The sequence below is a fragment of the Aplidium turbinatum genome, chromosome 8, assembly GCF_918807975.1.
Source record: "Aplidium turbinatum chromosome 8, kaAplTurb1.1, whole genome shotgun sequence".
Taxonomy (NCBI): Eukaryota; Metazoa; Chordata; class Ascidiacea; order Aplousobranchia; family Polyclinidae; genus Aplidium; species Aplidium turbinatum.
In genome coordinates, this window is record NC_137479.1 from 26,782,598 (window position 1) to 26,843,487 (window position 60,890).

The 60,890-nt window shown below is 36.6% G+C and overlaps 5 protein-coding genes across 5 annotated transcripts in view; 2 read left to right on the forward strand and 3 right to left on the reverse strand.

Moving 5' to 3' along the window:
• LOC145775689 (uncharacterized) overlaps positions 1 to 2,311 on the forward strand; it is a 10,325-nt gene extending 8,014 nt beyond the window's left edge. The window contains exons 4-5 of the mRNA XM_082587030.1: positions 567 to 629; positions 1,155 to 2,311. Coding sequence (XP_082443156.1) covers positions 567 to 629; positions 1,155 to 1,340 — 249 coding nt within the window. The 3' untranslated portion in view covers positions 1,341 to 2,311. The remainder of the gene's footprint in view (positions 1 to 566; positions 630 to 1,154) is intronic.
• A 1,485-nt stretch (positions 2,312 to 3,796) lies between these two features.
• LOC145776210 (sodium-coupled monocarboxylate transporter 1-like) lies at positions 3,797 to 18,845 on the reverse strand. Its single transcript, XM_082587612.1, has 10 exons — positions 18,703 to 18,845; positions 17,321 to 17,431; positions 11,583 to 11,673; positions 10,822 to 11,007; positions 10,078 to 10,232; positions 9,171 to 9,640; positions 8,355 to 8,515; positions 6,750 to 7,092; positions 5,531 to 5,677; positions 3,797 to 4,537 (listed from the first exon to the last, which is right to left on the reverse strand). Exons 1-10 carry the CDS (start codon positions 18,843 to 18,845, stop codon positions 4,500 to 4,502), a joined length of 1,845 nt encoding a protein of 614 aa, XP_082443738.1. The 3' UTR covers positions 3,797 to 4,499.
• A 5,340-nt stretch (positions 18,846 to 24,185) lies between these two features.
• Positions 24,186 to 33,098, reverse strand: LOC145775307 (kynureninase-like). Its single transcript, XM_082586574.1, has 9 exons — positions 32,826 to 33,098; positions 31,900 to 31,994; positions 31,515 to 31,637; positions 29,773 to 29,964; positions 27,691 to 27,846; positions 26,899 to 27,070; positions 26,560 to 26,746; positions 26,028 to 26,160; positions 24,186 to 25,562 (listed from the first exon to the last, which is right to left on the reverse strand). The coding sequence occupies exons 1-9, from the start codon at positions 33,016 to 33,018 to the stop codon at positions 25,413 to 25,415; spliced, it is 1,401 nt and encodes a 466-aa protein (XP_082442700.1). The 5' UTR covers positions 33,019 to 33,098; the 3' UTR covers positions 24,186 to 25,412.
• Positions 33,099 to 37,935: 4,837 nt separating this feature from the next.
• LOC145776211 (sodium-coupled monocarboxylate transporter 2-like) lies at positions 37,936 to 40,486 on the forward strand. Its single transcript, XM_082587613.1, has 4 exons — positions 37,936 to 38,087; positions 39,196 to 39,306; positions 40,131 to 40,221; positions 40,331 to 40,486. The coding sequence occupies exons 1-4, from the start codon at positions 37,936 to 37,938 to the stop codon at positions 40,484 to 40,486; spliced, it is 510 nt and encodes a 169-aa protein (XP_082443739.1).
• Positions 40,487 to 42,912: 2,426 nt separating this feature from the next.
• On the reverse strand, positions 42,913 to 56,451 carry LOC145775133 (kynureninase-like). Its single transcript, XM_082586347.1, has 9 exons — positions 56,212 to 56,451; positions 53,750 to 53,844; positions 51,051 to 51,173; positions 49,754 to 49,945; positions 47,095 to 47,250; positions 46,698 to 46,869; positions 45,883 to 46,069; positions 45,293 to 45,425; positions 42,913 to 44,986 (listed from the first exon to the last, which is right to left on the reverse strand). Exons 1-9 carry the CDS (start codon positions 56,402 to 56,404, stop codon positions 44,837 to 44,839), a joined length of 1,401 nt encoding a protein of 466 aa, XP_082442473.1. The 5' UTR covers positions 56,405 to 56,451; the 3' UTR covers positions 42,913 to 44,836.
• Between the last annotated feature and the right edge of the window lie 4,439 nt (positions 56,452 to 60,890).

Consider the following 60,890-nt stretch of genomic DNA (forward strand, 5'->3'; position numbering starts at 1 on the left):
TAAATAGTAAACACCAAAAAAATTTCGCACCAACAAAAGAAAATGTGAAGAAGCTTGCTGTACTAGTGAGTGCTCAGCCTTGTGCTGACAGCCAGGAAGAATTCTCCCTTCTTCACAATGTCCTCCCGTAGCGCTTGCTGGTTTTGTTGGGTCTTTTTCCATATAACTAAGAGTTGAACTTGAACTGACTGGTAAAAGCGGTAGTCGAATACCTTTGTGGCATGAATCAGTGGTGCGATACGGATGGATGGTCATTTTATTTACTGACGAGCCTCATGGGCGAAACACGGTGTCAAGCGCTGTCAATTCTTGCTACAATCGGCTGTCGAGAAACACAACAAATTTAGAATGTGCATCGTTTAAACACGCAGGAATCAGTATATATCCTTAATTTGCACAGCCATCAATCCTCGTTGTTAACAGTTCAAATGAAGTGGACACGATCAGCTACTCAAAACATCCTAAAGGTGAACCCAATTTAAAGCTGAATATTTGGTAATGTTTTATGCAGTAGGTTGTAGTCACTTGTTGACCTTCAATTGTAACCATATTGCTTATACTCACAGGTTACATCGTTCTCTACCGGGTTACTTCCTGCCTGGCTTCCGCTGGGATTTCTCTGTGATATGGTAAGTTTACCCAAAAAAGCTTTACAACGGAAGTTACGGTTTCCCCTCTGCACTAGGCTGTGTCTAAGGCTAGAAGTAGCCCACAATTTTTTACTCTTTTTTTACGCTACAGTTTTTATGTTGTACTGGATTTTTCAGCTTTAAAAGACACATTTTGATGCTGCAGCTCAGGCTTTAAAGGCTGAGCAATAGCATTTTCTATCCTGAGGTCTGTTGTTTTACTTGACACAATGGAAAGTGAACATAATGGAACTGGTGCTGTCACAACTTCCAAGAGACTGCGACTCGCTCAACACTTCACATTTCGTTTAAATAACGTAGCCACACGAGAGTATTGCGTGTTGTCTTTGTTTTCATGTAAATTCACTTCACATTGTGGTTTGCAGTAACCTCAACGGAACAATATTTTGTCTTTGTGATACCATCAGACAAAGTAGACATTCGTTGGCGACTAACCCTCGAAACACGGTGAACAAGAGACGTTGAAATGTATAGATAGAGATTTTGATTCTATGTATATTGAAGGCATTGTGCTGGCTTCCATTCGGTGATCGGGGATCAAATGCAATGAGATGTCAGTCTCTTCGAGAAGCACTTCCTTTCAACATTGATGTGCTGGAAGGCGTGGAAGGAGGGAGGTTGATACCAAAATCGTATTCGGAGAGCCGCTCAGCGACCAAGTATAAAACGGAAACAAACAAAGAGAAATAGAAGCGCATTTCACATTAATGAAGATTTTGTTTTGACCATGTCAAGTTGCATCGTTCTTGAATTACTGAATTTCGCCCTGTGCTACTAGAGATTGTTGTCATTTTTATCTGTCTGTTATTCTCCGGCTAACATCGCATAGAATCACATGAGGAAAGAACGTGCCCAGGCAGCAAATCAGTCGTTTTTACATTGATTCAACGTCTGCAAACTTTTTTTTTTGACGTTATTCAATGTAAAACCACTGATTTGCTGTATGGCGGGTGTTTGATCGGCAAAAACAATGTGTGGCACAACACTTGATGTGTGATTTAATTAAATACTTGTATTACTGCCTTGTTTTTAATGGAAACTGTTAAATTGCTGATTAATGTAAGCAACACAGCTTCTGACCGATGATACGCGCACTTTTGATATAAAACGGTTTATTATTTTTGAAAAGTGTTTGTTTGTTTATGTGCATTACACATTTCGCCTTTGCTTTTACCAGAAGGCAATAGGAATAACTGTGGAATGCTTTCATTGAGCCTTAAATGGTATTTTTGTAAATGTGGCAACACTGCAGTATTTCCGTTGGACCGACTGTGGGTTACTGTTTTGTTTTTCAAATCTGTTGCAAAGCAATCAAATGCAAATTTAATGACGTCTTTATTTGTTACAAGCTGCTGCTAGACAACTCAGTAAGGTCAGTCTATCTGTGGGCTATCTTTCTGCCTAATTTTCTTTTGTTCCTGCATTTTTCAAGTGTTGCACAAATTGTTCGAATGCTTCTCGCATTTTGCGTGCTAAAACCGCCGATGGAGATGACGCATTGTCTATGCGACGTATTACCAGACACACATTGTTATTCAACATTTAAAAATCGTATTTCGTTGAAGCCGCTTACGTTTAGGCGCAGGAGTGTCCTATGTTCGTATGTATGTGAAATAATGAGTTACCTCTTGTCACAAAATTAAACTGCACGCCGAATACAAGTTGTGTCGTTTGCGTGATTTGCATTTTCGTACGAAAAAAGTAGTGTTTTATGTTATTCTGAAAATGAACTTCTAACTCAATCAGCCAAATTATAGTTGATTACATTAAATTGGTGTTCAGGAAGTGATAAAGGATTAACGACAGTGAACAAGTTTGAAGGTTTGTCCCAGTTTTAACCTCTTACGTCAATTTAAATTGGAAAGAACACTAGTTACAAAATACTTTTTTTACATGGCTGATGTTAAAAAATTGTTTGTGGGGATCACATAGTTACGTTAATCTCTCGTTCAATCTTTCCTTGCGACACTTTATTAGCGGGATAATGATAGCACTGACACAGTGTTTGCAAGGACCTGTGTTTGGCACTTGTCGAGAATAAGTCTTTTCTTACTTCATAAGAACACGTAGCTGTGTGCTTACCAAGACGGTTTATGGCATTCTTGAAGATAAACACCAAAGTTGGATTTTATGTCTTCTCGTGTATTAAATCTTCACCCATCAGTAAATAGCCTCATTATGTAGGCTACAAAAATCTGGCAGCAAAAAGTGTTATCCACTTTGCTAGGTCCTGGTGTGACTGAAGCTCAATTTTTTCACATCGGTTGAAACTGCGATTATAGAAGACCTGAGCTACTCGTAAGTTTAAGCGACCGAGAAAATGAAACTGGCCACTTTAATCCCGTTAGTGCAGAAGGCTTAGGACGAGAAGCTCATCTTTCCATTCCTCAATGTTTGGATTCAGATACGAGACTCGCCTTTACGCGTAAGTTTTCAAGAATGGTTTACAAACTACAGTAGAACTCGGTTAATCCGGATCCTCGCCTAATACGGATAAAACTGGAAGTACAAATGAACAAGTCTTGATAGAACCGTCATCGGTTAATCCGGATGGAATCGCCAGTCAAATCGAATCCCGATTAACCGAGTTCTACTGTATATTAAAAAAACAAATTCGTAGCATGAAAGAGTAGGCTAATGTTACTATTGGAATTGTTTTTTAATAAATGAAATGTAAAACCACGCTCTCTCTCTGTAGGTATCATGGCTGATACAGCCCTCGATGTACAATGATGTTCCAGTTTGATCGATCTCGTGCGTCTTGCCAAATTTTAGTAGGGTTTTTGATTTGTGGTTGAAAATTGTGCAAAAATGTGAATCTGAGGTCCTCTTGACCGTTTTCCTATTATTTTTCCACTTAAAGATAAATCTTCAAGTTCGCCTTTCCTTATGCTGTGACCCAAGAACTTCAGTTGTCGCATTTCTATAGATCTCATTATCTGCTGCTCCTGGCCCATCTGTTGGAGAACTGCTCTGTTGGTTTGAAAAGCTGTCCATGGAATTTTAAGAATTCTTCGGTAAAACCACATTTCTGCAGCTTCAAGCTTTTTCGGGTTTTTGTCGTTAGCGTCCAGGTTTCACATCCGTACATCAAAATTGACCAAACAAAGCATTTTAACAAACGAATTTTTAATTGCCACGTGAAAACCACGCAGTGCAGCCTAAATCGCAACACCCAGTTAAACACACTCTCTGGAATTGCTGTGCAGTGTACACTGTACAAGTGTAGCCTACACCCACACTAACTTACAGTATTACTTCAGAAATATCACATGCTGTTGTGAAGGGTCTAAAATGAAGCCCCGTAGACTAAATATAACGTAGAGTTCAAGTAAAAATAAGAGTTTTCCAGATACCACCGCAATGACTTGAAATTGAGACAATGATTTAGCTACAGTAGAAGCATAATCGTGACACGACCTTTGCACTAGTAAAAACCCCTGGTAAAAGCTTATTGAAACCATCTTGGTTTATGTTCGACAACACTGACGTCATACTTTTGGTTGCTTCCAAAATAGCACAGAACTATGTTTTTATAGCCACGGTAGTGGGAATGGGAACAATAAAACCTGATGCATGGCCTACTACAGATAGCAGGCGGCCGCTAGAGGCGGCCATGCCTGATGTTCTAAAAATTGCAATGCAGAACGTCGCTTACAGCGTAAGCAAATAGTCTTATGCCGATTACCCGATTCACATTAACTTTAGGCCTAAATGTGGATAACAAGGCATGCCTAACGACGGATAGTCAGCCATGGGTCAACACATATTAGTCGAGTTATTTTTTTGCAACGAAAGCGTTGGTGTTAGCTATTGATTTTCGGGACTTTGCTTTCCTGTTCGAGCTCTTCACACTTCCGAAGAAACAGTGCTGGTATTTTTATTATCTGCAACAACAAAAAATAATTCACTTAAGTTTTAGTATTGTAGCCTATTGTATGCGCTTTTGCCAAAGTTTTTTGGCGAAATAGTTTTGGTATTGTCGATACAGTCTGGGACAGTAAGTCAACCGCTTTTTGCATTGATTTAACGTCTTCAGACGTTCAATGACGTTTGTACAGCTAGTAAAATCCACAATTTTCACATTGGTTACTTTGGTAGACATTGATTAGACATTGAATCAATGTGCAAAAAGGTAGGTTTTCTATCTGGGTGACTTTAGGCTACCTCACGCATGGCATCACAAGAAAAGCTCATGAAAGATTTCAAAGCAGACTGAGACCTAAAGTAGAACGCAAGCCAGAGCACACCTTTAATAATTTCAAAAAAAGTGTGTGATGGCTGGGATCAGCCCAAACACGAAGTTAACAAGAAAGTTTGATATATATCAAAGCTGGAAAATTGCTACGCAATCGATATGTTGGATATACGTCTCAATACTTTGATCTTGTTGCAAAATTCACGTTCCCTGGTTCACAAACAGCAGATTTAAATCTTTGACGTTCGGTTGGCCATCATCTCAGGACTAGGCCTATGCGTTCAACGTTTAGTAAAAAAGTCATTCTGGATTACGTACCTACAATACAAGATTTCAAAGTCGTGATTACATAGGCCCTATCTAATTTTTGCATTTTTTACATCCAAAACCCAGAAGTTTTACTCTTGTGTAGCGACAAAAACACTACGTGGGCGCAATTTCAGAACTATCATAGGCCTACTGAATTGGAAATGACCTTCAAATTGCCAGATTTGAGCCTTTATAAACCAAATTTATATGTCACTTAACTGCTAGAATCTCACGATTCAATGAGAAGGTTGGACAAGACAATAAATGATGTTGTCATTTTTTACGTTACTTTGATATCACCCGATAATGGTACAACTTTGCTACTTTGACATGTAAAGTAAACTAGCCCATATATTTCAAATGGTCTATTTGCCATATGATGTAGTCTCTTTCTTTTCGTCATGCAAAACTCCACACCACATAGCTCGTTTGAACTTTTCAGGAAGGCATTTAAAAATGCTATGGCTAAAAAAGGGATGAATTAGTTTCGGATCGACATCTTTTTGAGTGCGAAGACCTCCTGTAATATACATAGAGAATTGTTTTATTAGAGAAATATTTAGAAGAATCTAAATGAGCAGTTCACGTTTTTATAACTTTTTAAGAGGCGGCAATGTAGGCCTACTGCAAACTATTGTGTTGAAAGTGATAGCTATGGAAATGTTGGCCCAACTCACTTCTTAAGCTTCCTAAAATGGTAAGTTTGCAGAATTTAAACGGGTAGTCCGAAGTTTGATCAGATAGATCAGACAAGCAATAGGCCTACATAGTTAGTTCATTTTCTACTACATTTTGTCTGCAACGTCTTTCAATTCACTTTAAAAATAACGAAGCAGCTCGACATTGAGCTATTATCCCATCCCCCCTCCCCGATAGCTCAGTTGGTTAGGGCGTGACTTCGTTAACTAAAAAGCTTCAAGATTAAGTAGTATATAACTTTGTGAAATTTTATTTTGTATGTTATTCGCTCTGACGATGCGCATTGCCATGGCGCGCGAAACGTCAGTGAAGTAATAAACCATCCTGTTTGTTGTTTATTTACTTTCAATTTCATCAGATGAACGTTGCAACTAGTGCTAGAAACAATCTATTTTTATTAGGCTATGTAGAAAGGAGTCAGCACAAAGCTAAGTAGCCTATAGTCTATCCACTATAGCCTACAGTAGAACAGCGAGCACTGAGTTTTGCTAAACACAACGGTGTGTGGCATTCACACTAGCAATTTTTTCCGTTCAACAAATATTTCTCGGCAGCCAAGGGCAGCACGAATTGACTCCATGTGTTGTTCGTGAAGCTGGGATCTCCAGTATATAACATCACTAATAATTTATGCCTAAGACTCTTTGCTGCTGCTATTTAGAGCAGATTGAAATCTTAGAGTCGTGGAAGGAAAAATACAAACAAATTGCAGCAGCAGCTGTCGCCAAGTGTGTAGCTTACACCATGTAGAAGGAACGATTTGCATGGGATTCAGTTAAAAATTGTCTATTGTACACTGTACAGTATCTTTAAAAAATAAAATTTTTGTTGAAAACATTACAACACCAAATATTTACTGGCTTACAAAAGTAAAAGTACTTTTCGTAACCTACCTGTAGCCAAGCTTACTAGTATTCCAACAACCATACCAATACAAAATCCAAATGCAGTGAGATACATATAAGACATGGCATAGAGATCAGCAATTGGTGGGCGCTCTGTGACAACTGGGAGTTGCGAAATTGTTGTTATGTTTTCCAATGGCGTTATCGTCGTTAAAAACCTTTGAGGGATAAAAGTGGTGTTTCCTGTTATATTGTTGATACTAGGATCTACGCAGCCTTCTGTTGATTGCGATAGCACCTTTTTGAATTCATTTGGAACCGGATATTGAATTTTTCCGCAGAAAATCCATACAGTTGCCGCAGCCGCTGATATCATCCCAGAAAGTGCGCCCTTGTAAAAAAACAAAACAATTAAACTTACATTTCTTACAAGCAATAGCAATAAATTTCAAAAGGGAACAAGTAGCCGCAGTAGGCTAGGGGAAGGTTTGGTTAGTTGAGCCGGGTAACGGTTGATCCATCCGGTTTTATCGCAACGGCGTGCATGATTAGTCAACCGTTTTATAACAAAAATATGGAAAAACTTAAAGTCCATCAGCACATGTAGTTTTAGGGATTTTCTACAAGCAGAAAAATTGTGAAGCAGTTAAATGTAAAATGGTATAGTAAAAGTAGTTTTGAGAGAAATAAGAAATGTGTTATTTTTTCCTACGATGTTTCATGGTTGTCTTAATCGAAGTTCTGGGATAGGTAAGGGTAACTTACTCTTTGTTTTAGTAGTTCTCGTTGCTTGATTAGCCAGTTGGTTCTTGGAAAATTTTCATGAATTTTGCAAATGGCGGCGGTGTTAACAGTTGAGCCACTTGCAATGTTCACGGTTGAGCCATGTGTTTATCATAAGGACTTTAGTTTATGAGCCGAAAGTCCTTACGTACAGCCCTAATTTTGTTGTACCGTACTGTAATTGATGCGTAGAACTGGTGGCGTAGCCGGGGGGCGGTCCACTGCCCCCCCTTAAACTTCCATAAAAGTAATTCTTTCTGTAATGCGCCAGTTTGAGGGTAATTTTTTTAGCACTCCCCCTTTATAATTTTCTCGATAGCAACGCCACTGGTTAATATTATTGGTTTATTTGCAAGATGTTCAAGAGAAGAGTTTATTGTGTTTGCTGCAGATTGAGCTTTCTTTTGGGATATCTTTTGGAAGTGAAATAATAGTGGATCAACCGTGAACAATGGGTGGCTCAACCGTGAAACTTAGGGTATCATTTGAGCCGGCTGAATGTCAATTTCAAAATGCCGATAAATGATATGAATAAGGGTCAATCGCAAACACAAACATGCTCACAAGAACGGCATAAGATTGAAATTTATCATGATGGATTCGGATTTTTGGTAAAGTTTGTCGTTAAATTTTTATTGCAGAAACATCGATTTCTGGCTCAACTAACTAGACCTTCCCCTAATGGTTTGGTTTAAACACATTGTTTGTTAGATGAACACAACAATTTATAGGCTAATGAACAATTTTAGAAACACAAATTTCACAATTACAACATGCATGTTGCATATTAACCTGTTTATGACAGTTTATTTCTATTGGCACGCAAAGGCTATTGATGCGATTATAAAAGATATTGGATAGCCCACTTACCCATGTGTTAGCAAAAGGAAACAACACTCCGAGAGTGAACACAACCACAAGAGGAGCTCCAGCCAGACTGAGAACGCTTATGGCTGCTTCCAATATTCCTCCAAGTTCCGATGTGAGCCAAGCGAACAAAATGCACAGAAGACCATAGAAAATAACTAAACCTATATGCATATACTTTGATGTAGTTATCTTAATCACCACCATTACTTGAAAATATTTTTAACAAATGCCTTTTAGTAGAAGAAAACATATTTTCTATTTAATTGCATGTATATATGCACTACAATTGCATGCATACATAAAATCTCATTGAAAATGTTTACTGAAAGAATAAAAGGGTCATGTAAACTATGGAAAATGGGGACATGTGGCTCGCTGGCCACCCATTGCTCACCCCTGGTCTAGTCCGTCTCTAATAACAAATCATTAGTTTGTTAAAAATGTTGATATAACTTTTACAAATGTTAAACTAGTGCAAAAAAACACTGATGTTCTGACTAGGACCTGATGACAAGCAGCACAAGCTACGTTGCTTCAACAAATAATTCTGTATAATGTAGCATTGAAATTTATGTTCTTCATGATACGTAATGACATAATGTTGCTTTGTGGACAACCATACGTGATAGGCTAATTTTGCTGATACTGTAGGTTACAATTATTTGTTTTCGAGATCCCGTCAATGAAATGGAATGCTCTATCGAGCATTTTTACAATACAACAAAGGTAACTTTTTAGTGAAACGTATTTGTCTATACAACGGATTTTTTAGTAATAAAAGCAAAGTGAAAAGAAAACATTAAAAATACTACTGACCTCTTGATATCCACGTGTATCTTGACTCTGTCCAGTTAAAATATGGTTTAAGAAAATCCTGTACCGTAACACTTGCCAGGGCTGTGATAGCTGTAGATACTGTGCTCAAACTGCCAGAATACACTGCAGCAATAAAAACGCCTGGCATCCCTGGGTAGTCTCTGAATAATTCGAGCACCATATAAGGCATTAATTGGTCAGGTCCAGATAATCCCGAGGACTCCACACTTAGCGGATCACAACTGTGGTAATATCCGTACATCACTACGCCACAAAGAACTGCCAAAGCGTTAAGAACAAATATTCCAACGTAATTAACCATAACTGCAGTTTTTGCAGCCTTTGCTGATCGACAGGAAAGATATCTTTGCACTTGAGCTTGATTTACGGCGTACAAGGCTAGAGTAAGAAAAGATGAACCCACCGCAACCGTCCAAACAGTGTGTCTAATCCGAGGATCGGTGTCGAAACTAAAGAAAAAAATATCCTTTATTTCTATAATTATGATGTTAGGAAACTATTTTTATGAGCAGAAATTACATGACAAAATAATTCGATAAAATCCCTTAGTATCCTAAGAGACAAGATCTTAAAAATGAAATTGGCTGCTGATCTAAAAACAAAATCAAAGGCAGTTTTTGCACCTTGGCCAAAGCCCAATTTTGTTGCAAAGTAAGTTTGTTTTTGAAACAAAAAGAACTTGTATAAAACTTCATATAGCCTGCCTTTGAACTGAGAAACGTTTCAAATCACAGTACAAGCAATTTTTTTCGCAACATTTCCAATAGACCTCCTTCTATGAGCCAAATTGGTTGAATAAAGTGCAGTTTTGTTATTGCTATCATAACAGCTTTAAAAATGTTTAAGTCGGTTGAATGTATAGTCTATACATGTGATTTTTTTTTACTTCCAAAATTCTATTCGACTTCCTTGTTCAGCATAACTCCATAAGCGTTGGATTCCTCCCTTGGCCAGGTTTGCTTGGATAAGGACGGATATAAAACCAATTAACATAATAAGCAGTTGCAATGCATCTGTCCAGATGACAGCCTTCAAACCTCCCTGTATTGCAAGAAAGTATAAGTTGATGAAAATTTTATTTTATACAGGACCATGCCTAGCGATAGAGTGGAAGGCTTGAATGAAATGTAAGCCCATCCTTTTCCATTTTTAAACATATAAACATATATCATTGTCAAGACACAACCTTACAGCACACCATCTAACCAATGTAGCGGAGGTAAATTCCTCCCATTGCAACCACGCGTACGACTACGGTAAGCTAAAGACTTAAGTTTTTGGAAATCTAAGGTCAATTTTTTTGCAAAACTGTCGCAAAACAGCAACATTGTAAGCTTGTAGGCCTACAAGTTAGTGTGATAAGAACAATAGGCCTACATTGAAGAGAGATCTGTTTCTGCTAAAGAAAATTATGTGACTATTAAATTATAGCAGTTCTTAAGAATATAAAGTTATAAAATTGTAACTTAAATAGTTATTAAAACGCCCGTTTCCAAGACAGGAAACACAAAGTAAAAACGAATTTGTATATCTATTTTATTGATTTTGTTGAAAACGACTTCAGTCAAGGCACAATACTAAAATTCTGTTCAAAATGAATTTCAAATTTATTTCAATCAAAAAGACGCACAAGGGAGCTGTAGATAATGCAAATTATTCCTGTGGACACAGCAGCTCCCCACAAGTTGAATCCAGTCACTACATGAAGAGCTAAAGCAGGAGCAAAAATAACGATCCCAACATAAAGAACAGTCTGAACCAAATAAATGAACGTGGCCACAATTCGAATTCCTCTGTGAAAACGTAACTCCAAATACTGTAACGACAAAACATAATATTTTTTTTAGTAGCTTTTGCCTAACAATAACAAATAGTAGCTTATACACTGCAGCTTAAAAGTCGATAAACTCACACTCGAATAAAAATGTCAATAATTTTTTGTTATACTTTATACTGTAACATTCCTGCAGTAGTAACTTGCTACGCATACTGCAATGGGTTAATGAATACGCACAAACTATTTTTTATCTTGGCTGTTTGGTCTTTTGACATGTCAATCATGCAAGATCGACACTTCATGTTTTCCTGACCACCAGCTGAAATAGCACCCAAACTCAAATTCATAAAAATTTGAAAGCAGAAAACGCAAACCTGATCTACGGGATTTGCAAACTTATCTTTCGGACGGAAACATGATTTGACGTAACAGCAACTGAATAGTCTGTGTGGATTTTAAATATCTCATTTAATTTTTGTGCAAAATTGTCTGCATCATTTCTCCACAGATATTCATTTTATTTTTGTATCCAGGCGTAACCTATGCCTGCTTAGGCAATTAGGCGCACCCCTCATAATTCTAAATTGGTTTAGAACTTTAGTAAGCTGACAAACCTGATATACGCTTGTTATCCCGGAGTTGAAATAAACAGGAATGAAAATTTCAGTAGTAATCACCGCAGACACGAAGTATCCCACCACGCTCCTGGATTATAATAAACATCATTCAACCGCAATTGAGATTTGCTGGAAGTTATGTTTAAAATTACAGCAGTAGGCTAATCAGCGGCAAACTGACAAAAGATAATCGGCCATATTAGAATGTATGGGAGCTCATGATGCAACAAGAACTGTGAAATTGAAATGCGTAGCCTGTTGAATTTGGGTGTGTTCTTCAAAAATTGACTAATTTTAGTGCTTTAAACTGTTCAACAAGAAATAGTTCAAAAAACAAAACTTTGATTCTTATGGAAGCAATTTTTTTTTACTTCGGTTTCGAGTCGTAGGCTATCAGTTAAAATAAAGTTTCATTTGGTCTACAGAAGGCTAGTAGTATTTGTTTCAAAAATTCCACGTTGCAAACAATCGTCTATACTCTATACGATAGTGTAGTTCTGTTGTGCCCCACTTTGTTAGGGCTACCATACGTCCTCTTTTAAGAGGATTTGTCCTTTTTTTTTAAGAAAAATGAACTGTCCTCCGAGGATACTAAAAAATGCTCAAATTTCCTCTTTTTTGAGAGTTTGGGTTTTCATGATTATATTTTCAACGGCTTAGAGGCTATATTGTTTTCTAAACATTTTGTATAGGCTACTAATGTAACATGCCGATTTATAAATTCTATAAAAATTGGCGTATTTTATGAAACTGTTATTAAACGTTCATTGCCTGGTTCACTGTAAGATATTAAACGACATTTAAAGGCCATGCTCACACTTTCACAAACAAATTCTTCTTTTACCTAGGCTACATACGTTTTATATTATAACAACGCTTGTAGACATTGTTGATTACCAACTCAGTTTGGTTCGTTTGTTACTTGAAACAAATCGAAACAGTGTCTATAAGTGCAATGTGTAAGTTATAACACCTAACCTACAGCAAAAGAAATCGTCGCATGGATAGGGTACAGCTTTGCAAGGAAAGGGACAGATTTTTAGTTCACGCCGTTTTTAGCATCTTAACGATTATTTGCAGCCTACTGTTTTAATCATATTTCTTGCAAGTAGGCTAATTTAACAATTTCATTAAGGCTGTCCATTCCTTGTTGAAAAAAGTTAAGGCTTGGCTACCTGGAGATCGTGCCTGATTTGTCACACTTTGCAGATTTTTGCGTTCATGTCTGTCTGACTGAAACTGTCTAAAAATTAGGTATTTTTTTCACTTTTTGCTGACTCACCCTTTCAGTGCGTGTACCCGGTGTTACCGGGTATAGCAACATGTCGGTGAAATGCGTGTACCCGGTAATACCGGGTAGTCAGTTAAAACCTTGTTAAAGCTAGTTATTGACTTGCACGCGCCAGCTTGGCTTGTTTTTATGCACTAGAAGTTATTTGTAGCTGTTTCAAAACGTCAAACTTTAAAATGTCGGGGAGCAATGAGCGAGGTAGTCGATTCAATGCGGAGGAAGCGGTAGGTCAAATTTTTGATGACACAGACAGCGAGGACAATTTTGATATTGCTGATAGAGAAGTTTCGTTTCCGCGTGTTGACTATGACAGGCCGGGGAGTGATTGGGAATGTGATTTGAATGATTTTGATGATTTACATCTTGACGATAGATCCATGGATGTGTCTCCCGATTAAGAGGGTGGTCGTCGTCGTCGTGTGAGCCTCTGGGGCCGAGGGTGTATCCTTTTACTACCCTAGATTCACGATGTTTCCGGACTACACTGGAAGGTTACTAGAGAGCAGCCAGTCTTTGGTTTCATCATCCATGACACGCAGACCTTCCACTCCATTAGATGGCTTGAAGATGGAACAGTCATTGATGATGTGGTCTGCAGTCTGTTCCTCGGCATCACAGTCACAGGAACAGGCCATTCCCCGTTGGTGCATGGTTGAGCGGAAAAGCCCGACGCTCGTACGAAGACGATTGAGGCGCACCCATGCCTGTTTTGGTAGCGTTAGGCCGATGGGGCGTGTGTCGGCGTCGGGGCTGAACGAATAGAGTCTGGTGGCGCTTGACTTCCATTTAGGCGCTTTTTGACTTCCTTTCCATTCGTGGCGCTTGACTTCCATTTATGGTCCGCCCAAGTAGCCGCATTTATGGTCCGCCCAAGTTTGCCCTGACTGTCCAAGCTAGCCAGGCCTGCATGCAGATAAAGATTTCTTTAGGGTTTTCCACAAAAATTGGATTATTCTGTAGCTGCACCCAGGGCCGGATTTAGCTGATGGGGGGTCGGGGGCACTTTTAGATCGGAGGGCCCCCGGACAAAATTTGTTTTTAGCTCCGTCGGCGCGAAAAACCACCTCTACGTGTACAGTAGCAGTAATCCAGAACTGCACAGCATTTTGCAGAAATTTCAAAAACACAAAATCACATTTTTTCTACGTCGGGGGGCCCTTCAAAAGGGGGGCCCGGGACACCTGCCCCTTCCCTAAATCCGGGCCTGGCTGCACCTGATGAAGAAAACAGAGATTCATTAGACGTATAGCTTACGAGTAAATGTCCAAATTATGTTCTCACCAAACTCAACAGCCTCAAGTTTGTACTGTGAAAGAAAGCAAAAACATTTATTGAAAAGCATTATGTGATAGAAGACTACAATCACTATGTACAAACTATAACTATTTTTCAATGTATCTTTCATTTTTTACATGGTATTACATGGTTCTTTTTGTCCGTTTTGTGTATTTTTATCCATTTTCAGTGAACAACAAGACATTCCAACAACATTTTACCAGAAAAAAACTTTGTTTACATATTTTCGAAAAATTGAAGCATCTAAAATGGCTGCCACGAAGTCACGTGACAATCTATCTGTGCAAAATTTTTAAATTTTCCTTTTTTATTAGTCCAACCTTTTTTTAAATCTAAAATACAAAAGAAATTTTCAAAAAGCTCTTATAGGAGCTTATTTTTTTCACATTTATTACAAAATGCATATTTTTTTCAAATTTTTTTTTTTTTTAATTTATTACTTTTTTTTACCAGTTTCATTTTTTAAATGTTATTCAGTAATTGATTTTGTTTGTTTTGTGTATCTTTATCCATATTTAGTAAGCAAAAAGACTTTCTAACTACATTTCATTACAAAAAAAACGTTTTCTTCACAAGTTTCACAAAAATTAAAAAATCCAAAATGGCTGCCATGACGTCACGTGACAATCTACCTGCGCAAAAGTCTAAAATTTTGCCTGTTTTTATTAGTCCAACCTTTTTCAAAATCTAATACACAAAAGAAATTTTCAAAAAAGCTCTTGTAGCACTTTTTGCACATTCATTTGAAAATGCATATTTTTTCCTAAAAAAAGGCTTAGCACAGGGACTAGACATACCTATAGCAGCGAAAGGGTTTAGCTTGGTATGAAATCTTTTGTTGTCTAGGAAGCACTAAAAATGAGAAAAAATAAGTTAAACGTTCAGTCAGTCTGTTTTCTTGTTTTTTGTGTTTTTTTTGGTAACTTTTACTGCGTAGGTCTATAGTACTATAATGATCTAAATTCTAAAATGATGTAAACGATTCTTCAAGCGTAAAATTCTACTCGCTGGCGAAACGTGTCCTCTCTTTAGGTGATGAAAATATGGTAGGCCTACACTTTGTGAACAATGAAACAACGACAAATCTAGAAACAATTGTTCTATTCGCGGTGTGAGCGCTTGAACTGTGTTCTTTGAGGAACGCTCGTATTCCTTTAGTGCAGGGGTGGACAACCTTTTTAACAGTAGGGCCAGTTAGGAAAATGTAATGCTTACAGGAGGGCCGCACATCAAATAAACACTAATTCATATTTTCAGCGATGGAGTTTTTCTAATTGGAATTTTGTACAAGAATGTCATCCTCCTGCAGTGAATTGAATTCAAGCTCAATTCATTTCTACAGGCGCAAAATTTATTTCACAGGTACAGGGGAGTGAAAAGACGGTCATATCACTTTTTAAGTTTCGAAATTGTGTAAATCGAGATGAAAATAATAAAACAAAAATAGCCTTAATTTAAATAGCCTTATTTGGGGAAAAATAGCTGGAAGAAGATGAAGGGCTGCACAAAAAATGGAAAGGGGCCGCATGCGGCCCGCGAGCCGCACGTTTTACACCCCTGATTTAGTGGATGAAATTAATCTACAGATTACAACACTTCAACAAAGGGAAACCTCACTATCTCTCGGTTTTCAGGCCTGCGTCAACGGCTTAAAGCCTCTTGAAGCAGCCTTTTCGAAAATGGCGACATTAAGTTTCTGAAGAGACTTTTTCAGTTCGAGGATAAAAATTTCCACAATCAATCAGTTACCACATTTCCAGTAAAAAAAAAACAACCAGCGCATCGGTTGCAACTATGCGTGCTTTTTTGCCAACAATGACGCAGTCAACATATCAAACTGGCTCAGAAAAGGGGTTTGGTTTTATAAAATAACTTTCTGGTCTAATGGGCAAAACCAGAAAGTTAGCCAGAAACAACCGAATACTTCAAGGTAAGAGTTAAAGGCTTCATTACGAAAGAGAATGTTCTTGTGCAAAGTTTACGTTGTCCTTGAGTGATCACATACAGTACAATGTCATGCTTTAGCAAAACCTTCAAGCTAAATTATCAACTTTAAAATAAATCAAACCCTAATTCTTAAAACGTTATTTGAATTGGAGTTCACAAACTCGGCAACTACAAAAAAAAAAATCGTTTTGAATGTGGTCCACAAAAACCAAATGGTAAACAACTCGAAACGGCAAAAACTTTAAAATTGATTCCCGGAACACCGATCCACAATTTACCGACGTTTGTCAGTCCGAGGATAAAGATTCAAAGCTAACCAATCATATTGTGAACTTAAACTTGAGCTATATTCTGCACTTTCCCAGAATTGGTCTAACAGCATGAACAAAATATGTGTATGTGCAATCATGAAAAAAAATGGTTTGGGGCTTGACTTCAATCTCAAACTAAACCTTGCAACTTTAACCTAAACAGAAATCTAATCTTTAATTTGATAAGACCTCACTTCGTGCAATATTCGTTTCGTTTTGAATTTTTGCTTTGTAGAAACATTGATGCTGCATAAAAAAAATTCTCCATCAGTTTCTTTAAAATAAAACTACCAGTGTTAGAAGTAGTAAAGGCAAAACGATTTACATTTAATCAAAATATGTGCTTGTTTCAACTAGCATAAAAAGAAATCAAGCACGAATGAGAAAAATATGCTAATGATTTGGTAATAATTGAAAAGTTAAATGAATGTAACTGAGACAAACTATGTTCCCCTTCCGTTGCAAAAAATTGGCATGGACGACAAACTGTAGATCATATCATCAAGTCTACATCATATATCTGTATAGATCATACCGCAGGTCAAACAGGAGTGAAGCCTGCAGGAGTAAATGACAAAAAATACAATGCAGGCTTGATGCAGATTTTGGCGTCTATTTCAACTCACAGTTACAGTGTTGCAGTCCCATGTGTAGTTAAATTTAAACTTGATCTCTAGATTTGGGAAGTAGCAAATACACAAGGTTAAACAATAGCTTCCGGTATAACAAACTGATGCAATATGAAGCAATATATACAAAAAACAATGCACTACTGTAACTGTTCAGTTCAGATTATTTTGTGACTTTATCAATGGTTCAGATTGTTTGTCGTTTCGATGGTTAGAGATAAATGAACTGAAATAAAAATATAGTATTTGCAATTCACTCACCAAATATACATTGTCCCGTACACATAAGTCTCTGCTGGAGTTCCTAGTACAGTTACTGCCGAAAGAAACGATACGCTCAGGGAAAATGCCACAGGATAAGGCGACATTGACCTAAAAATGTCACAGTTTGCGAGTTAAACAAAGTAAAGAAAATTACATTTCTTATGAGAAACAAAACAAAAAAAAAAACAATGAACTTACAGAATATACTGCGTAAGGGAGAATGTATAAAACATATTCTGACTTCAACATACAATGGCTTGAATTTCGTGTAAAACAATATAGTAAAGAAAAAGGCGCTTTACATACAGTATTTAGTAAAATAAAGATATAGGCTACTGTGTACTGTGGGTTGACTGTAATAAAATGCCGAAAATATACAGTACAGTAGATAGTATTGATATTTCAAGAATAAATTGTAGCAATTGCTGATAAAGTGCTCAATGCTGCAAGCAAAGCTAATACAATTATAGAGATTAATCAAATTTCATTTGAATAAGTGTTGCGCCTGATGATTGCTTGGCCACCTAGCATGATACCATGGTAGCGCATGACTTTAGATTAGCCAGTTTAGATTTTATGTAATTAAATATTATTGAGGCGTATTAAATGCATACCCAGTATTGTAAACATGAAAGGCTAGCACAAATCAACTGCAGTTTACGTCATACAAGTATGTATTTCAAGGTTTCCCAAGAGATCATGTTTGCATGGTCGTAATTTCAAAGCTAACTGAACACGTGTACGCGCTCTGCAAAGCCATGGAAGGCTTTCCATAATGAATAAAGTAGTGAAATATTGATTGGACAAGTTAGGCCTATGCAAGGCCGTTAAAAGGGTAATTCTGGCCCTGTACCAACGAGATCCTCACGCCCAAAATCAAGACACATCTTAGATGCGCTATGTCTGAAACATAAACGGTGATTTCTTGAAGTTTGTGGGCCCTTTGAAAAGATTAAGGTACCTAGATTTATCTCGAGTCCAAAATAACCCTCGACCCTCCAGACATTCCTACAGGGCCTGTGTAATATGTTAACAATTTCCTTAGGCTACTTGTTGCATAATCAAACTGCGTCAACTACACTCACAAACGCTGCAGTTCGTTACGAAATTCGACTTTCGAAGCACAATAAAGTTACATAATAAAATATATGACGTCTCTTTCACACAAGAGTGTGCCATGCCAAAGTGAATAATATTGTTTCCAACGTAAAAATGTCATCGATCACTCAACTCTCAATAGTGCTGGAAAGGTTACCGAGAGTAGTGGAAACGTAGTCTTTTTTCGCTCAAAGATTTGCAAGGATATCGGATTATTCTTGCGTACAGGTTATCAATGATGGGATTTTTGTGTTCAACCGGGCTGCTAATAGGCTGCTTACCTTCCAGCAAGAAGGTATTCGTCAGTGCTTTGCTTTCTTCTGTCTTTGAAGGCGAAAAAGAACCCAATTGCAGTTGAAATAAAAAGCATCAGCGCAAACACAACATAATCTCCAGCCACGAAAGTTCTGTCAGGGGCAACCATTTTGGAAAATTTGCAGAAAACTACAAACGTTTTTCTTTCGAATGAAACACGGTTGATTTTTCAAATTTTTAAGCAAAATTGTCTGTAGACTTTGAAAATCTGCAAACAACAAAAGGTTGTCAACAAGCTGGTTTTGATTTAACATTATTGGCATTGAAGTTTCACTTAATTTACTATATTTTTCTTATTTTTACCATTGTTTTGAAGCCAAAAAAATACATGTTTGATTTCCTTTTGCTCAATAACTACTTTTCTTTGACCACTAAGACTTTTAATTTTATCTCATATTTATAATGTGTGAACACCAAATTACCATCATCACAATGCCGCGACTACGCAAGGCTTTTGTTTTATCTAGCCCTCAATAAACACTGATTTTACATCTTTGAATACTACACCTCAAGTTGAAACAAAGCATAACAAGACAGTAGGCAAAGACGCGATTCCTGCAATGATGTTGTTTGATCTGTAGACACATGTTATAGCAATACTACAATGTGGTTGTGATCACTTACTTTAGAACTGCTAACTGTTTTCTATCAGTTTTCATCATCAGTTTCCTATCATAGCCTATTCTTTTTTTTACCCGCTAACAACACTATCGGTGGGCTATAATGTGTAAAAGACTTTGCTATGATCTGACTTGAAACCAAACCAAAAGGCTAACCGAATCAGAGAAGAAAGCCTTTACATTCTTCGATCAAAACTTACTAAAAACTTTTAGGTCTTATTTACGTACTTTTCTATCTCTTTTCAATAGATGATTCATTCAAAATGAACAACAGAGAATAACCACAAAAATTATTGTTCTTCTACCCCTTCATGCCCGGTTTGCTTTGTGGATTTTTAAGTTTAATGGTAACCAACAAGCAAAGCAATTGGTTTTGCAGTGAACTAAACAGGGTTGCAGTATCATGAAACAACGAGTGAAATACCAAGAAAAGTATAAATAAGCATTGCAAAGTACTTTAGTTTTAAAAAGATATATATTTTTGCAAATTTCTGTTTGCCAACCAGCAAATGCACAGGTCAAATGCTATAATCCTACCCCTCAAGTAGCATTTTGTTATCGGCAAACCGTTGAAATATTTTGCTCATTAAGGTTGAGTTAAATTCGATAAATTTTTGAAAGGGTAGTCGTAAACTTCTGACCCCAAAGAAACTATTTCTACGATAGGTTTAAATCACTTGAAGGGTTACAAACAAATAAAGAAAAGAATTTTAACCGTATGTTCAAAATTATACCCATACATTTAGCTTACCACTAGAACGGCCGAAAAAAGTATAACCTACCTCCAACGGCTGCTGGTGTCGAAATCGACACTTTTCAAAAGAGTTTATTTTTCCGCAAAATTAACAGTAAGGGTTCGTTTTATTTTACACTGATAAAATTATCTAAAGCACTTATTACTTTTGTCACCTATTTGCGCTCTTCATTTTTTGGTTTCAGACCAAAGTTATGACGTTGGCTACCAGGTTTTGATCAGTTCGAATCTTGACTGTATCTGTATCTTGACTTTGTACGATGACCTAAATATACAACAGAGCGACTACATAATTATCATAAAAATAGCACAAAGTTTTCTTATTTAGGAGAAAAGTCAAACAAACCAACAAACACTTTACGCAGTGCAGCCTGGGCACTCTGTAACTTTCCAGTCACCATTACCATACTTTCCACAAGTTGGTTTTCGACAGTGGCGGCAATTGGTAACTGTGTTGTGTTTGCAATAATGTCCAGCACATTTTCTGCGCTTTCTAGATGGTCGTCCTTAATTGCTCTTCTTCTCTCTGCACTGTCGGGTTTAGTTTCAGTACATGAGCAGTTCTCAGGCTCTCAATGAGCTGGAGGATAAAATCACGTTGGCTGATGTTGCTACAGGAAATTTTTCTAAAAATGATCCAAAAGTCCAAAGCTGCAATATCTAGCATATTTGCCCAAACTGCAAGAGGCCATCTTCTGCTTGCTGCAGTGTGTTGTATTTTCTTGCCATTTGGTCAAACACATCAACTGCTACTTTGGTCTCGTTATAAAAATCACACAGGGTTTCTTTTCTCTGTTGTATCGGTACTGGGGCCGTCATGCATAGTGGAAAGGAGATTTATATTTTTCTTTTGTTTCTACTTATAGTTTACAAGCATGCAGCTGTTCGTTGAATTATAGAGGAATTTACTGGAAAATCTTTCTCCTCCACTCTTGGTCATCTCCTTTGTCAGTCCTTTGCTGTCAGCCCGAACAGTTCCAACAATGATTATATTTCTTTTCTGTAGCAAACCAGCAAGATTTACCCTAGTAAAGAAGTTATTTGTTGTGACGTTGTACGTTGTATCTACATGTAAAGTCGTGGGCCGACATCTCCGCCTACCTTTTTGAAGACACAGTAAATTCTATAAATGATTACATGCATTGTATGGACAAGATTTATTATCCGTGTAAAATAATTCGAGTTTTCTCGATACTCTCGATCTTCCATTACGTGACGCGACAATTTATCAAAAGACAATTTATCGAACGACAGTTCATCGAACGACAGTTTATCGAAACGAGAGTTCACCGACCCACTGTTTATCGAAACGACAGTTTATCGGACGACGAATCTCCCGAAACAAATCTTATCTAGGGTTAGGGTTAGTCGTTCGATTAATTTTCGTTCGATGAACAGTCGTTTCGATAAAAAGTCGTTTCGATTAACCGTCGTTCGATCAATAGTCGTTTCGATGAACAGTCGTTTCGATTAATTGTCTTTGATAAACTGTCGTAGTGTCCTTCCACTAAGCCTACAGCAAAGCAGAAGTCTCGATTAGTGGGCTTGTGGGTTTTGTGGCCGTGCTAACTACAGACATATAGCCTACTACATGATTTACTATTCAGGCAGGTTTTAAATCTTTTAAGGTTTTGCCACCTTTTCCGATTCATTAATTAGCTGGTAGGCCTATATCGACTATTGTAGTTAGTAGTAGGCCTACGGTACCTTTTTCGTCCCGGACGAGTTAATGACGAAAAATAAAATTAATGGATAAATGATAATAAACGACTAGCAGTAAATCTTATCTCTGATTTCTCGTCTGTTCAAAACTACAGAATGTGGTAGACATTTTGGAACTCACAGTTTTTATATTGACAAAAAATCTGGCCACGCAAACAGATTTGTGAAAGGTGTCTGTAAACTCAGTAGCCTATGATGACCTAAAATCAAGCCGAGCGATGACACACATCAAGTCGAGCGTTGGACAATTACCATGCGAAACGCTATATGTAAGTGTAAAAACTATTGAATTAGTTATTTTCACACAGGAAGTCTTTTATACTATACAAATCTTTCTACAATTAAATTTGTATGAGGTGTTCTTTTTGACACCTCGGCCGTTAGAGGTATATCCGCACATTGTAGATAACATAAAAATATTTTTTTTTTTAAATAATACTGAACTATAAAGTGTAAACATATTTGGGAAGCTTCTGGAAGTTTGAAAACGATGCGATAGCAATTAAGGCCTAAAATAGTGCACTAAATTTCTAAAAGAGTCGATTTCGACACCTCGGCTGTTCTAGTGTTTAATAAAATAAAATCCATTATATCAACTTTTGAATTGCTTTCAATGTTCTAAATTTGTACTTTGTAAAATTTAAATTAAAGATACTTTCGTGCAATCGATGACAACAACTAATTGCTAGCCATGACTGAGTCGAAATAAATGAAGCATCCAAGAAAGAAATTTGCAATCACACTTAGATTAATCTGATGATATTTAAAGTTAAAGATAAGACAGTTCACGCGACCTTATCCTAGGAAAGATGTAATATGCCGACTGAATAGTCGATAAACTACAGCAAATTTGCGAATATAATACACAATTTTCAAGACCTAATAATGCTAATTCGGCAACTGTTTGCCCAGCAAAATAAACACATTCGCGATAACTCATGAAAAGAAGCTTTCCCAAAACAACTTGGATTCTGGTGAAGTGGTTTTCAAGCTTTCTGGATGTGACGCATCAGGAAAATTTATTGAATGTTTGACGTATCAGTATTTTGTCGTATCCAAGCTAATGCCAGGTAGTTAACGATTTGAATTGTAGAGGAGAACCCAGACAACATATCAGTCGTTTTTTTACATTGAATCAACGCCTGTAGATATTGAATCAATGTAAAAAACGACTAATTGGCTCTCTGTGAAGCGAGGTCGTCAGTGTCCGTGTCTATCTTCAGCAATGTCACGAAGTGTCTTTCTAAAGACACAGCCGAATGCTCAGGATAAGTGTCGAACCACCGTACTTCCGAGCGACGTACAATCGATCCTTTCATGCGGCTACGCTACCAATGACAAACTAATAAAGGGTTTTGACAATATTATTTTTATTAGCACTCCGAAAAACCTACAGCACGCGCCTAGTGCTACGTGGACTTGTTATTCTTGAAAATGTTTACTGAAAGTTGGGAGTTGCCTATGTTGTGAAACATATTAGGAAAAGCATGGTCCACTACCCCATAATTTCAACAAATTGCACGTGAAATTCTTTCAACTCCTTTCTGCTGAGTAAACATGCAAGCCCTAAAACTAACTAACCTTAAACTCGTTAAACTTGAGAAAGTGTCCAATTCAGTCCAAGTTCTACGTTTTAGCATTTGCTTTGTCATTATGTTACGATTTTTATAGGAGACTTTCCCCTCTACCAAAGGAAATTAGAGCTTATTATGTAGGATAAGTCAAATTACTACAGGTTTGTAAAAACGCAAATAACAAAACACCAGAAAAGCACCTAGCCCAAAAACCCACTGGGGCGTTCTAAACCGGAACTCTTGTGTCGGAGGTTGCATACAAACCTTGTGCTAATGCCAATATTACCACTGTTACTCTAAAATTATGAAAGGTCGCTAGTGGCTACTTTGCTCTGAAAGGTTAACGTGTTTTGTTGCAAAATAAATAAACAATTTTTTTCAAACATTGACACAGGATCAGGAGACCCATTTTTGATGTAAACACTGCCGTGACAGTGTAGTATTTGAATGACTTCTTCATCATGTTTGTCAAAGCTGCATAATAGCCTACAATCCAGAAACATTATAGTTTCACCTATGGACTTTTTGCGCTCATCGTTATACTGCAGATCAATAAAATGTAACCCTTCTCTTAGCCTAAAACTAAGATTCCATCCAATAGCCTAGACTGGAGATTGTATTTATTAATAAGCCTAAACGAAAATTGGAGCAACCTCTGTTGTCGTTTTTTTATCAAGCTTGGATTTTTTACTCATTTGAAATGACAACTCATCACTGCCACACAGACGTTTATTCAATATTGGAACTTTACGAATATGTCTGTTATACTGTACTGCATAGGCTATCAGTACAGAGAGGTTGAGTGGAGTGTTCATTGTGTTGTTCTACAAATGTGTAACACTAAGTAAACTCAATGGGTTTAACATATATTTTATTTTTGTTTTGTTGCGTAAACAATATATATGGATATAAAATAAACAAACAAGTAAAATCTTTCAAATGTTTTCAACATATCGTTGTGTCCTCATCTGGAATAGCCTAGTAACTAAATTTGCAAGATATAAAAAAGAAAGTGACCATTAGAGATTATGTTTTACTGTGCACTGATTAAAAACGATATTTCTGAACCGAATAGCATTCACTCAACATTCAACAACTCACACAAGAATAACACCAAAAATATTAAAATCTACTTCTTCAGTCGTGTTTTTTGGTTTATAAGTCGCGAAGGTGTGTAAAACTGTATTGAAAAATGAAGAAAGGTATCCATCTGAATGAAGCATAGTATTTCACAATTTGTCGATTATTAGAACAGAAATCTTTATGACAGATAAACCAAGGGCACACCTGAAGAAGTAGAATTTAATAATTTTATTTATGTGCCTTTTTTGGTAAAATATTCCACAAAATTTGCAAAAAATCTAGCTCAACTTACGAAAAAAAAATTGTTTTCTACAACATTCATCCTGTATATAAAACGTTTAAAATGTTTTTGTAATTTATTAGTGTGTGGAGACATTTTTAAAAGAGCCAAAAAATCCGAATAGCCTACATCGGCACGGTGCATTGGTGAATTGGGAGGCAAGAGAGGATATAAAACTCAACTTGAAAGTAGCTCAAACAAAAGCAGGCTTCCAACAAATAAAACTAAATTTTGCAATAAAATTACATAGGGTCAAGACAAGGTTCACAGATTTAATTGCTATATTTATAGTGCTCTTTTAAGGCAACTTCAAAGCCAGGAACAAAGCATTTAAACGAAAACACTTGAAAAGTAGTTTATTTTTTAAATGCGGTTCTTTCAAAAAATGCAATGTGTTTCATGGCTGGCAAGAAAAACATATAATAACGTTTTACTCTAAATAAATAAAACTCTACGTCATACAAAAAAAAAATGGAACATCTTTGTTTTACTAGTAACATTGTTGACAAGTGGGTTCCCGACAAAGACGGACAATTATCAAAGCAGAAATAATTGTTTCTGAAGAAGAAGAGGAAGAAGAAGAAGAAGAAGAAAAAGTTTGATGGTCATGTGTTTTCTGGATATTTAACTCATGCCAAGAAGATCATTGCATGGCAGAAAATATTTTCTTTAGAATTTGAATGAATCGGTAAACGTCTGTGAATGTGTTATAGAGAGGCTTGGGTGCTATTCTCATAACGTTTGGCTTTCTCGTATCACAGATGACCCCCTGCTTAGCCATTGCTTCATGAACCTGCAACCAAAAACAAATATGTTTTCATTTCATTTGCTTAATTGTTATCAACAAGATAGTTTCCAGTGGCGTAAGATGACCATTTCTTTCGGTGTTGACTTTTTTCACCAGGGTTTAAAACACACACTAGATTTGCAGTTTGCTCAATAGCTGTTCCGGTCATATCAAAATAAACTGGTGATATGATATAAAGAGTCACTGTGCAAATCAAACCTGTGTTTTGAACGTTTCAAAAAATACATGAACAACCAAAAAATGGTCACATACGCAACTGATAGTTTCGTGCTCCGTCAGAAAGATCTTTTCCAGATATTTTGCCTTGAGCTCTTTGTCTGCCTTAGTGATAGAAATAGACCATCTACTGCTTCTGAACATTTTTACATCAAATCTAAAATCGCCAAGTTATTTATTATGACATTAAAAAACTATCACCAATTCGTTGTCACTTGTCACTTCCATTCTCACCTCATCGATAGGACAGCTGAAGATCAAGGAGAGTTGGCATCCTCTTTGACGGAACTCGGAAGGTGTCGCAATATCAATGTATGGTGAGGATGATCCTTTGGAGAAGTAATGCTGAAGAAGCATTTCCAAATATCTGCAATAATTCGTTATTCAAAAATTTGCAAAAATATAAAGTAGGCCTACGAAAGGCTACACAAGAGTGAATGTTTTTTTTTTTTTAATAGAAGTTTACTTTCTCCATCCTCTGTTATCATCCATGTGAAAATGTGAAACGTCTTAGTGTCAGATAAGTACAAGAACAAGAACTATGGCTGAAAGTATTCGTCTCCAGGCCACTCGTGCAAAGTGAAGGTAAAGCTGAAAACATTATTTTTTAAACTTGTCGTTTTTTCTTAGATAGAAAATTTCTGAAACAATTAGGCTGTCTATAAATCATTACAAGGGAAAACTTAGACTGAATATTCGAATGTGGTCGTCGATGATGAGTGGTTCAGACAAGACAATTGAAGAAAATGAGTGATGAATTCCTTACCCAGTTAAAAGAAAGCTTTTCTCTCTCAGTTCTCGCATGTTTGTTTTATCAAAAATGTCTAGACTGGCTCGGAGGCAGGCGACCAGTAGAGGAGGAGGATTCGTGACACGATAACTTAACACCCCAGGAGCAGGTTTCAGCTCATTGCTCATTTCGAATCGAGTTTCTTCTTCGTGGCCAAACCAACCTTGCATAGAAAAATGACAATTTAATCAGTTTTTTTTTTGATAAAACTTTCATAAAAACTTCTCCTTTGATTGTCAATTACAGTGATTTACAGTGTTTATGGGAACTATTTTAAATTACAAAGTATCTGGTAATATTTCATCAAATACTAACCGACAAATTTTGGAAGTTTCGTTTTATTGTGCTTCCGGTGTACAAAAGCGCCAGCGATCCCACCGGGACCAGAACACAGGTACTTGTAAGTGCACCAACAAGCAAAGTCCACGCCCCACTCGTGTAGATGCAATTCTACGTTGCCAATGGCGTGAGCAAGATCAAAGCCAACCTGAAGTAACACACATAATCACGTATGGATTGCTAATGGCAACTTTTTCGAGTGTTCTGTGAGTTTTGCTGAGGACAGAGCGATGATAATGTCTACCAATGCTTGCTTTAATATGAGCGGTTTCTCTTCTGCATGTTTTTCAGCACCTTCTGACGATCACGCAAATGTTGAAACAGGCTGTAAAGATTACTTTGCAAATAGTGATTCAATTTACTCTGCTTAGCATTGCGCCTGGCATTGAGCACTCCTTTGTGGTGTTAATAACATTTATTGCATAAAGTTAGCTTTACGTAAACATCCGCAATACACAAACCTGTGTAATAGCACATGCTATCAAAACAGAGGGTTATAAAAAGCAGGGTTGCTCATAGGTCACATTGCCAAAAAAAAAACATGCAAGATCAAAGACAACCTGAATGAAAGAGAACTGAATAATTCAATAACAATTGTTGCTAAAAATCCACATACATACTGTATACCTTACAACACATAAACCATGGTTTTTTGACAAACACTAAGATTCACAAGATCAGACGTAGCTGCTTAGTTGCTTGCCATACTTTTTCGAAGCAGAAGCAATCAAAATTCAAAAATTGCTATTCCTAGCAACTCCCTCTTACCATGCAGCCTTTCTTGTGAGCTGCCTTCGTAATAGCTTCCATGTCAAAGGTCTGGCCAGTGTAGTAGTGCACCCCAGATAGCATCACAAGAGCAATGCTGTCACCTTCAGTGTCAATCAAATCCAATATGTCTTCGGGTCGCCATGTGTGTTCACCCTGATCAGAATGAAACATATAAGACATGGTGTGGAGGCTACACCGGTCTGGCTAGCGAAACACAATGCTCGCTGTTCTATGGTGAGTAGTCAGGTAGTGCTAACGCAAGGAAAATCGCTCCTTCTCAACAGTTAAATAATGTTAATAAGCTTATTTAAAAAGTCATTTTTAAGAGAAGCTACATTTCAATCGAGTAGAAAAGCAGCTGAATTTTAGCTCCAACAGTTATAGCTACAAGAAAGAATTTCAGATCATGATTAATGAAACTATGAAACTTATGATAATTGTGCCAATTGTGACAAAAATTGTGCCCTGTTGCAATGAGGGATTTCAATGTTGACAAAACTTAGTTTAATATAAGCTATTATATTAAAGTACTTCGATAACAGCAATACTTTAAAATGGTCTGCATCAGGGGTGAACAACGTTTTTAACACGAAGGTCAGTTAGAAAAATATGATGCTTAGTACGGGCTTCAGTGCAAATAAACACTGACTCAAATTTACTGCTTTTGCTGGAAAGTTGGTGTAATTTCATGCAGATAGGAAATATTTATTGTATGTCAACGTTTAAATATAAGTTAGCGAGAAGGTTGGTAGACCTTCAAACAAGAAATGGAACAAGTAAAAGTTTTAACGATAACACTGACACAACCTTATAAGTAAAAAAGCTGAAAGAAGAGGAAGGGGCACATTAAAAAGGGAAAGAGATGCAAGTTGCCCACCCCTGGTCTACGTGATGCGAGCGGCATTGCAATAACTGTCAATTGTCACAACACCATGGTAGCCTATTGGTATGAACACGAGTTGGCAAATGTGCATAAAAGCTATTTTCCAAAATTATTAAATTAATGTTCTTTCAATCACCAACGACTGTATTTTATGTCTTATCAACGCTTTTAATGCTTTGTTAAGTCAGGACAGTAATCAACGATTTGTTGTCGCATAGTAGAAAAACCTCAACCGGTGCAGACTAAGTGGACTCCGAAAGTAATTGAAACCATTAGCAGATTGCAAAACCTAAATTAGCGCAGGTAAAACAGCATGTGTACAACTCTGTCTTTTACATGATTTTTTGACTAGCGGGTCATTGACTATCATATTCCCTAGATGGGAGCAACTAATCGCTGAAAACAAGCCCAGGGCTTTCAGCGTTACTACGACTGAACGAGTTGTAATACATGTGCATGTACCAAACACATGTGTTCTATTGATGGCCAGTCCGGAAAACAGTGCCTGCCCCAAACCGGTCTGCATAGCAATAAAAGTTTACCGACTCCTGCTGTAAAACATTCGACAATTTAATCGCATTTGCTTTGGAAAAAAAGCTTATCAAGCAATTTTATGCACTGTGCTGAATATCTAAAAGTTTAACAAGCGTCAACTCGGTTTCGTGTCGCATGGTCACTTTGTGTAGTACTTGCATGCCAGAATCAACATATTTTTAGTGACCCAACTTTTGGTCAAAAGATATGGTGACTAGAGATATGCTTGATTTAAACCTTCAGTATTCTTGCCATGCTTGTATCTAAAAAAACTGACCTTACTAAAGTCTCGAATTTCACTTGTTTGTCAGAAAAACGCAAGTAGGCCTGCTTTCGTCAGGCCTGATCAACTAATGTCGCGGTCGCGGTCAGACTAAGGCTTATGGGCTGTAGTTTGATTAGTCCTGGATGAGAATATTTATTGCGAACAAGTCACATGGGACGATCATCGGTCCTATAGATCTGCTATCCATCTGAGGGAATTTGATTGATTGAAATGTTCAATTACAAATGCAATTAATTCCAAAGTCTGCACTTAAAAACGCAAAAAGCCTTAGACAAAGCAAGTTGTGTTGAAAACGTTATTGCATTGAAAAGACGTAACATGATTTTGTTTTGGAGAATTTTTTTTAGTATGTAGAAGAACTACATTACATAGATACCTTTCTTCGTTTCATCAACAACATGCTTTCTTTTGGGTCATATCCTCTTTGCTTTATTTGAGATTCTATTGCATAGAAATCAGATGGAAAAGCTTTTTCTTCCAATAGGATCTTGTGTCGAGTTGTAGTTGGTTGATAAAAGGAAACCAGCAACAGATGCAAGTTTACGCTAAGCCCGTTCATCGCTGTAACCTAAATATATAACTGGTTTTGTTAAACTGAACACTGAAAAGTTTGGGTGTTCATCAGGACAATTATCGTTTGTAGCACTAATTGCAACGTTCATCTAATGAAATTGAAAGTAAAAGCAACAATAAACAAGATGGTTTATTGCTTCACTGACGTTTTGCGCACCATGACAATGCGCATCCTCAGAGCGAATAACATACAAAATAAAATTTCATAAGGATATATACTGCAGTGCGATTGAAGGAAAGAAAAAATATAAAAAAACACACAATATTTTAAAGATTGGCCAAGATTTGTTAAGGTGAAAGTTGCAGTAAATTTATTCTCTGATGATGATAAAGCTAAATAGCAGATCAACATAAATCAATTTTAAGCATGGTGTAACACGCCGTGATTTAACTCTTCTGCATATGTTATAACCAACATAACCGTAGAGGAAAGACCTTTAATTGATTTCAAAGATGCTTTGGCGTTAACTAAACTTGGCCTTGTAAACCTCGCTACGAAAGCACTGGATTTGGATTCATTGCTTTATGATACAGTAGCATAATTCGCTCTCAGACAGTCAACTTGTGTTGAAAGCAGTGGTTTTACGCTAACAAACAGTTGGAACATATTTTGGACATTTTGCGGCATATTTAACCGTATCTGTCACTGGCGTAGACCTTAGGGTCTCGCCCTCTGCTAATTCAGCAATTTCACATAGAAGCAGTGACGCTAGAAACCTGAGATTTCTTGACTTTTAGTTTTTTTTCTTGCCCCAACTTTTAATCCCGACTATGTTGGTATCGGATAATTGTGAAGTTCAAAATAAACCTTTTGTCACAGCCAGTTATAAAATGCAAGAAATTTCCTGATATTCAATAGCTTGATTGACAGTTTACTATTAGCGTGCGGTTTCATTTTGTGTCTGTCAGTCATAACACGACGGCGCTAAAATTCCATTCTCTATCCAGGCAGCAAAATCCGTCATTTTTACATTGATCCAACGTCGATTTTTCTGTCTGGGTAGGGAGTTGGTCTTTGACGCGATATGAGTCATTCTTTGCTGGCAGACATCAATTAGGAAGGTAATTTATTATTTGCGCAAATTGCTTTGTAGTGCAAAAAGTGCATGGAATACTGTTTGCACAGAAACGGAAAAACAAAATTTATGAAATTCTGTGTTCTATGCAAGAGGACTTTCAAAATAAAATGTGAACTGGGAAATTTGACCAAGAAATGGCGAAAATAGGTCAAAAACCGAGTCTTTATCACCTTTTCTACCTAAAATACACAATCACGAATATATTTTGCGAAATAAATTGATTGAAGTGATAGATAAGGCTTTTGACCAACGGCATACTTTTTCCCGTTGTTATTTGATATAAGCCGACGGAGTAATTAGCAATAAGAGAGACGTAGACCTGATGGTCTCGGCCAGTGACTCTTGACGCCAAAAGGAGGCAGTGACAGATACGGTTAAATTAATCTTTAAAAATTTGATATAAAAATAACCAATGTTTATTCTCTCAAGTGATCTTTTGTTTTATTTATATGAGTTAAAGAGTTACCTCATCTTTGTGAGCTCCGGCTAGTTTAGCCATCGATTCTTGCACATATTTATCACAATAAACTCCTGGGAGAATACCAGAAGTATAACAATGAACACCGTGCAAACGCCAATTATCCAAAACCTGAAATGCAAATATGCAAGAACTGTCGCTGTATTATTAACAGCGATGTTGTATCTTCTATCTTGAACGAAACGGGTCATGTGTGCTCATGCTGGTAGGCTACAGGAAGGTTGGCTTAGTTGCCTTCTCGTCTACTTAATCTAAATCTTCAACTATTGGGCGTAAGCCTGGATACAAAAAAAAAACACATTGCAGAAAAGTAGTTATTATTTTATATGTTTCATATTATACATTTTTACTTAACTTATTCTATGTATGTTACTTTTGCAACGATTTCCGGTGTCGTTTTTGGTTGAAGTCCAAGAGAATTCCCACAGAAATAGATACATTCTTCATGTGCTTCATTGCTTGCTTCAACTGAAAGACCAAGACATCGCATTCTCAGTGTAGTAATTATGACAAGACAAATTCAACATAAAAGATAATGTCATCAATAGGTTGTAATAACTTAGTATTCAAAACATATTTTTGGAGGGCGCGGTAAAAACGTATTTTTAATGGGCAGGCGGCGATTGCTTCCCCAAGCCCCCGCGGTTTTGTCTCTAAAATTTCAGGTGTAATATTTGTAAACTTACTTTAGCCCAATTTCTAGCACTTTGCCTTCAAATGTCTTCTACATGACTCAGCTTCCGTTATTACCTTCCTCTAATAATCTCTTCTTTTAGTGATTATTTTAATTACGTTATTGTTAACGTAAGCAAGCCATTATGCTGTAGCTACTCCAAAACAGATGCCACTATATTTCCCCTGCGTGCTTCATCGTTTCAAACAGTGTAATCGGATTAAAAAAATGTCAAGGGAAAATATTCAACCTAAAATAAGACAAACACAACAACGTTTTGGGATAACGTGCTAGGCTGTTAGCTTACACGTTACTAATGGCTTCAATATGTTCTCAAAGTTTGGGAGCCAAGAAGCCATAAAAACTGTGACGGAATTCGACCGGTTCGCGAACCGCTTCCCAAAAAGAAAAAAGATTGCGCAGGATCATTTCCTGGCCAATTTTTTTCAGTGGACCTAATGTAATCACCCTATATGCTACGTATGGTTGTCAGGTGTGGCTAATCTTAGTCGAATCGAACCGATTGCTAACTAGATTGAATACCATCACTGCATCAAAACGCTAAAATTCTAAAACTCATTACAAAAAGATGTATTTGGAAACTTTTTAAATCCACTCAATGTTACCTTTAGCAAAAGATGCCAATTTTGGAATCGTAAATTCACTTCGAAAATGCGACAACTCGTCATTTTCGTCTAACCATTGACAGAATTGTTTATCTATGACTTCCATATTTATGCTCTTAGCAAATCGCATCAGAATTTCTTTTGCAGTAGCATTACCATGTTTCCAATTTTTAGCACCTAACATGAGATCCATATGTGCATTAGGCTGCACTAGAGCAATTGCTAAGATAAAGTAAAGTGTTAAAGCAATTTTGCTTGACAATGACAGGATATCCTGAGAATAGCTTTGGCACTAAGTGCTGCAAACAAAAGTTCATAGACTAACCAAAAGACTGTCAACAAGCCAAACTTAGTTTAAAAATACATCATCTGGTGAACAGCCTCATTTAGTTTTCTTGCAAAGCTAATTATTTTTTCAAACTTTGTAGCTTGGAAATCAGTTGAGCATGTATTTTCGTGCTGAATTATGCACTCGAGCATGCTCCCTTGTAATCAGAACGAAGCAGAACAAATACTTTTCACGAAAAGTGAGATTTAATGGACTTGGTATGCGTAGCCGATGCGTCTGAAATGTTAACTTTTGCAATATATTCTACTCATACCATCAGCTTTAGCAATGACTAGGGCGATTTTTGTCACTAATGTTACTTATTTTTTAGTTGTACCATGGCTACCTGGTTGTACCAATTAACAAAATGAATGTAAAAGAACCACGATTTTATGGTTGTGGGGTCAATATGTAAGAAGTTATAAAGTTACCAAAAGTTACTTTTTGTGTTTTTAGGTTACTTTTCATTTATTAGGTCACTTTATCTAGCATACTTTTTGGCCTAATTCCCCTATTTATTTATCTTTCATTGCTACTGGAGAAATGAATTTACATTCTATGTAATGCCAAGACTTTTAATATATCTTCTACTATGGTACGGATTTTAGGTTTGCATGACCCCATGCTTGTTCGTATCGCGTGTATTCCCGAAAACTCGTAAAATAATTTTTTGATGAAACAAATTGTGTTTACTATATTTAACCACTTGTTTTCCCTGTATAGCTGCTAAAGTGCTTGATTGACAGATACTTCCTGCCAGAGAATGTAAAACACCTTCAAATGTGTAATTTGAATGTGTAATTATAATTTGAGCACATATTGAAACTTATTTAGACGCTTTTTGTTATTTGGATGTTGAATTGCTGGTTGCTGCTATTTCCTTCGCTTTCTTGTTTTTGTTGACTAAAGTTACTTTTTCCCAAAATTAAAGTCACCTTTTTGACTTTTTAAGTTACAAAAAAATCGCCCTAGCAATGACACCTCGCTATGTTCATCTTTTCTGAACAACCAAAACTTCCTAGACAAAACTTACTCAGCTACAAAAAAATAAGAAGTAAAAACGATAATATTGATGACTAGTCAGTGCACGAAATCTTTTGAACACAAATATCCAGGCTAAACGTGAGACGACCAGGTATTCAATTCAACCTTTTGCCAACATGTTGTGGCACAAAAGCTAAGCACCAGACCAAACAGTAAACCAAAAGACTTTTACATTGATTCGACCATTGTAGACGTTGAATCAATGTTAAAGACGGTTGATTTGCTGTCTGGGGTACGCAGCAACGCGTTTCGCACATTGCAATTAGTGATTTTTCAAATGATCGATGAATCGTGAAGTGATGCGCCAAACGTGCAGCTAAAGTTCGTCGTTATTGTGCAACTTAGAAACAAACAGGATCACTTGCCATGAAAAAGGCAGAAGCGACAAAACGCGAACGTTTCCAGACAGCAAATCAACCGCTTCTTACATTGATTCAACGTTGAATCAATGTAAAAAGCGATTGATTTGCTGTCTGGGTTAAAGCAAACCCGAGAAAAAAATATTTACTAAATACAAGGATTTCGGCACGACCGCAACACCTTTAGATATTTAAAATTGAAACAAATACAACAAAAACTTAAAAATAGGTGTCTGAGAAAAACAAAATAAAATACATACAAGTTTATAAAAAAAACAATAACAAAGAAATAAAAACTTAATGAACAATGCTATGTTGATCGGCAGTGGTGTGTTATCGAAACGTTGATTGTCAATTGGGGTACAGAGCTCCTGATGTGCTAGAATTACCTCCTTCAAGAAGAGCTAGGTAATAGGTATGCAAAGAAAACCTATCGAAAAAATATCCTACCATGGTTAAAGCCATTTCAAAGCGAACTTGGTCTTGCAAAATATACAAAAAGTAGTGTAACGTTAGGTGAAAAACGTAGACTATGGCTGATTGTTAACTCGTAGTGGCCCACAAAAAAAAAAAAATTTCAGAAATTTTTTTTCAAAAAGGTGTGGTACAACGAACACAGAATATTTATAGGTACCATTTGATAAAGTGAATGTCATCTGAGACACCGAAACCTAACCCTGGCACGCCGTCAGCAAGAAGCGGTTGACTTGATCACATCGAAATAAGTTGAGAATTAAAATAAAGTTCAACCAGCCTCATGTTTAAAAAGAATATATATTTCGCTACATAGTAATGAGCATCTTCAGTTCTGCAAACAAACAAACAAATTACTGCAATGAATGCTGCATAAATGGAAACTATGCTGTAAGCCTCTATAATCAAAATTAAACTGATGAGCAAAATGATTGCTCACCATTTTGCTCATCATTTTAATTTTGATTATAGAGGCTAACAGCATAGTTTCCCTTTATGCAGCATTCATTGCAGTAATTTGTTTGTTTGCAGAACTGAAGATGCTCATTACTATGTAGCGAAATATATATTCTTTTTAAACATGAGGCTGGTTGAACTTTATTTTAATTCTCAACTCAGGTACCATTTGTTGCAAAGTTGCGACATTGAGCTATTGGTCAATTGAAAGTATATTTTAGTTTCATTTTCTTCACAAAGCAAAAAACAACATTAGGCTACTTGCAATAGTATAGCAGTGAGCGGCAGTAGCGTAGCCAGGAATTTTGAAAGGGGGGGGTTTTGACAACCCAGCGGCGGGGGGTCTGGGGGGCCTCCCCCAGAAAATTTTGAAAAATTACTTTGAATTTGCTGCATTCTGAGAGCATTTTCAACAAAAGTGTGGGTATGAATATTCCTGTAAAATGGTGCTGTCCGGTGGCATAGCAAAAGGATAAGATCATGTTTTTTTCGGCATTTTTCGGAAATAAAGCTAAGTCTCTGTGTTTTCTTGTTGCTAATTCCTGGCTGAGATGTTTAGTATTGGCAAAACTCGCTCTTTTAATGCAGTTTTGTTCAAAATTAGGCAATTTGTTTTAGACTGAAAGCATCATTCTCAATATCGTGACGTCACACGCGTGCCAAAGGGGGGGGTTGTAACCCCCAAAACCCCCCCTTTGGCTACGCCACTGGTGAGCGGTGGTTCATGGCTGTTTTAAATAGATAGAATGCAAAGTGTTTTACATTGGTTTACATTACAGTACATTCACTAATTTCACGAGGGTAGGCTGCTGCAGCGTATTAGGACGAGCCACCACTGATAGCAGGGGTCTGAAAAAAGGTAGTAGGCTAATCACCAGGTTCGCAATAGCCCAACTTTGTTGGCAGTGAAGCCCCTGTTGCAAAATGGGCACAAGAAGGATAGTTTGGTTGAGTTGGTTCGCGCGTGACTTCTGGAACGAAAAAGCTTCAAGATCAAGCGGCACTGGTTTGACTCTCGGGGTGTGCGCTTGAGCAACGCACGTTAAGCACTACTCTCCATCTAATATGGATGGAATAATTCTTAGGCAACAACACTTCAACGATCGGAAACTTTACTCTGTCAATCTCGGTGACCGGGCCTGCGTCAGTGGTTCAAAGCCTCTACAAGTATGCAAAACTGCCAGGATTAAGCTCTGCAAGAAGCATTCCTAGTCCGAGGATAAAGTTCAGTTCAGTTTAGTTCAGTTGTTCTTATTTCTGACCATCATATCAATCAATCAATCCAGTGCTGTCTAACGACTCGGTTATCCACAATGGACCTAGTTTTTACATTCAGTTTCAGATAAGTTTTAATTTTGATAAATTATTTTAGACTATCAAAAAAAAAATATATATATATCACTTGCCATAATAATAGCAAGGGTCTGGAAAAAGGTAGAAACGACAAAACGCGAACGTTAAAGAGTGCACGTGGTAAAAAAACAGTTACTAAATACAAGGATTTTGACACTGTTGCAACACCTTAAGAATCTTAAAAATTGAAACAAACCCAAAGAAAAATCCAAAATTTGTGCCTGAGAGGAAAAAAATATAGGCCTACAGGCTAGTAAAACAACAAACAAAATCAACGACAAAAATAAAAAACTTAATAGACAATTGACGTGTTGGTCTGACGTGGTACGTTGTCAAGAACGTGGTAGACGACGTGTGGGACACAGCTCTTGATGATTTAGGTATACCACCTCAGAAAGATCAAGGTAGGCAAAGAAAACCCGAGGTAATGAAACCCCACTATGGACAAAGACAATTCAAAGCGCACCAGGCCTTGTAAAATATACAAACGTTTTAAAACAAAAGTTGCCATTTCGATATCAGGACAGGATATTAGGAAACCTATAGGTTGTTCCTTTGCTGATAGGCTACAGAAAGTAGCCTAAAGAGACTGTGGTAGTTCTGTAAAAGAGGCCAACAATGGTGGAAAACTTTTCAAGCATAATACGATAATAACTAGGCTATATTGTAGGCCTAATTGTACTGTAGCCTACTGTTATTATCTTCTTTCCAGAGCACTGTCATTTGTTGGCTACAATTGTACTGTAGGTCAAATGATCAGTTTTGTTTTCCTGGAACCTTAAGATAACATCTAGTTCTACCCAGGGTCGAGTAAGTAGGTCGCATGTGATTCACACCCCACTGCCCAATAGCCACATTTATTCAATACAAACCTTTGCTTGAAATTGTATTTTTATAACCTAATACTTTTTCATTTAATATGCGTTTAGAAAGGTATCGATGTTTGCATGAAAAATGATGTCTACAAAGTTGTAGGCTACATTTTCTGCAAAGTGTTAGCATCGTTAATTGAATCGTTTGAATGATTTGCTTGTGTATAGAATACTTGTCTAAGGTAGGTTAAAGTTAGTTAATAGTAGCCTAAATATCTAACATTATGTCAGATGGCTTTGAAAAATCATTGACCATTATACCAGACTATGTGGTCTTCGCTCTCACCTTATCCATTTCTGCTGCTATTGGAATCTACTACGCCATTCGCGAAAAGAAGTCAAAAGAAGGAACGGAAGGGTATTTGCTTGGAGGACGGTAAGTGCGCAATTAATAGTTTCATTTTAGGTAAAGTCATTTTTTATCTTGCCTAGAGAAGATCCTGTTGCCAACCTCATACCCTGACAATTATATTAAACAAAATAAATGAAAAATAATGTAAAATATATTTTTACTCTGACCGGTTGATGTAGCTTCAGCAAGCAACAACAAGCAGTGCTTATTCCATAAATTCTGGTAAAGCGTTTTTTAATAGGCTGATTCTTGCCATACAGTAGCGCCGCTTTTTGGATCCACAAACATTAAATCCAGCCGCTTGTTGGAGCCAAATACAGTGGAACGATATTTCAGCACACTTCAACGCAGTGCAAACTGTTTCACTTAATTGATGGATCCACTCACGGGAATCTCAATCACTGGATGCTGAGCGGACTACTACTATTTATGACTAGCCTACTGTGTTTAAAAAACTTTTTTGAAAATGAAAATTTTCATTCAAGTGCTTTTTTTCCTCACTCTGAATTTTTTTGTTTTAAGTCCGAGTACAGTTGACCAAAAAATGTATTGTAGACTTTAAATAACTTATTAATTCTACTGTAAAACTTGACTGCAACCACTAAAACAACTTTATGATTTATTTGTTAGCATGGTTTTGTCTCAACGTTTGGTGAAAAATGTTTTGATTTAGAAGACATGGAGAAAAATCAATAAATTTCAAGTCACTGCGATTTCTAGAAACACTTTACTATAGCTACAAAATGCGAACGGTAAAATATATATCATATCACTATATCACTAAAAATAGGTTGCAACGATTTCCATTTTCACTTGTGCTCCATCTTCAGACGGAGACAATGCAGCTTTTACGACCTCATACCTCGGTTTTCTATGAATTTAGGCTACTTTGTGTGTTTGTAAAAATCGCTTCAAATCTGTGACGTTTAGAAATATCATAACACTTTTTGTTTGTGCATAAAACAAAAGCTTCAAATAAGACCCGCAACTTAAATATTTTTGTTCTTTGGCCGCAGTTTTTTTACATTTCTGTTGTAGGATTGTGTCGAAAAATGATACTTTTGTAAGTTAGAATATCACAAAGTGTAGCAAAAAAAAACTGAAACATCGCTATAAATTTTATTGCTTTTAGGTCCACGGGGATGGCACCAATTGGAGTTTCGCTTGCTGTCAGCAACATATCAGCTACTAGTCTTCTTGGCACACCGGCGGAAGTGTACGGATATGGATTTATTTTTTTGTGGTAAGCAGGTTCATTGTAATGTATAGGACGTTGACGAGTTGTCATTGCACATATCTGATCCTTTATTATAAAAAACGGGCATTTGTAATATTAAAAAAAAAAACACTTCTTAACCCTATCATGACTAGAAAACCTTCATCTTGAGGAAGTATTGCGGAACGTATTGATTGACGATTTCTGTGTTACAACATAATAGATAATAGTTCTTCTTTACTTTCAGGGCGCAACAGAGTTTTATAGATTTCGAAACAAAATCCAAGCAGTGAAACTGTTTGCCGAAACCAAACAAATCTTGTTACAGTTCCAAAACTAAGCATTGTATATATTTTGTTAAATTAACACTGATGACTTGTTTTGTCACAAAATTCCAGTAGGCTACAACAGTTTTATCTTCCTCGATTGAGCTCAACTCTAAACACAGAAAACATTAACGTTTTGCATGGCTGCTAAAAGCGTGACTGCTGCAGCTTGTTCCAGACAGTGGTGCCAGAGTCAATTGATGCACTTCATTATTACAAATGTGTGCATCTTGAGTCTGATCTCAAAATTTCTATAATCGGATGTGAACTCCTATGAAACAAAAAATCAGAATTTGGAAAAAGATCAAGCCTCGTTGCAATATTATGGATCTAATACGATTTTGATCTCACAATTGCCCTGAAGTTCTAAAACTGAAAGTTTACATTTCTCTATCCATAGGCTACAAACGCTTAGGCTATTGATCAATCTGTGTTGGAAAGACGAATAAACTACAGTACTCTAGGTATCTCAAAGCAATATGATTATTTCGAGTTGATGATAATAATCCTTTGCTAATTTTATAGGTTGTTTGTTGGCATTTTAATAGGAAGCATCGTCACAGCAGAAGTCTTTGTTCCTATTTACTATAAACTGAAGATTGCAAGTGTTTTTGAGGTAAGTGAGAAAAAATTTTTCAGATGGTTATTCATTGCAACGTCTTTTAATTACTTTTGCCATTTTGCATGTCAATATACTCACTGATGAAACGTGTTATTTGTTTCAGTATTTAGAATTTCGATTCAATCGGAAAGTGAAGTTGATAGCAAATTTAGGATACATTGTCCAATCGTTACTGTCGTTGGGTATAGCCATCTACGCCCCATCACTTGCTTTAAACGCAGGTAAAAATATCATGTACTTTAGCAGTGACGATCGGTGAGAGAAAGCAAGGAAAGCAGTGCTTACCTTAGCAAAAACTATGCAAAATATAATGACTGAATTCTAGGTTTAACTTATTATTTTTATCACGTCTATTTTAACTTGAAAATTACTGTGTTCGTGACTAGAATTACTCGTAACGCTTGTGAGTAGTCTAAGTCCTCACCAAACCGCATGTCTTGCCTATAAATGCCAATTGACGCAAACACTTCTGTCAGAAACAATCACTGAGGCTCCAGGTAAGCAACTATCAAACTTGCTTTCCCAGATTCAAAAATGTCAAAAAACGCCTTCGTTTTAACCAATCCTCACCCGTTTTGCAAAACGTCACCAGCTGCTTAGCCAATCAGATGTGTTATGGTTATGGTAGGTTAGTTGTGCTTTCCCAGTGACGTCAATGCGTACATTCGCTAGAGCGACTAGACTAACTCGTCAGAATGGTATCTCGTCACGGTAAACGCACAGCATCATAATGGCAAAAAGCTTGTTGCTGTTTTTTTATGTCTCCTCGCCATGTACCTTAACGTACTGTACTAGCTTTCATAGTCATGCCTTTGCCCTTTTTACAGCGTTGATATAACGTTACTTCGCCAATGAACGTTCAGGTGCGGATGCAATATTTAGTTTGTTAAGCTTCTATACGCAGCAGGCAAACTTATCCAGCTTTTTGTACAAATTGCTTGCGGTTGTAATGTTTAGGCCTAAGTGTTAGTTTTTGTAGTGTAGGCTTAACTGAATATCTGAGAATGAACATTCATGACGAATTAAACATTTAGACAACTATTATTCCATGTCTAACACAGGATTTTGGTCCTGCAACGTTAAAATTAAGATTGTTCATGACTTCTAAACATTAAATGGATGTATGATCAGGACATAGGCGAAGCACAATTTGACAGATTTATATTTTTGATTTGTTTTGGAAATGCTCTCAGAGCGCACCAAGTTGGAAGTGTTTTTCAAAAATTTCTGGGGGAGGCCCTCTAGACCCCCCGCTGGAAGTGTTGCCTTCGGCAACACACCTTCGGGCTTCGCCCGACGGTTACGCCCTTCGTGCCTACTACCTTGCTGCAGCACATTTCCAAGTTGCTTTCCCAACGGTTTAAGCCACCGAACGTCACTGGAATTCACCAACATTGTAGGAGTTGTTAAAATTTTAGCCTACAAGGCCCTACAGTGTTGGAGCGAGTGCGAGTAGAAAAATGGTTGAAAATTAAAACATTCACAAAGCATCTATGCACAGTGTAGCAGAAAGCTTTGAAGTAACATGTTGATATTTGATTGAAAAATTACACAAGGTCGTGATATTGTGTGACATGGGGCACATGGTTTGTGTAGTAAGCTTAACTAATGGCCCATATCACAATTCTGGCACTAACTTCTTCACTACCTGTAGCCTAGTCACAACCTGGCCTATAGCCCCCTGCAGATGTCTGATTGACGAAACGTCGGAATAAAAGCAGATTATCACTGTAGCCTATACATTTTGTGATAGTTCAGCTTAGTTTGCATCAGAAGAACGTGTATCATGCTATTTAAATTGGAAGTACAGTATATTACTTAGGATAAATAAATCGAAAATTTTAGTTGTAAGCTACATCCATTTCCAATATGCAGTTCGGCCTAGGCCTATAGCATAGGTGGCCCTGTATAACTAAGTAGGTTCTTTTCATAAAAAGAATTTGTATAGAAAATTTATTTGTTTGCGTTATCAGTGTTTCTTCGAAGGTTTCGCATAGCCTACTATATTTTAGTGAAATGGCGGCAGTTAAAATTTTAACAAACTGTATCACAAGTGTCAATGTCGAGACTTTTATCAGTCTGGTGTTAATTCTGTACTGATCAATCATGTCAATTGTCAAGTCAAACGAGTTTTCCCGTTAAGTCAAAACTTTCTTTAAATAACCAACCAAATCGATTTAAATCAAATGCTCAGAAAATAAATAGAACAAGAAAGCATACCATAGCCTAAGCAATAGGCATGAGTATTCGCATTCGGCCTTAGAAAAAAAGTACATTAAAATAGACCGTGTAATCTACTTTGTAGGTAGCCTACCGAATGCGAACTCTTACATGATCTGCTCCTTTTTTTCTGTGTTTTCTGAGTATGTTTGTCAATGAGATCTTTTGCGCACCCTTATGACGATGTTTGAACCATAATTGTCACATGGAATGTAGTCGATTAGGAGCCCTCTGTGCGGTCAGAGACAGATTGCCAGGGCTTTCACTTGTGAGGAAATTTGCTCATTTGAGGAAATCTGACTTCAAAATTGATGAAAGAGGAAATGAACAAAAGTGAGGAAATGCTTAAAAATGAGGAAATAAGGGAATTTGTAACAAAAATCAAAAAGAAAAATCCAATATTAACCAAGTTTCAAAACTCACCAGAAGCTAGGTAGGCTAACAGTGACCAAATGAAACCTGGGATTACCATCATTACCATCTGTTTATTGCATAAATTGTATACACCCATCTCCACATGCATAAGGTTAACTGTTCCACAATCACATAATTGTACTTGAATTACGCATACATCAATTTCTGATTACCATGTGAAATATAACAAGAAATATGCATATGCGCATCTTAACTCAGTAACTCTTAACTCAGTATACGATTATTTACAACTAGTACTGCAAGAAATGATTGTTATTAATACAGTATTATCAAATTTAAAATTACACATTGCTCTTACGTTCTTGTCATTTATGGAGTTGCATACAATACAAAACCTGTACAATTGGAAGCAGCAGCTTAAAATACTTTAAATGGTGGCATGCATGACCTTTAAAAGCTAAAACTGCGCAAGCAACGGGCTGTTAAACTTGCCGTCATGGGCAAATAAAAAGTTAGAAATTTGTGAAGGTTAAAATACATTCGGCTCGTGTTGAGATTTCCTTAACAACAGAAGCCGTCGTTCCTCGGTTTTGAATCTCGATAGCTTAAATAATCAACTCACCATGTCAACGGTATTTGGAGATGAAGCGTTAAAAACAGAAACATTTGTAGATTGAGGTATCAATACCAGGAGTCTTGCATCGAGGAGTAAATCATTGAGTAGAAAGTAAAAGTTCCATACTCAGTCACTGAGCTTTGGGAAATAAGATAAGGTTCTCATTATGCTAAGCTTTCGGCACTAACGAGAGTAGAAAGGCCGGTTCCTTTCTCTTGGCCGCCTTTCCTTCAGCAACTATGCCTAGTGCCTACCCAATTTAATACACCATGGGTAGAAGTAAGCGGTTCGACAACCAGTTTAAGCCGGGTGTTGAACTAGACTTGCATAATTGGAAAGCCAACGCCTTATCCACTGTGCCATCTCACCGCTTAAATGATTGAGCTGCAGCGTATAAATTGAATATGTTACAGCAGTAATTGGAAAGATGTTTATGCTTACATGCAAAATGCTTAAACATAAGGTCAGAATCAGGCCCACGGTCGCAATATAAGGCCCAATCTGAAACATTCTCGGGTTGGGTTTAAGATACAGGATGACAAGTTAGGTATGTTGTTGGTCAGAACACTGTTCGCAATATAAACGCAACATTACAGAAAATAGCAGCAAAAATTTGCAATGATAACGACGGTGATATCTCCAATGTATGATTATCATCAAAAAATAGTGCACCAGACCTATATATTCCAAGTACATATTAAGCTCGAAGCTGCATTTACAACTAAAGCTTTCAGTGTTGCCAGTTTACTGGGTGAAGCATGAAAGTTTTTAAGAATTGCACTTTTCATAGAGATTATTTCATACTTTCGTAAATATGACACGTTTAATAAGCAGGGGGAAAAACAACCCTTTATATCGGCTTGCAAAAAACATCTGCGCTTATGATAAATGTAACGGTTGCAAAAATACGTAATGTCAGGTACGTGTTTATCAAAAGACTTTACAGAATAAATGCAGCAAGTATGACTGCCATGCAAATTGCTATACGATCAACAATAAAATATTATTAAAAACATAGCTAACGCTATCGAATGCTAAGTTACATTGCAGCAAAGATAATACAGTGTGTGCAATGTGTTAATGTTTAAAAGGATGTGACTGCTGCGATTGCTAGCAACATCATCACACGAGAAATGACTAAAAAACAGCGGCGATGAATTGCGTGGACATCGTGAGTTAATTACGTGGACATCGTGAGATGAAAAACTTATAGTACAAGCTATGACATGATCATTTCTGTCCTGTTATTTTACTCTGGTATGATGCGCAGTTCTGTCTAAATTCTAAAATAATACCCTTCCCCATTCAAATACAAACACTGTTTTATGTACCTACACAAGAATCGCGAAATTCCTTTAGACCAATTGTTTCATAATTGTCCAGCTCAGGCGGAAGAGGTCATTGCATGGCAGAAAATACTTTTTTCACGATTTCAATGAATCGGTAAACGTCGGTGAATGTGTTATAGAGAGGCTTGGGTGCTATTCTCATAACGTTTGGCTTCCTCGTATCACAGATGACCCCCTGCTTCTCCAATTCTTCATGAACCTTCAAGAAAACGATTTTAAAAACACCGCTATCATTACAACACAACCACCACCACGCTTTTTCTTCTGTGTTTCACTTTAAAGCCTAGATTGGTAAAATTTCATGTACTCGCTTTCCTGACTAACCATACCCCCGGACAGCAAAATCCATCATTTTTACATTGATTCAACGACTGGAGACAGACGTTGAATCAATGTAAAAATGTAGAAATTGTATCGCTATAGTTGAAGCACGGCAGAGTGATTCGTAAAGAGATTGAAGGATTACTGCTGACGTCACATATCTGATTGTCACTTCCATTCTCACCTCATCGATAGGACAGCTGAATATCAAGGAGAGTTGGCATCCTCTCTGACTGAAATCGGAAGGTGTCGCAATATCGATGTATGGTGAGGATGATCCTTTGGAGAAGTAATGCTGAAGAAGCACTTCCAGATACCTACGTAATGCGTTATCCAGAAATTTATAAAAAAAAAATCAAAATGCGGCTGATAACAAAGTTGGCTTTGTAGCTGAAGGATCTTTGCATGTTACATAACAGCAAAAAAACGTAAATTCTTGTTTTGTTCAAATCGGCAAGACTATAGGTATTGAAATTGTAAACAATAACTTTTTTTCTTTTATACAAACTGTGAATTCGTTTATGCTTGGAAAAAATAAGCAGATTATATCAATGTGTAATAAAATGCTTCCGATGTCTCTTAAACCTCCGTTCTGGCTTCTCGATGTTAGGAGAATTGCAGATGATAAATTTTATTAGGATCCATGCATAAAGATCCAACTAAACAAATAAAATCAGTAAATAATACCAATATCCACGATTCCACGTGCTTGTCATTCTAAAAACAGAGATGTTTTTCGTTTTGCTTTCCTTGTGTGGTGGTAAGATTTCTTACCCGGTTAAAAGAAAGCTTTTCTCTCTCAACTCTCGCATGTTCGTTTTGTCAAAGATGTCCAGACTTGCTCGGAGGGGGGCGACCAGCAAAGGAGGAGGATTAGAAAGGCGATAACTGAGAACACCAGGAGAAGGTTCCAATTGATTGGTCATGTCGAATCGGGTTTTCTTTTCATGACCCCACCAACCTTAATATGCAAAAGTTAAGTTTTAGATGAAAACATAACAGAAAAAAACTCAGGTCCAGATCACTCAGAATCCCAGATTCCGAGAAAAAAAATCGGTAAAAATCATGGCCGTAGATTCGGAAGGATTTTGTTATATCCGGAGTCGGAGTCGTTAATAAAAAAGGCCGATTCCGACTTGATACAAAACGATGAACAATAAATGTTTTGTTTCTAATATTTTTTCAAAATATTGATTTCTTGTTCTCTGTATTGGGTTTTAAAACTTCACCAGAAAATATAAAAGTTTGTTCTTGCGAGCTTTGTGAAAGTCGTCGTTTCAATATCAATTGCAACAAGTGAAATTCAATTTCAAAAAAATTCAAAAAAAAATGTAAAAAAATCCGGCAACACTGAAGCCGGAGTCGGCCAGTTATAAATCGAGTCGGGGTCGTATATTTTTCGCCTGACTCCACAGCCATGGTAAAAATGTCGTCCTGTTGCACAAATAAACCACAAATGTAAACTTTAATTAAATTAGACCTGCGGATTTGAAGATACAATCTGTCAATTTTTTTTCGGCAAAGCCCGCATTTCACATATTGCAAGTGTTGGAAATAGCCACACAGATTTTGAAAAGTGAACAACTCACCGACGAATTTTGGACATTCGGTATCATTGTGTTTCCGGTGTACGAAAGCGCCAGCGATCCCACCAGGACCCGAACACAGATACTTGTAAGTGCACCAACAAGCGAAGTCCACGCCCCACTCATGTAGATACAATTCCACGTTGCCTATGGCATGCGCAAGATCAAAACCAACCTGAATCAGAGTTAACAAGTCACCTACAATAACATGCGTATAGCGGTGTAATATACATTTGGGATGTTTCAAATTTTTACCATTTTTGATTTTCAAAAAGCCATTAAAACAAAGGGCTTTAGCTGAAAGCAGGGTTGCTCACAGGCTGCATTACCAGCAACAATTTCTGCAAGCTTACGAAAACAATAAAGCAATGTAAATCATCTCAAAGCAACTGTATCTTACCATGCAGCCTTTCTTGTGAGCTGCCTTTGTAACAGTTTCCATGTCAAAGACCTGACCAGTGTAGTAGTGCACCCCAGATAGCATCACAAGAGCAATGCTGTCACCTTCAGTGTCAATCAAATCCAATATGTCTTCGGGTCGCCATGTGTGTTCACCCTGATGAATAGAATAAAAGACATGGTGTAAGTGAAATAACGTGTTATAGTAGATTAAGTTACTATATTTCGTAGAAAGGTAGTCGAGGTATTTAGCCTGAGACCACATACGTCAATGTAGTTTGCATGTGCGACTTAAAAGAGGACGTCAGACAATGAAGATGTACTTGCATCAACTCACCGTCTTATGGCAAATGGTCAATACAATGCTTAGGTCATGCAAGCACTTGCTAGTGGTTAAAGTTTTTGTCAGGTTTTGAGTAGATCAATTTGATCACAGACAAGTCTAACAGGTGCATGATAATTTGCTACTGGTATCCTAATGTCCACAAAGTTATGAATGTATCCCCAGTGCTGCATTAACAGTTCTAAACACTGGGCAAGATGTCAGATACAAAGATTGCCCGCCCCGATAGCTCAGTTGGTCAGCGTGACTTCTAGAACGAAGAATCTTCAAAATCAAGCGACGCTGGTTCGACTGTCGGGGTGAGCAACGCACGTTAAGGACTGTTCTCAGCGGCATCTCATGGATGGAATAATTCCCCTGCAACAAAACTTCAACGATCGGAAACTTCACTCTGTGAATCTCGGTGACCGGGCCTGCGTCAGTGATTCAAAGCCTCTGCAATTATGCGAAACTGCCAGGATTAAGCTCTGCAAGAAGCTTTACCGGCCCGAGAATAAAATCAATCAATCATTTCTTTTTACAACTCCATCAGGGTCGACGCAGTATCTTTGTTGATTTGGTTGCAGAAAGGAAGCTTTTATGCAACTTTTCACCTAAAACCTAGCATTTGGTTGGACAAAGTTTTCCAATCAGGACCATAGATCAACACTTTTTTATGCCAGAGATTTTACCTGGCTTCAAGGGGAAATTAGTGTGCTCGTTCGGCAGGAATCAGTGTCGTCAAATTGGTGCTAGTTTTTAAAATATTATTAATTTAATAATTATTTATTTATAATTAATCACCAACAAGTAGCAAAAACTGAGCTTTTATTTTTTTGTAATTTGACTTAGTTCATACACAGCTCTAATTTAAAACAAATCTTTTACTACTGCCTCAATGCTGCGTCTTTGAGACTTAAATCTTACAGAAGGTTTTCAATATATATATATCTATATATTTTAATTGTAATCAGAAGTTCATACTCGAAAAAGACCGTGTTGTGACATTCAATCGTTACTCTGAAAAATAGGAGTTTCAACGAGAGTTTGGGTTTAGCAAAAGCTTATTGTCAACGTTGTAGTTAGTTTCCTGTTCACATAAAAAGGGACAACACCGCTATGCAGATATGCACAGATGAGTGAAACATTTACATGCAGGAAAAACACATTTCTATGCCTTTGTGAAACACAGTTCAACCTTGTAAAGTGTAAGTCATTCCGGAAAGTCCGAGTTAGTTTAAGCCATTCTAAAAAATTAGCCAAAAGTTTTAAGTTTAAAGATTAGAACAGCAAACGTTTCGAAAGATCGTTTATTCTGTTGATTGTTAAATTAACCCAGTTTATTAATGCAACTTGTGCAGCTGAAAGCGGGCTTGCAAATAAATTTTATTTGCCTATCACGAATCCGCACTGCTGACATAAATCAGAAGCGTGTCAAGTCACGAATCAGACATAAACGGTTTCTATCATGTTTATTAAACACTAGTTCCGCAATAAAAATGCTATGTTTACTCATCAGCGTCTGGGCACGTGTTTGCAAGCTAAAGTGAAGATGCACACTTTGCAATCGAGCTCCAATTAAACACGATAGCTTAGAAAACAACTTAAAGATAAGTGGTTGAGTATAAAATAATCTTTTGCAACCACAATGGATTTTGTAGATCAAAAAAAAAAAAAAAATGTTAAGCATCTTTACATACACAGAAAAAAAATTGGCAGAAAAAGTCTTTTTTTGTAAGATTCTCCGATCTATTTTGTTTTGCTGGCCACATGATTCGGGTTTGTGTGAAATTAAAACTAACAAACTATACAAGGTAACTTCCTGGTTAACAAAAATATTCCGAAAGAAATTCGTTAAAATTTCTATGCAAAGAATTAATTGCAATGTAGTTGAATAATAAAAATTTATAAAAAAAAATACTAAAAACAAAAAAATAACAAAAATAAAATAAAAAATAAGAAAAAATAATAATACGGTAAAAAAGCCATAACAAGAATTGTATGTATGTTATAGTTTCATGGAGTGTATCTTGCTCACAGTATTAGAATAATCTGATTTCTAGCTGATATCAAACATAACACGGCAGCAACCAAACAGTATCAACATTTGAGTTCTTCCGGTTCCGGTCAATTTCTTCGTTGTTAAACGCTCTGAGTGATGAAAAGAACAGAAAAAACGTTGTTTTCGGATGTCAAAACAAACCAAAGATGAAATGCTCACCAGTCACCACTCTAGAACTAATGTTAGTTATAAGCTCGCAGCAAAACGTTAGTTGGAGGTAAAACAACACTCAAACAACTTAATAAAGCAGTGGATTAACATCACCAAAATGCGCACCTCTCTTGGCTTGACAAACAACATGCTTTCTTTCGGGTCGTATCCTCTTTGCTTTATTTGAGATTCTATTGCATAGAAATCAGATGGAAAAGCTTTTTCTTCCAGTAGGATCTTGTGTCGAGTTGTAGTTGGTTGATAAAAGGAAACCAGCAACAGATGCAAGTTCACGGTAAGCCCGTTCATCGCTGTAACCTAAAAACACATCTCAGTAATAATATGGTAAAACCACGCTTTGCCCACAGTACATGAAGGACATAATATTCTTTGAAGGCTTAGTTGTTGCAAAATTGCGACACTTCACACTCACTTGCATGTTGTTAAAATGTAGAGCATTCTCTTGAAAAAAAAATCCCCATAAATCTCTAACTCTAAGTAAACAGATTTTCAAGAGCTTCTGTCTCCACACAGACAGTTGTATTTCAATCATAAAACGCTGTTTGACAGCGCGTCGCACCGAATTGGTCTTCCGAAAAAGGCTGTCTCTGAACTGGGCAATTCCGATCATTACTTGATCTGATGCCCCAGAAAAGTCACTCGAGTCTGATTAATGAAATGTCAGAATAAACGCGGATTATTACCAGAAACACCTTGTGAACAATCTCATTAATTTTTTTAACCAAAGTTATAAATACACTAAATACACCATTTCATTAAACATAACTATGCTAGAAACTGGTGAATGGTGATCAGGTTATCAATTGCACGGAAGCCTCAAGACAACTTGTGTGCTATTGCTTGTATTCCCCGTCATGCTATCAAACAGCAAGATTCTATTTAGTCAAAAACGAGTTTACCAAAATGCAAGTGTTATTTAAAGAGCATTATGACAAGCCACAGAAACCTTGAGCATATACAAAATCGGTAGTTAAAAAAAGGTTATGTAGGCGGGCAATCCTGGCATGCTTGGCACTACATTAAAATATAGCTTTGTTGATAATCATTTGCCTACAGCTCACAGCCTTAGGGGCAATTTTTTGGAAGAGAAGTACCGTAGTAATAAATATACGTAACCGTTATAACGGAGTACCGTACAGTGCCAGTAACTAACCTATAACATTAAAACTTTAAACAAATCGACCGTTATATATACGAGTCATAAAATAGTGAACTAGTTGAGAACAAGATATATTTTGGCTAACCGCAGACATCAAATTCACATGTAGGAATAGCATATTCAAATATTTTTCATGCAGGTTGCCACACATTGCAAAATGATGTAATCATTCCTTGTACTACTTAAGCTGGATGGTCAGAGAGTATAGCCTACTTTACGTTTTTCCATGTCTTAATGCATTACCTCATCTTTATGAGCGCCAACTAATTTCGCCATGGATTCTTGCACATATTCGTCACAATAAGCAGCTGGAAGCACACCAGTAAAATGGCAGTTAACCGTGTTGGTACGCCAATTTTCCAAAACCTGAAATACAAATGTATACATGACGTGCATAAAATAGGCTACACATATACAGTATAGTGAGTATACGTACAAGCACTATAGCTAATTCTAAACATTATTTCATGATAAATCAAACCAATATGCAAGGCCAACATGACATTGACAAGGCTATCCCTATACTTAATAGGCCTACTTCTTCAGCTTAGTCATTACTTATCAGATGTATCTATATAGTATATATACATACTGTATATCATATATATATAAATCAAATATAGTTATTATATACTATCTGAATCCTTAACAGCCTGTTTCACCTAACGGATCATCATTAGATGATCCGTTAGGTGAAACAGGCTGTTAAGGATTCAGATAGTAATAACTATATTTGATTTAATTCGCCCTGCTTTGGCTTTTTGCTTAGCATTGAGCACTTTTTGTAGTATTAATAGTTTTCATTGTTTTATATATATATATATGTATGCCTTCATTGCAAACCCAGATTCTATAATCAAAAAATTGTCTTGATGATGAAATAGTACATTCACTAGTACAAAAAGTTTTTCTGAAATGCAGATGTGCTTGCCGCGTTGGCAAATAAATAAGGGTTAGTCAACACTCAACACTAAACATTTAGCTATTAAGAAAACAAACCCAAAAAGTAGAAAATAAAATACTACATTAAAGGGCGGAGAAACCCAAATTAACTTTTTGCGAGTTTTTTGTTTCAGCGTGATGTCATTGTGTACAACATGCGTTTTAGCAAAAAAAAAATCCAAATTTTGTTGCCCTCGTCTCGCTAAGGCCGCTTTTGTTTGATACCTGTTTGCGAGGTCTCGCGCGCATCCAGCCGTGACGCTGTACGCTGTGACGTCACAAGGTACAGATAGTCGTAGCCAAAAGTTTAAGACCAGACTTGATTTATGACAATTTTTGCATTAACTTCAAAATACTGCATCAAATATTGTTTCAGTTGCATCATCTTATATCTGATGCAGTATTTTGAAGTAATGCAAAAATTGTCATAAATCAAGTCTAGTCTTAAACTTTTGGCCACGACTATATGCACCTTGTGACGTCACAGCGTACAGCGTCACGGCTGGATGCGCGCGAGACCTCGCAAACGGGTATCAAACAAAAGCGGCCTTAGCGAGACGAGGGCAACAAAATTTGGATTTTTTTTTGCTAAAACGCATGTTGTACACAATGACATAACGCTGAAACAAAAAACTCGCAAAAGTTAATTTGGGTTTCCCCGCCCTTTAAGTTTATCTCTTGCTGATCGCAATGGAAATAAACTGTCAGTGTTTCTAGAGAAAACATTTAGCTAGCTTATAGCAATGCTTTTCAATTCAAAGACTTGGTTTGAGAAAACCGGAAGTGATTAAAGATTTAACTCAGAGAAAATGTTGCCTGGAAGTATCTTCTGAAGTAGCTGACAAAAGTGCCAAGGAAAGCAGATACGTTGGCAGAGATCCTGGCAAAACATTGTGATTTGTGACCATTACCAAACAAGAAAAGAATGCCACACTTTTGCTAAGTCATGCCACTCACTCTAAATCTCATAATGATTCATGTTATGTCGTGGGTGCAAAAAGTAATGAAAGAACTAAAAATAATTTAATTCTTGTTAATGTAACTGGACGACATTGCAAAACCAATATGTATCTTTGAAATGATTTGCAAATTTGTTTTAACTTTTTCAGACCCACAAACCTCATATATTCTAAGGGTTCTGTCAAGAATCAGATGAAAATGTGAAATTCTTCTACACGAATAAAATACAATAAATTTAGGGAGGTCAAGCCACAAAGAGCTGACATGTAAGTGAGAAAGATTGAATTGCAGTAAACTGTTGTTTCCTGTTTCATATAACCAAAATTTTGTCTTGTCACTAACCATTGTGCACTACCAGTACAAGCACTGGCAGCCGCCAACACTATATATATATATTATATATAATAATATATACCATGGTTTGCATTATTTCTCTTGTTTAGAGTGCATAGCCCTACTGTGGAGAGGAGGAAATGATTTAGTGTTGTTGTTTTAACTATGTTTTATTTGTCTTACTTTATTTATAATCGCGTTCTATTAATTGATAGGTCAATACAATTTGTTGTTATAGTTGTGTGTCCAAAATGTACAGGTATATTTTAATCACCCAAGAAAAAACCCTGTTGGTAAATGGTAATGTTTGAAGTAACTTAGTTTGATCTGTAAAAACAGTAGGCCTACGAATTTATCAAAGACATTATCATGCCATAGCCAGAGTTAATACAGTGCTGACAAAAAGAAAACATGTTCTCTCTTAATAAGGCATCTAAAGTAGCAAGATTAAAATTAATTTGATGTTAAGTATGCTCAAGATATTTTTAATGACAAATATCGCGAGCTTTTATGTTTCTTTAGTAAATTATTTTTTCTAAATAAACATTGAAACAAATTTTACAAAGAAAAGTAGTTTTGTCTGTAAGCAGCAAATAATATTTTCCTAGATTCTCTTGAAAAAGTAAGAACAAAAGCCAATCAATAATCATATTACTGATAAAAAAAAAATACAACTTATGACTTATGTGCAATTGTGCATAGCCTACTTTGTCAACAATTTCAGGTGTCTTCTTTGGTTGAAGTCCAAGTGAATTCCCACAGAAATAGACACATTCTTGAAACTTTTCATTGGCTACTTTGACTGAATAGTGAAGACAATAGATTTATAACAGACTCTTGGGGTACCGGTATATAAAGATTCATACAAAGACAAACAGTAGGCTGAATAGGATTTAGCAATAATCTCAAAAATTATATATTGCTTAAACACAAAGTTAACTTTTAAAAAAGGCAGATATAATACTAAATTTACTATCATTGTGAATGTAGGCTCAGATGCTATATTCTCCTGTTTACTCAAAAAATACAGTGACCTCAATTATGCACTCAAGCGTGTTGCTACGTAGGTTGCATATCTTTTTGCGCAACTATAGTGCCAAGTGCGCAATGTAAAGTCGCGCATGCTGTATTAAACATAATATGAAGGTGGCAGCATTAAAAACTGGCAAAACTAAAATCCTTGAATAATACCTGTGATAAAACTATTTTCTTTATTTTCTTGACGTAGGTATTGTTAATTTTTGTAGCCACCGAACTTACTCATTGACAGTAATAATATATATAATATAGTGTATAAAATCAGTCATTTTTGTAAACTTTGCTAGCAAATAACATGAAAAAAATTGTGACTCAATGATCTATCTAGCAAATAGTTGTGCAGTATAGATCATGTGCAAGTTAGTTCGCCAAGTGTGGTCAACCCCTTTTGCCGAAAGAAAATTTATCAAGAGAAATATCCCAACTCTAACAAAATCAAAAAAATTCTAACAACCCAACTAGATTATCCATAAACCTTGTTTCAGAGGCTCATTTGTTTAATTGTTTCTGTGCACACAACCACCTATTTTGTTAGTGCTTTACCTGCAGGAAAGTGCCTTCTCAAAAGTAGAGCCAGTATTGTTTCACTGTTTACTTTCAATCACTTCAGTTTTTTGTTAATGTCGTCTGGATGGTTGACATATTTTGGTGTTGATATTGTTCGGTGTTTATAAAGAACTATTTTTAATCCTTTAAAAAGAAAAACAAATAAGATTCAAAAAGTTGTGCGTTGAAGGAAGTTTTAGAAACGGATAGGGAGACTTACAATACAAGCTTCCTAAATTTGAAAGTCTCCTTTAGCAACCTTGAGGGATAAAACTCTCCTGGCCGGTGTCAAACCAATTCCCTTGGGAATCTGAGGAAGATGCAGTCGCTATGAGCCATACCATTCACGCTAAAATTAGCCGATTTTAGTGGTTATGATATAAATGCACTTCGGCACTTGTTGAAAGAAGAGAAGGCAAGAAAAAATATGTCATGCTTGAGTGGACAGGTGCATGTAGCATCTGAGGCTATATTCACAATATGTGGTAAGAATAGTCATTGCGTAAAAAAATAAACTAGTATTTTTTATCAATTGTTATTTTTAGATGTGACATCTTAGTTGATTATTTACTATGCATTTCTTGATGTAATAAAATATCGACAGTAATTTCTATCAGGTTGTATGTATAGTCCACATATAAATAATACCATACTAATTTACGACTATCGTTTTTGAAGGAGCTCTGAAAATCATATTTTTTAACTTAAACGATTAAATTTTTCTTCTTTATTACAAAGATATTTTCATTCCTTAAGCGTGTAATAATTTGGTCATAGTTAAATAGCAATAGTTGTGTGTATTAAAACTACTAAAGCACATTTTGTGATTGCTATTTTGACACAAAACTGTGTATAAAAATTCTACGCAATCTACCTCATAAAACTTTCCGTAAAAAACACGCAATAAAAAAATGCGATAGCAGCAACAACAGTCGAACCCTGATAAAAGGACTTATTGTTGATGTTTTATATTTTTCTGCTACTTGGAAATTAGGATGCCATTTTTTATAAAAAAAACAACTTTTTCTAAAAACGACATTTTAAAACCATAAAACAAGTCATGACGTAAAAAAAATACAACTTACCATACTCAAGTTAAGACAACATTACTGATAAATAAATTGCTAATTTTTTTATTATGATACTAAATGATTTTCAATTGCAAACTATTTTCAAAGTTATGAAGTGGCTGCAGGCTGCTGATTGTCCTGCTTTGGTACCGGTATCATGCACATTATAACGTCCGCTTTTTGTTGCTTCTACTATTTTTTAGACCTCTGCTATGTTTGTCATACATAGTTTTTTCGTTGTGATGATCAGAAATAAAAACAAACTGAACTGAATTATATGTCAATGGTCGCAAATTAGTACATGGACCTTAAATAATTTTACTTAAAGAAATCTCACAACTCTTCGAATTTTGTCAATGTACCGCAATCTTTTTCCGATCAATGTTATGATCAGTAACCTACCGAACTTCACTTATTAGTGATCAGTGAACTATGTACATACTATATATTATATATATTTGTTAGTCGCATATCTTAAAACCAGTTGATAAATTTACTTTTTTAGTTTATCTTACCTTTAAGAAAAGATGACAATTTAGGAATCGCAAATTCATGACGGAAGTGCGACATTGGGTCATTTTTGTCTAACAATTGACACAATTTTTCATCTGTAATTTCCACCTTGTTGTCTTTAGAAAACTGCAACAAAACTTCTTTTGGCGTGGCCTTGCCATACTTCCAATCTTTATCATTTGGTAAACAATCCATTTTGATGCACACTTCAAACTGCAAGTCTGCAACACTCAACTTAAAGAAATTACTCTACTGCAACCGAAGTGAAGTGGTAAACTCCAGCCAACGTCTTGAAAGTTTGTTTTGGAACCGAAAAAGGGGAATTTTGTGATATTGAAACGTGGGACTTCTGTGTTGCCAGACGTCGAGTTGCTTAAATTACACGGACACAGGAATTAATTGAACCTCTGTACAACTTTTATGCAACTTATTTTATTTTTGCCACGTGACGTTTGAGTTGAAATGTTATGTCGCATACAGTTACTTTTACTTTTAATGGAATATTTATTTGGGAAGGCCACCCAGCAAAAAAGCAATGAAAACTTAAGCTTTTCTGCAGATATAGCTAATATTAAAAGAACTGACTCAAACCACCCTTTTCCTCTTTATTAGATAGAGACATTTTTTTTACAACTTGTAATTGTGCAAATTAATTAGTGACAACTACTGACATACCTACGTAACATTAAGTTATTGTAAATATGATAAGTGCATGTCTAACAAAAGTTGATTTAAAGTTTCAGGTTAACGGTGTTGCCATTTTATAATTATAACATAATTATAATAATAATTGAAAAAGCCTTCGGTGCTGGTAACAAAGAAGTTGAGCATTATAAAAATACATTTTAAACATTTTCAAATAGTTTTAACACTCGAACGTTTTCGGCTTAACTTAAGCCCTCATCAGAAATCTAAAATTATTTATAAAAAATGCAATAAATCTCATCTTCTTGAAGGTAAAAATAGCGAACTGACTATAAGCATCAAGAAATGCGCAGCGATTTGCAGCAATAGCACGAAAACAAACAGACAGAAAACAAATTACATTAGGAAAAAACAATAATGTAACTACAAAAGAATTTGTGCCACAAGGTACGTGATATATCTCGTAAATGTTGAGGATAATGATCTCTCATGGTCACTTCGTAGCTTCCCGTTGTGATTTACTTACTTAAAAGATGCAGTGTACATTTGTTATTTTTCTTTGTTTCAATTGTGTTCGTTAACCGTACCTGTTACTGGCGTGGACCCTATGGTCTCGCCTTCTGCTAATTCAGCAATTTCACGTAGAAACAGTGACGCTAGAAACCTGAGATTTCTTGACTTTTGCTTTTTTTTCTTGCCCAACTTTTAATCCCGACTATGTTGGTATCGGATAATTGTGAAGTTCACAATAAACCTTTTGTCACAGCCAGTTATGAAGTGCAAGAAATTTGCTGATATTCAATAGCTTATAGCTTCGAGTTTACTATTAGCGTGAGGTTTCATTTTGTGTTTGTCACTCAAAACACGACAGCGTTAAAAGTCCATTCTGTACCCAAGCAGCAAAATCTGTCATTTTTACATTGATTCAACGTCGATTTTTCTGTATGGGTAGGAAGTCGGTTTTTGACGCGATATGAGTCATTCGTTGCTGGCAGACAATAATTAGGAAGGTAATTTGTTATTTTATTTGCGCAAATTGCTTTGTAGTGCAAAAGTGCATGGAATACTGTTTGCACAGAAACGAAAAAACAAACTTGATGAAATTCTGTGTTCAACGCAAGAAGACTTTCAAAATAAAATGTGAACTGAGAAATTTGACCAAGCAGTGGCGAAAATAGGTCAAAAACCGAGTCTTTATCATCTTTTCTACTTAAATTACACAATCACGAATATATTTTGTGAAATAAATTGATTGAAGTGATTGATGATGATGGCGTATGAGCGATCTTTCCAGGCTAGATTGGAGGACAGGAAATCTTCAGCTACTCATCAGTATCGTCGTCCAGGACCCTCAGATCATGCGCACCGTGTGGAGGCCTGTGGGTTAGGCAGTGGTGGATGACATGGTCTGCGGTCTGTTCCGTGGCACCACACTCGCATTCTGATGAAGGAGCCAGGCCCCACTTGTGTAAGCTATGTCCGAACGAAAGCGGCCGACGCCAGTTCGCAGGCGGTTAAGCCTGACCCACGCAAGCCTTGCGAGGGACATCCCTGGTGGACGGGGATCGGCGTCGGGTATGAAGTCACGGAGCGTGGAAGTGTGATTTTGCCATTCCGTGTTCCACATGTGGTTCGTCCAGTGTGCCGCACTTAAACCAAGTTCTTCTGCGTTCTTAAGTATAGTGATTGATTGATTGCTTCTTCGTTCTAGAAGTCACGCGCTAACCAACTGAGCTATCGGGGCAGATAGATAAGGCTTTTGACCAACGGCATACTTTTTCCCGGTGTTATTTGATATTAGCCGACAAAGTAAATAGCAATAAGAGAGACGTAGACCTGATGGTCTCGGCCAGCAACTCTTGCCGCCAAAAGGAAGCAGTAACAGATAAAGTTAAGCGTGCTGCATCATTTAATGATTTTTCTGTTATAATATTGCACAACAAAATAAACCAATCAATCAATCAAAAAAAATAATAATGTTTTTTTTAAACTTGGGTTATGACGTTTGATTAACAGCGCTTCCTGAATTTTGTGTCAAATTGGGATTGCCATTGCGTAAAATTTTAAATTAGTAGAGAATTTTCGATCTGTGCAAAAGAACACTCCATGATATGGTTTTTGATCGTTTCTAGCACTATGCTGCAACGTTCATCTGATGAAACTGAAAGAAAAGTAACAACAAACAAGATGGTTTATTGCTTCACTGACGTTTCGCGCATCATGACAATGCGCATCCTTAGATAACAACTAGACTGCGCATCGTCATCTCTCTCGTTTACGATTTTTGAAGAAAGCAAGTTCAGACGTTCGCCACTGTTAGTGTACCAATTTTGCGCGTTTGTCAATGCTTTCGATATGGCGTGCTGTGCATATGGATGTAGAAAACGAAGAAAATACAATTCAGATGATAAAAAGAGTAAATTATTCCAAGATATTTACTAATCTCTCGTATCATGTGTTCGAATGCACCTTTACCAATAATCATATTTTTACACTAGTCAAAACAGTGTCCAAATGTTATTTAAAAATTAGGCATTACCGCATTGGTAAGGAAACCTGCAAGCAAATACAAGCTAAATTGGTTCGTAAAACGCTTAACAAAACAGTACTTTTCAAACACCAATTACCACTTCCTTTCGACATCAGTATTGGTGAATATTTTTTATTTTTTTATTTTGTTGAGCTATATGCTATAGTAGTGGTTCTCAAACTTTTTGTCTTGGCGGACCCCTTTTGGTACCTTCGAAGTGGTCGCGGACCCCTAAACAAAATTTATCTGAAATTTTGGTAGCCTGTATCGCGTCTACTAATAGAATCAAATGTTTCATAAGTTTCGAAGCGACACACTTCTAAGTAGAATTTGCTTAACCGTACATATTACTGGAGTAGACCCTATGGTCTCGCCCTCTGCTAATTCAGCAATTTCACATAGAAGCAGTGACGCTAGAAACCTGAGATTTCTTGACTTTTGCTTTTTTTTCTTACCCCAACTTTTAATCCCAATTATGTTGGTATCGGATAATTGTGAAGTTCACAATAAACTTTTTGTCACAGCCAGTTATGAAGTGCAAGAAATTTGCTGATATTCAATAGCTTGATTGACAGTTTACTATTAGCGTGCGGTTTCATTTTGTGTTTGTCACTCAAAACGCAACCGCGCTAAAATTCCATTCTGTACCCAAGCAGCAAAATCCGTCATTTGTACATTGATTCAACGTCGAGTTTTCTGTCTGGGTAGGGAGTCGGTCTCTGACCAAGCTCTGATGCGATATGAGTCATTCTTTGCTGGCAGACAATAATTAGGAAGGTAATTTGTTATTTGCGCAAAATGCTTTGTAGTGCAAAAAGTGCATGGAATACTGTTTGCACAGAAACGAAAAAACAAACTTAATGAAATTCTGTGTTCAATGCAAGAAGACTTACAAAATAAAATGTGAACTGAGAAATTTGACCAAGAAATGGCGAAAATAGGTCAAAAACCGAGTCTTTATCACCTTTTCTATCTAAAATACACAATCACGAATATATTATTTTGCGAAATAAATTGATTGAAGTGATAGATAAGGATTATGACCAACGGCATACTTTTTCCCGGTGTTATTTGATATAAGCCGACAGAGTAATTAGCAATAAGAGAGACGTGGACCTGATGGTCTAGGCCAGTAACTCTTGCCGCCAAAAGGAAGCAGTAACAGATACGGTTAACTCGTGACGCACTTATGACGATTGATGACATTGACGAAATTATGTTATGAGCTAGCCTATATATCGGCACACAGGATCAAAATTCATTAAGATATATGCTGATTTGATGTTTTTCTATAAGATTTATCAAAACTTAATAGAATTTTTGCGACCCTTACAAAGAATTTCTCCCTTTTTTCCTTTGTAATCAATATCAATTTGTTACAATCACTGTCATTGCAAAACGGTGAGTGCTGATAGAATGCTGACTAACGTTTGAATTTGGGTTTGCAAGTTAAGCATTGATGAACAATCCGCTGTCTCAAAAGAATTAAATTGAACATAGCCTTAA

Bases quoted from the DNA above. Each gene is read 5' to 3' on its own strand.
- LOC145776210 (XM_082587612.1), bottom strand. From the start codon at position 18,845: ATGGTTGCCCCTGACAGAACTTTCGTGGCTGGAGATTATGTTGTGTTT. The intron at 17,432-18,702 runs GTAAGCAGCCTA...TGACATTTTTAG, and splicing joins GAATACCTTCTTGCTGGAAG to GTCAATGTCGCCTTATCCTG. The intron at 10,233-10,821 runs GTGCGTCTTTTT...CTTGCAATACAG, and splicing joins GCATTATCTACAGCTCCCTT to GGAGGTTTGAAGGCTGTCAT.
- LOC145775307 (XM_082586574.1), bottom strand. From the start codon at position 33,018: ATGGATCTCATGTTAGGTGCTAAAAATTGGAAACATGGTAATGCTACT. The intron at 29,965-31,514 runs GTAACTCTTTAA...TTATATATTTAG, and splicing joins CCGGAGCTCACAAAGATGAG to GTTACAGCGATGAACGGGCT. The intron at 27,071-27,690 runs GTAAGAGGGAGT...GTGTTACTTCAG, and splicing joins CTCACAAGAAAGGCTGCATG to GTTGGCTTTGATCTTGCTCA.
- LOC145776211 (XM_082587613.1), top strand. From the start codon at position 37,936: ATGTCAGATGGCTTTGAAAAATCATTGACCATTATACCAGACTATGTG. The intron at 39,307-40,130 runs GTAAGCAGGTTC...CTAATTTTATAG, and splicing joins TATGGATTTATTTTTTTGTG to GTTGTTTGTTGGCATTTTAA. The intron at 40,222-40,330 runs GTAAGTGAGAAA...TATTTGTTTCAG, and splicing joins AGATTGCAAGTGTTTTTGAG to TATTTAGAATTTCGATTCAA.
- LOC145775133 (XM_082586347.1), bottom strand. From the start codon at position 56,404: ATGGATTGTTTACCAAATGATAAAGATTGGAAGTATGGCAAGGCCACG. The intron at 53,845-56,211 runs GTAAGATAAACT...TTCACTATTCAG, and splicing joins ATTGTCATCTTTTCTTAAAG to TCAAAGTAGCCAATGAAAAG. The intron at 44,987-45,292 runs GTGAGAATGGAA...GTTTTCTTGAAG, and splicing joins TCAGCTGTCCTATCGATGAG to GTTCATGAAGAATTGGAGAA.